This window comes from Lepeophtheirus salmonis, chromosome 11, assembly GCF_016086655.4.
Source record: "Lepeophtheirus salmonis chromosome 11, UVic_Lsal_1.4, whole genome shotgun sequence".
Taxonomy (NCBI): Eukaryota; Metazoa; Arthropoda; class Copepoda; order Siphonostomatoida; family Caligidae; genus Lepeophtheirus; species Lepeophtheirus salmonis.
The window spans coordinates 4133083-4205171 of record NC_052141.2 but is presented as its reverse complement, the minus strand read 5'-3'; the positions used below and the strand labels follow the sequence as shown (position 1 = coordinate 4205171).

The 72089-nt window shown below is 34.0% G+C and overlaps 1 protein-coding gene across 5 annotated transcripts; it reads left to right on the top strand.

Moving 5' to 3' along the window:
• The first annotated feature begins 12668 nt into the window (after positions 1 to 12668).
• On the top strand, positions 12669 to 39106 carry LOC121125997 (uncharacterized). 5 transcript variants are annotated; one of them, XM_071891598.1, is made up of 9 exons: positions 12669 to 12718; positions 13654 to 14193; positions 14401 to 14511; positions 14589 to 14745; positions 16412 to 16648; positions 16708 to 16875; positions 23953 to 24019; positions 35097 to 35406; positions 38129 to 39106. In XM_071891598.1, the coding sequence occupies exons 4-9, from the start codon at positions 14652 to 14654 to the stop codon at positions 38201 to 38203; spliced, it is 951 nt and encodes a 316-aa protein (XP_071747699.1). In that variant the 5' UTR covers positions 12669 to 12718; positions 13654 to 14193; positions 14401 to 14511; positions 14589 to 14651; the 3' UTR covers positions 38204 to 39106. The 5 variants fall into 5 exon arrangements, with proteins under 5 accessions (XP_071747699.1, XP_071747701.1, XP_071747700.1 ...); XM_071891600.1 differs by having other exon boundaries at positions 13654 to 14216; positions 14423 to 14511; XM_071891599.1 differs by lacking the exon at positions 12669 to 12718 and having other exon boundaries at positions 13741 to 14197.
• The last annotated feature ends 32983 nt before the right edge of the window (positions 39107 to 72089 follow it).

The following is a 72089-nucleotide window of genomic DNA, read 5'->3' as shown; positions in this document are numbered from 1 at the left end:
CCTCAATATTTGGATGGTGCTCTTGACAGGCCTGACTCTCGATGTGCCACCATGAAAAGTAATCAAGAGGACGGAGAGCTGGTCTCTGTAATGGCCATAAGCTCCAGCTGGTGCATGTTTCAGATCATTAAGAAACTTGCTGAAGTATTCATAGCAATTTTTTCAGGTGGGCCTCTGTGATGAGAGGCCACTCACGAGCTCGTAGATAGGCCTCACCATCATTCTTGATGGCTCTGAACACTGTAGAGTGACTGGCAGCCTTGTCCTTGGCAAAGTCAGACATGGACATCTTGAGATTGGCTTGAAAAGCTTCCTTTATCTAATTTGAGCCCAATTTTTTTGGTCTACCACTCTTGGGATTTATGGTCATATTGTGGCCATCACGTAAGCACTTCTGTACTCAGAAAACAGTTTTCCGGGATGCTCTAATGGCGTCTACAGGATCACCGTCTGTGTCGTTAGTAAGTCTGAAACGTTGAAGAGGAAGAAGGGCTCCTTCTAAAAGGCCAAACTAGACCCAGAGGAGTTAGAGGAAACAACCCAGGACAATCCTCTCAAGTCCATGAAGACCAATGCAAGAGATCTATGGCTTTCACACTAGACTGTCCAGAGAGCTGTCAAAATTTGGGTGGAAAGAGTCTTGTGAGGTTGGAGAGGCCATTTTTGATACCAGCATTGAAAGAGCCCCATTTTTTCCGTGCAAGATTATTTTGAATGAATTTTGATGTTTTTTCTTAGTTCTTTTTAACTCCTTTTTGATACTTTTGGCACCCCAAAACCATGCTGCCCAGCCTCTTGACTACACCTTTTGGGTGCATATGGAGGGTAAGGCCTTCCATTCTCCGTCACCAAACAACGATACCCTCAATGCTATTGTCAGCCAACACCGGGACGCCATGCCAGAGAATACATTCGTAGCGGGTGCCGTTGCCTCGCAGCCATCATTGCCGCTAAGGATGGCTATATTAATGATTAAGAGAGCTCAGACGCACATCTATTTATAATTTTAATTTTGTTGATCTTCTTTGGTTAATTAATAAATTATATGTTGTTGAAGTTCTAAATTCAAAGTTGTAGTGTCTTCTCAATCCATTTAATATATTAGTTTTAACATTGTGTACCCTTTTTAACATTTTATGCAATAAAGTTTATACTTTAAATCGTCACTCCCTTTTTATCCGTGGGTCGGGTCACATCACTGTGTCTTAACTCTTATACTATTTACCATGTAGTTAAACTATATAATATACTCTTTTGAAATTATACCTCGTCCTGAGTCATCTCTTCTTAAATTCATTTTACCCGTTGGATTGGCAACAAGCCTGAATCATTTTATTCATTATAATATCTTAGGTAAGAACACAACAAAAGTGTTCAGATTTTAATGGACCACTCGGTACGTATACATTTATAAGTGTACTCGCACGATCAATGTGATGGTAACAGTTAATATTGTATAAAACATATTCGTATAAGGACAATTCATAGAAAATATTTCCGTATAAGGACATTTCGTATAAAAAAAAATTCGTATAAAACTTTTTCGTATAAATTTATAAGGAAACGTGGCACTACCCCCCCCCCCATTGTACCCCAAATGTTGGAAGTGTTTTCGGATACCACTGAGTCCAAAAACGGGATGCAACTTACCGCCAATACTTGAAGAAACTACTAAGAGTCCCTTATAACCTCCCCACTCGTACCCCAAATATTGGGGGTGTTTTTGGGCATCGCCAGTTCCCTAACCGGGTGCAACTCATCGTCGATACTTGAAGAAACTACTAAGAACCCTTCACAATCCCCCAAACGTACCCCCAACAGATAGGAGGAACATATTGCAGATTAAAATTTTAAGCCTAGAAAACACCACCACATTGGGGGCTTGTGAGGAGCTCTTAATTGTTTTTTCAAGTATTGCCGATAAGTTGCATCTTGTTTGGGAACCTGGCGGTACCCAAAAACACCGCCAAACATTGGGGGGCGGTTGTTAGGGGATCTTAGTTGTTTTTAAAGTATTGGCGGTATGTTGCATCCACTTTTGGAACCTGGTGGTACCCGAAAACACCCCCCAACACTTGGGGTACCATGGGGGATTGTGAGGGACTCTTAGTTGTTACTTCAGTATCGGTGGTACCAGAAATGACAATTAATAAAATATATGCCTCATTTCCTCATAAATTTATACAAATGTCCATATACAGAAATGTTTTATAGGAATATGTCAATACGAAGTAACCGTACACCAGATTTGATAATCCGCCTTAATACGTCATCTGTTCTATTGAAAAGAGAGAAGCGTCTGTCTTTTTTTTTACAGCCTTATTGAGTAGTGATACTATAAATTTGACCTATCAATACTCAATGTTCCAAGTTTTGATTATAATTCGACTTGAAGTAAAATCAAATTCAGAAAGAATTGGTCCAGTTAGAAACTTTTTTGTAAAATTGTCGATTTTGGTAAAGTCAAGTTTTCTTTATTCGAACATAAATAGAAATTGTTACTAATGCCCTCATATGTATTATGATAAAGGCATCTTTTGCGTTCTTGTGTACCCTCATGTGTTAGTATAATAAGCCAAAATGTCATAGATTTAAAGAGGATACACGCTAATTTTAAAGTCCCCATAAAGCATCAATCATTACTACACACACACCATACGCTTGTAGTTGAATCATTATCCTTTGGCGAACAACATGAGCAAGCAACGAATATTATTAGGCATAGTGGGTGAAATAACTATTATATCCATTGCCAATCTTGTAACTTTAGTCCAATGACATCGAAAGGAAGGACCTATATGTTTAATGGTAGGTTTATTTTAACAAACCGACACAATACATGAACAAAAAAAAATGTTTGGAGAAAGACTAAAGCATAGTATAACCCAAAAACAACCATCCCACCGTCAATAATGGTAGTGGAAACATTATTTTGTGCTGCTAAGGGAAAAGGAAGTCCTCTTTGCATACGACCATCTTACGATATATCTTGGGCGACAATCCTCTGCAGGCACTGAAAATTGATCAGGTAATGGGTATTCCTGCATAAGAGTTACCCAAACATATGGTCATAGCTATAAAGGAGTAATTAAAGAAGAACCACATAAAAGCTGTCATAAATGACTCTGTCTCATGTGCTGGAAGTATATCTCTGAGGTATTTTGAAAGGCCTATTATCACTCAACATCAGATGGATGTGCGTGTGGAACGTTGCAAGAGAATAATAAATACCCTTTAACGCGATGGTGATAGGATCAAAGGCCTACTGTGAATAACTGGCGTAATTCCAAGAGTCATGGTCTTATATGTTTTCCATTGATTTATTGCAAATTTACTTAACGCAAGTGAGAAGATACTGTAAAAAAATAACTATACAGGGTTGGTCAATAAAACGTGGACTGGAAAGGTTGATTTGGAAATAGTTCAATATTTTTTTAAATTTTCAATAATAACAAAATTAATAATTCCAACAAAACTTGTAAGCAGGGCCTTAACAAACTTTGTCACTCAATATGACCACCTTCAGCATCACTTACGGCCTTTACACGTCACCAGAAGGTCTAGTAGGAATTAATGACAAACTCCACAGACTAGTTGTTCCACGCAGCCAAAATGGCGGTTTTTAGTGAATCCACATTTGCTTGAGGAGTTTTATTGGTTTCCCTCTCCAATGTGTCCCATACAGCAGCGGGTTCAAATCTAGTGAGGAAGGGGCCACATATCTTTGGCCCCCTGCCTCTGGACCATCTTGGTCTTAATGACCTCTGTAAGAAGGTGGCGTGGGATCCTCGTGTATAAAGACTATTTGTCAAAGCCCTTGTGATGGGCCTAGCATCCACAGAAAAGTAGTTGGCGAGGTGATTGATCTATTTAATCTCCTGCTCCAAGCTGGACAGGAACTTGGATCTCTCTTTAAATTGTGCCCTTCTCTTCCTGCTTTCCTGGAGAGGTATTCACCATCATTATTCATCTTATCCATTTTGGAAACCAGACCCCGGAGCTCTTCATAATGTCCATAATCCTCGCCACCTCAACTTCAGGAACTAGGAAATCTGCTACCTTTTGGCTTTTTGTAACTCATAATGAGGATATGATGAAATTTGTATTATAATTTGTTTATGCACAAAGGATAGCTGAACCAGAATCCGAGAATTACAAAGCTCTCCTATTCTAAATAAGAAAATTAACATAAATTGACAGTCTACGTTTCCCTGCCCAACACTGTACATATTTGGTCCGTCACTAATAACGCAAATTAGAAAGATTTTTATTAAAATTGAGTGTAGAGTAGAATTGTATTCTTCGATGAATTATCCTTCATTTTGATCAACAAATTATTCTTATTAACCGTTTGAGCGCGTCACAAATTGCAATCAAATTAGTCAAAATTGATCGCTACAATAAACTTAGGAGAAATCAATTATTGGAAAAGGGTCATATCAGGCCTAATATAAGTTTTCTTAAATCAAATAAAGAGCTTGAACCATAGTTAAATTTCTTGGCTATCTTAAATCATCGTGGAAATTTGAATATTAAGCATGTAATTGAAACTCAAATAACAAAGAAAAAGCCAATTACTAAATGACTTTTTTATTTCTTCCTTTTCGGAAGAAAGGTTGCGTGAAACAATAAAATGAACGAGGTGCCCTCTCTCCACGCCAAACTAAATTATCAAAAAACAGGAATTAAGGTTGTCTTTATAAAAAGAAAATGCCATAAAATTTTTGAGATAGTCATCACTAAAGAGAGTAAAAAGAAAAGAGAAAACAAGATGGTTGAAAGCAAAAGTAAACAAAACTATATATAGGAATTATTTTTCAGGATTCACGTAACCTCGATTGGAAAAAATATATAATATAAATACCCTTCGTAGATGATTAGGGTTATGTATTTTTGATTTAAAATAACTTATAATTTTGTAGGGGACAATTATCAATATGATCTTAGTCAAAAGACTCACGTCTTCACGTCTCACATAACAATGAACTGCACAAGAGATGAAAAAGCGCATATACCTAATTTTAGACGAATCAGAATTAGAGATAAGAAAAGACATTCTTGATGGATATACATGACACCTCCTTCCCTTATATTCTGTTTAGTCATCAACACAAATAAAAGTGCATTTTCATTCCCCTTAATATCTTTGTGTTATATTTTTATTCCAAAAAGGATAAACAATGATCAAAATATCGATACCTATTTTGGTTAAAAAAATATTGGTATCGTGACAACACTACATTGTCCATTATATTTTTATTTGATTACTTCTCATTTAATTCATGCTATACTTAATTGATTAAGTTAATTGTTTCTCTGGAGAAAAGTGTTTGTTTCATGATTAATTAGGGCGTTAATCAATAATAAACAATATATATTGTCTATCAACGATAATGTAACTACAAGGATTCTTCTCAAAAATAAGAGTATGGAATACATTTGTACTTTTAGACTAAATTATAATTATCTTCAATTTCTATTATTAATTACTCTGATTATTTCTATTATTATACAGAGTGGGGACCCAAAACTTGCAGACCCATTACCTAATTACAAAAAATGTGGTTTGTATGGAATCAAGAAAATATAAGTCAAAATCAATTCATGATATGTTTTACTACTGTATTTAGCCACATTTTTTATTCAATATGTCCTCCTTTAAAAGTAATAAGAGCCTCGAGACGCCGGGGAACAACATTAACGCCATTAACGATGAAGGCCGTGTCTATAGCGTACCATGCTGTCATGATTAGTGATGAAAAAGTCTGTAGAATGGACATGTTATTATACCGGGTGTCCGGAAAGTCCTGACTGATTTCTAACTTCCAACTTCATGAAGATCTACAAGGACTAAAAGTAGAGATACAGAGTAATGTTTTTAATAAAAAACTTCGCTTGGTTATAATCTATAATATGTTTTTAACAATTTGGCCTTTAGCTTCCATAACAGCCACAACACGGGGACGGAAAGAGGAGCAGGTGTTCTTGATGTAGGTGGGGTCCATCTTGGCCCAGGTCTTGGTGATACTGGCCTTGAGAGCTTTGGTACTGCTGTGGCGTTTTTTGCAAGCCTACCTCTCAATGTGTGCCCAGATGCTGAAATCCAAGGGGTTCAGGTCGGGGGAGGAGGGGCCAGAAGTCCTTGGGCCAGAATTCCACATTCTCCTTCAACCACTTCTGGGTGTTCTGGGCTGTGTGTTGGGTGCCCCATCTTGCTGGAAACACACCCTCTTGCCAGGATACTCCTTCCTGATCCATGGGACTACCTTGGGCTTTGATCACCTTGATGTAGTCCTCTGAGGTGAGCCTGTAGCCCTCTTGGAAGAAGACTGTAGGCATGGCTTTACCAACTGAGCCAACAACTCCAAGCATCATGATGCTGGCTGTGTGCTTGGTCATGGACACATATTTCTCAGATCCCACATAACAATTAAGGCTAATGTAGCAATCATTTTTGCGGTTGAAGACTGGATCCACTGTAAAAGTTTTCTCATCGGAAAAAATGAGAATTCTGTTCCCATTGCTTTTCATGTTGTTCAAAATTTTCTTGCATCGGATGTATCTAGCCTCCATATTGGCCATGGACAACATGGGACGGGTGGTACGGACCAAGGACTTGCCCCTAATGTCCTTGACAATGTTGGCAGCAGTAGTCTTGCCCATGTTGTTCTTCTTGGCAATTGTTCTGATGCTCAGAAGAGGGTTTATCTTGATCTGGGCCCTGATCTTCTTCTTAGTGGCGTTGGTGGCCTTTAAGACAGGTCTCCTACTTCGAGGCCTGTCTTCAAGGCCTTCCCCTTGTCCAACCTCCTCTTGATCCTGCCAATGGTGCTGGCAGACATGCTGGGGGCCTCAGAGATCTCTTTGTGGCTGATTCCTGCACGAAGCAGAGCAGCTACTGCATGTATTTTAGCCTCCATGTCAAAAACAATTATGAATTTCAAAATGTTATTGAAACAAAACTTGTTAATCTGAAAACGGTGTTTGTTTAACTTTTATTTAAGCAACATTTACTTAAAAAGTCTCTGAAACCTCGAGAAAGCCATCGAAGGTACCGGTCAAGACTTTCAGGACACCCGGTATATATATACATATCTGAGTAGTGTTTTGTATAAATAAGAATATAATTTTCCTATTAAACAATCTTTGTCTTATTCCTCCCGTTCATCATGGATCCCTCCTTTTAATAAACAGTTGGTACCTCATCACTTTCGTCCTACACAAAAGTTTCAACTTGTTAACGGCGTGGACGGTGTTCCTGGAGACACCCAACTGCTTGGAGTGTGCGAATGAAATTTTTCGATCACGTTCAAGTGTCATTTCTCGATTTGTACGTAAGCTAGAGAGCTCAACTTTGATTTGTTTTGGTACTAATTGCTTCTGTTTTATAATATGTAGAAAAATGAAATAGTTTCAATCACTCAACTTTAATTAATTATTGAATTAAGTGTTCAGATTTCAATGGACCACCCGGTAAATACACAAATAGTACTTGAGTTAGTAAATAAACTTTAATCCTTTCCATGAATTGAAAAACTTTTTCTTTACTTTATGCATGCATTCACTTAAGGAAGCAATGCTAAGATTATTTTCTTAAAATGCAAATACTTGTCTGATCAAATCATCATCCATGGCAATTCATCGAATTGTATTTCGTTAATTAATATAGTTATCAATTGTATATGAGCATCACATGCATTACTTAACATCTGTATAAACTATTCACTATTAAAATCACACAACCTCTCTATTATAACCATTACTGTTTTGATCAATGAATATTATTTATTTTATTGTCAACTACAAATAAATTAATATATATTTTGTAGTGATGTGCCACGAGCAAAACTCGTAAATTACTACTCGAGTTTTAAGAAGTTAATAAAAAAACAACACAAAAAACTCGTCTCGTAGGCATAAAAAGCCGAGTATTACTCGGAACTCCACAAAAGATCGGACTCCGCCAAAAAACTCGTTACTCGTCAAGTCTTTGAATTCTCTGTTTTTCTTGTTCGATCCCATTATAACATGTAAATCTTCCTAGATTTCCTCTCTCTGTGAAATTTATAATTTATTTTTTCCCACAGACACTGGCCAATGAGTACTCTTAATCCCAGTTCGTTTGAAAAGTAATCTTTGTTTGATTTTTTTCGACTAGCGGGAGTAATCACTAATGGGCATTGCTTTCAATTAGGAAGTTTATTCAGCACGCCCTCAAAAGTCTTCCTCGCACCAGTAGACATAACACAAACTTGGCTGCATCAATATAGATTAATGAATATTTCTAAATGCATGAGGTAGGGGCCGCTATTAAACATAAATTTGAATGGTTAAATTTGATTTTCAACCTACTGGCTATTAATTCAATTCGCATATCCCTTGAGATTTAAGCTTCAACATAATTACCATTCCTTTAGCACTTGCATCATCTCAGTAACTATCATGCTCTTTGTTTAAATAGTAATTACATCTTGAAGTGAATCTATTCGTTAAAATTTGAATATGTATTCATATTCGAAAAATAATTTTTCTGAAGACAAAGAATTAATGCCTTCTGTTGAGGCCGTGAATAATGAAAAATTGGTCATTAAGAATTTTGAATGGTGAAGTTGGTGACCTGCGGGAGTCTAACAGTCATGTTTATCGTTGCGAATCTCTCATTGAACCTGCCGATTGTGAAAAAGTCAACCCTGCATCTCTTATACCAGTGATGCCAAGTGTTTTAACTCCGATTCCGGAAAGAATTCATCTCCATCTACCCATATTCTATCCAGTAAGAAAATGGGAAAGGATAAAAATAGCATTGTATGGAATTTTTTTACCAGATATAAGAAGGATAAAATATTGGGATTTGCGGTCTATGCAGTAAAAATATAAAAGTTACTCGTAGAGAGAGCAAAACCTGAATGAAATTCCATTTGGAAAACATCCATGAAGTCGCTTTGAATTATTTTATCAAAAATAATTCAAAGCAACCATCAGTTTATGATAACGTCTAGATAAAAAATAAGTTGTTTGACCCTCAAAAAGAAATACTTGCTTGAAAGGCAGCTATGATTCCGATAACGGGTCTAAACAAAATTTCCTTTGACCAATGAAAAGGATTTCGAGAATACAGCTATGTACTTAAGGCAAATTATGATCCTCTGTCTCGCAGAAAGTTGACATAATATCTTTTCCCTAAGAAGATAAAATGGTGGTTATGGATCTACTGAATAATGCCTCTTTTGTTGCATTTACGACATAATTTTGTTCTAGCATTAATACTACGACACTCATCTCTATCACAGCTCATGTTCTAGTCTAAACAACTCCAGTAATCTGGTACAAAAGTGTATTTCTTGTAAGTCCTTCTTTAGATCTCATAGTGGTGACAATATTGATGAGCCTTTGAATATCAAGGCGATGGAGTTTGGTCTAATCAACAGAGTTGTGAGTATTACTACTGATGATGCCCCAAATATGTCTTGTGGAGTATACAAATCAGGGTTGAATATAACATGGATCGGATTCATAGTTTGAATTCGATTTTGGACAATGCAATCGAGAATAACAAAGAATTGAAGTATTTTTAAAATTTTGTAACCAAGATCAAAAAGTCTCCTTGTGCTAAAGAACAATTCTTTGAAGTTCAAGAAAAGGTTAGTCAGAGACATAACATGACAAAGTACATTTTGCTTCAGGATGTGCCTACCCGTTGGAACTCTTTATATATTATGCTGGAGAGATTTTTAATTCTCAGGTTGGTTCACATTAATGAACTATATCTGTAAATTAATTTGTTATTGGTATTTTTGATGGTCTGTTACTCAATGCCCTGTGTAAAGGGAATGATGACATTAAATTGATTTCTAAGTAATTAAAAATCTACTAAGGAGTTCGTTTTTTATGCTTAAATACAACGTCCAATCGGTAGGCCTAAGCATTAACAATTAGAAAAAAAACATCCTTCCTCAAAATGAACCAATCATCAAAGTTGATAAAGATTTGCAAAACTACATCAACGTGCCTGAAGTTAATAAATATGAAGATATTATTGAGTGGTGGACCATCCTCAAACGACATATGCCTACTCTTGCAAGTATAGCATTGAAATATCTCATTGGTCAGGGCACATCTGTACCATCAGAACGTCTTTTTTTGATCTGCATTAATCCCTTTTAGATTTAATTAAAAAATTCTTTAGATAAATATACTCATATAATTTTTATTTTTAAGTTAAATACACTTTTGAATTGTACATTAATTATTTTATAAGGTTGATTTATTAAGATTATTTTTAATTCGTGAAAAATGTATTTTCTTTGAAATAATAGATTTTAATAGGGAAATGATTAAGAATATAGCCACGAAAAAAAACAAAAATGTTTTATAAATTCATATAAAAAATGTACTAATTATAATTTTATATGTAAATAGGATATAAACCAGATTATAGAAAAATATTTATGGGTAGACTATATAAACTCTTGAATTACGCCTATGAAGACGATTTAAATAAGTTAAACTAATTTTGAAGTTAATCTTGTAATGTAAAAATTCTTGACGTAATTTATTTTCCAAGTTTAAATAATTCTTTACAAAATATGATTTTTTATCTGACGAGTTTTTTATCGACCGAAAGTGTTAGGCTGAGTAACGAGTAAAGCTTGTAATTTCTAAAGTTTTTTTTCACTAGAAACTTGCGCATCACTAGAAAATAGACATTATTTACATGGACTTCAAAGACAGCTCACGGCTCAGACGAAGTAATAGAGTGTGTTCAAATAACGTGAGCATTGTTGATGTCGGCCATTTTGACGGCCTAAGCTGTCCAATTTTAGAACAGTGAACCCCCTTTTGTTCATTGATGTTAATGTAAATATGTTAAAGTTTTATTTAAAAGCCATTTGATGAAGTTATATAAATATGTATTGGAAATTTGTTTATTTTATGTAGTAAAAATATAGACTTTGGTCCCCAAGATGGCGTCTCCTTCAATTATGATGCAATAAATTACACCTATAAAACAGTTCTATTGTAATACTATAATGTTTACTGTTTATGTTTTAAGTGCATCAGAAAAGTGAGGCCGTTACTTATTGTGCCATAAATTTGGTCCCGTCTGACATTCCAGAAATTGATCGGTAAATTTTCGTTTCCATGAAGGAAAAAGATAGAGTAGTAATTAAATACTGCATTTTAAGACGATGAAATTACTACTTGTACAAAATGCTTATACAAGTTGCAACTTGTATAGATATCGTTACTTGTACAAAACATATATATGAAATAAACATATTTATATAACGGTGCTGATAACCTTTGGGCCTATGGCCCCCAAATTATGAAAGCTTTCTAAGTTCCCGGTAAATGGAAAATATTGTAATTATATTTAAATGCAGGGTGCTATCTATGCCACGAAAGATTGAGCAAGTCTTCTCCACTTGCTTCCTTGGCAAATCCTGGAATTATTTCTTGATCCGACTGAAAAGTTTGCAAGCGTGTTTAATTGGTTTGTCGAACGATTATGCCTCATACAAAAAAACAACAACACAAGATTCAGATCCAGCAATTTTGGAGAGCAAAAGCCCGGCGCGATGAAGTCCTCAAAATTGTATTGAAGTCATTTTAGACTTTTTTTTTTCGAGGTGACGGAGTGAGCCAAGTCCTTTAAATGTACCAAACTCCCTCCTAACTGCCAACGAACGTCTCACTGAGTCCCATAGTCCCAGCAATTGTGATGTTTTTGCTCCAGGCGCTGGAATGAAACAGTTTTATATAAGTTTTAAATAGCTAAGGGTTTCTTATGGTTTTAGGCACCAAACGCTGTAAAAAAAAAAGAGGGAAGGGATGGGGTAGATTATGGATAAACGCCCGCTGCTAAGCTTGTCAGGGCCCTATTATATGATAACTATAATATTTCTTAATCCAGAATTTCCCAAACTTTACTCTGACAAGTGGCACCCATTTTAGAATCGTGTGTATACTGAAAGTAATTCTTGATTATTCATCTTCCTGTGCCCCCTAGCCTCCCTCACAGTTCCACCTTTGAAACCCCTTGTCTTAAGTAACCTTAGTTTTTGGGACCCCTGCTGGAACTTGGAGCATTACACACTCTGCGTACCATGTAGCTGCAGCCTTGTTTGTATCTAATATCATTTCTTGCACCCGAATTTTTTCGTGAAGCGCCTTGTTTTAAGTGCCTGCTACAATACTGAGCCTGCATAAAAAAGAACCGAGACTACAACCATTGAAATGAAAGAAACGAGACCGATAGAACTGCTTAACTTGATCTGGGCCCAACCTTGTTTTTAAACGTAGTTTTTTCATTACAAACAAGGCAACTCTACCAACATATAGTGTTACAAAGGCTATTATAATGTCATGAAAGTGTAAATTTGTCTAGGAAGTGTCTAACTACTATAAGAATTAAAGGTCAAGTTCAATTCTCTCCTGGATATTTATTTGAGTTTGGATGATGCTCTCTGTTTACTTGCCCGTGCTTGCTTATATTTGTGTTCTTTGAAGGGTTTGGAAGGGTGTTTATCCGAGATCCTTATGTGTAAATAGAACTTAGTTAGGTATATATATGTATATAAACAATGGAATCCTAGTGATAAAGATAGGTATCTTTTGCTTTTTAATAAATAAATAAAACACATGTGTTGCCTCCTCCTATCCATGTCAAGCAGTATTAGAATTATAATGAATAGACAAACAACATATGTGGGTAAAGGTTGCATACATATTAGTGTTGGGTTTCGGTCTCGGAATACTAGATATCTCTGAGACCGTTCGATCTTTCAAGAAGTTCTGTCTACTTAAATCGACTCAAAAGGAAAATTCAATTAGGTCTAAACCGATTCTATCATAGGAACTGTTTGATGTAAAAGAATAGCCACTAGGGCGCCCTCTATCCAGTCAACACCTTACAGAATGTCAAATTTAAAACGTTAAAAGGAAGTCGAATCTCTGTTGATTAATATACATGACTCCGTGGTAAGATTTCCTTGTGAATTAAAGTTTGCTTTGAGCTTGGATATTTCACATTTTATAATTCTTTCTGTCATTATTATCATTTAAATCCTATTCAGTTTTGCCGTGATACTAACGCCGTACATCTCAAATAAGGCGTGCCAGGGGCGTCCGCAGGATTATATTTGAGGTGGGGGGGGAGTGTGGCTAGGTTTTTGGATTAAAAAAAAAAGTAATAATAATTTTTATAGAGTATCAAGTACTGATGAGACTAACAGCAGTTGGTGTGAATGACTTATTTGGCTAACTAACAGATGATTTCGGGGCTTTTTTTTTTTGTTGTTCTCTTTTTGGAGGATAGGAGGAGAGGTTGCGTGATGCAATAAAGATAACGACGTGACATACGGAATGGTGTTGTTGAAACTTGGAGCACAACTAATTTTATACCGGTTCGGTCTTAAGTAACTGTTTTTAGGGTTTTTTGGTCCAGACTGCGGCTTGAAACCGTGGACAGAAATGTAAATCATAAACCGATACTGAAATCGTGGATTTTTTTAATAGCTAGATCCAATTTTACAATAAGACCGGTCCAGAAGGAAGTTATCTACAATTAGTTAAATTTATATCAGTCTCAGACCGGTCTAGGACTTCCAGACACTAATACCCAACACTAATATATTCATTATATTATACTAGTGAAATTATTACCAACCTAGATATACACATAGTCTCACTATGTAGGTCCCACATGTTTATCAATACATATATTATATAAAAGAACACGTGAATCAAAGCTGCATTTTGGTTTAACACCCTTATCAAATTTCCTATTCAAGTTATTTTAAATACATAGCCTATGATATATAAACGACAACTTTGTACAGCCTATCTAAGTAGTACCTAAACGAATTCATAGTCGAAGTGAAAACAACAAGTGTTTTTTTATTTGCAATTTGAGACAAAAGAAAAAGTTTTTGAGAGTCAAACACCTCTCATTTTCTTTGCAACAGGATCCCTCTGTTTTTGGAGTGTGTTTCTTTCTTGTTTGGTAAACACTTTTTGGTTTCAAACCTTCATAGAATCAAGTGTACAACTTGGTATACGTACTAAGTCTAATATGTGCCAAGGAGATATTTAAAAGAGTATCAGCTCTTATGAAATACGTATATACAATAGTGAGATATGAAAAGTTGCTAGCTCAACTCTCCTCTCTACATCGAAGAAGGCAACGAGCGTGTAAGTAAGGACTTTAGCTCTATGTAAGAAGTGATTACATCCACTCAAAGGAAATAGGGAGAGAAAAAAAGAGAGAGAGAGACGAAATGAAAGTCTTTTGACGTCATTTCTATCAATAAAATGGCTGTTGATGAAGTTTTTTAGTGTGGGCCTTTTCTCACTCTTTTCCTTTAATTTATTTCTCTCTCTCCCTCTGTTTTCCTTCAGTTTTTTGTACTTGTTCATTCAGAAAAAAATCAAGAATAATTTAAGCTGAAAAAATAAATAAAAAAAATAACAGCACACACAACTTATAAGAAAAAATACGGAGCCGTCAAAGTGAGTAGTTATAGAAGCAATTTGATCAAAACTCCAGATATCCATCTTTCTTCCTCCCCTATATTGTATTTACACAGATCCCTAATATTCCATCAATGTTGTCTTCGGCTAACACAAAGTAGGATCCTTGAATCAACAGAATGAAACATTTGGGATCCACAAAATGGATCCTTTCATCGCTATTGGTTGTAGTCCTTTGTTGTCCAAAGTCCCTTTTTGGAGTTACATTTCGTGGTAAGAGTTTGAAAAATAATTGTTATTTTTTAGCAATATCCTTCTAACAGATGGTTCATGTGATATATATCTATATGAAATATAATATTTGTGTAAGGCACACATTAATTTGAGCAAAACAGAGAAAAGGAAAACTTGCGTAATGATGATAAAAAGTTAGAAAGCCTTCTTCCTTGGTAGGCCGCCATCTAGCCGCTCCCCCTCCATTTACTACTCACTTAATAGAGAGCCGTTGAATAAATGATAACAGCCTGTTGCTACATTCCATTCATTCACTCTAATGAGACACTCAAAATTGAGCCCCCTGTCTCTTTTAAAAGGAAGTTAATTTATCCCCCCATATAATAAGTAATTTAAATTTACTCCATTTAAAAAAATAATTAAACGCAAGTTTTATATAAAAAGTATCGCAACCTTAGTTAAATAAAAATTTATATTCATATTATAAGCCATGTCATTTATGTTATAAGTTAAAAGGATGTATGAATGAGGTATCACCATATTATGAACTTAAAACGAATATAGTTGTGGTGCGTCAACATATAAATAATATTGAACAAAAATCAAGAAATGTAAAAAATCTCATTTTGTTTCTTTTAATTCAAATATACATATTTGAGTCAGTTATAGGCTTATTATTCAAATTACTGTTAAGATCCACAATGATATTAGCCCTAGCTTAGACCTTTTACTTGCTTTAATAAACTGATATGCCCCCTTTCAGCAATAAAATATGTCAATTTACCATTCTTTTATTGTGACAATCCATTTCCGCTAATTTAAGAACGATTTGCTGAGGACCCAAAGGCAGTATAAGAAAAATTTGTAGATAGAAATAAACTATAATTCATTGATAAATACAAAAGTACTCCACACTCAATTTGAACATAAAAGCAATCTTGAAGATAAATCAATAATATGAGAAAATCCCAGTTTTTTATTTAACTGGATTACACCATAGAGCACAATATTTCAATGCCATATTTATCCCAATTATAGGGTTAATGATCAAATTACTTGGATCATTTAAGATACTCAAGGATGTTAGCTCTAGTTTAAAGCCTTTGCTTGGTTTAAGAGACGTATATTGGCTCCGATATGGCCCTTTTCAACCATAAAATCTATCAATTCCTCTTTTTTTTTTATCGTGACAATTCATTTCGGCTAATTTAAGTACGATTTGGAGGATACCCAAAAGGTTTATAAGAATAATTCGGTGAAAGTAATTGACGAATATTTGTCAAAAAATACGGATTCAATCCACGTTTAATTTTAATACAAATAATTTTCTCTTGCGTATTTGTTCATAAGCCACATATATGTAATATATATGATATAAGTAAGAATGCTTGTTAAAAGGATGTATGAATGAGATATCAGTAATTTATGAATTTAAAAGATTATATTAGTTGTAAGGAATACACACAAGAGAAAGAAATATTCAACACCTAATAGGAAGTAATAGTAATAGATATAGAAAATAAACATCGTTAAATTTATTTGTCACTCCAAAAGTTTTTGATGAAATGTGTTTACACTCCATTACGTTTATTTTAAATATTAACGATACCAATTTTTGTATATACAGAAAATATCCGAATATGCCTTAAAAATTTTGAATGTCAAAATAAATATTTACAAACGTTCTTGGGTTTTTTTGTTTCAGAAAACGATCAAAGAATACCAGTGGATCTACTCTGGGAAAGGCTTTTAACTGATGGGGATTTGCGTCTATACAATGATCCAACACCAGAACAAGACGATCTACTTCAAGGCCCATATTTGAAAGATAATTATCCACAACTTTCAAGAGAGGCTGCAGAGTTTGGAGTGAATCCCTCCTACAATTCCTTTTATGAGCCTTCATTAAAGAAGATTGAGTTGGAAGAGCGGAATCCTATGAGTAAGAAAATGAGTTTAAACCTTTGATGTTTATTTTTTATTTTTTAATCCCTTGTGTAGGTGATGAAATGTTGGAAAGAAAGCGTTTGGATGATGAGAATGTGGATCAATATCAATTAGAAGTGGCTCGTAAGATGAATGAGAAAAAAGCTGAGATATCCATGCTTCCTCGAGCTCTTTCCTCTACACATGAGCAGGATATACAACGGAGTGATATCTTTTTTATCTGTAAGTAAGCAACGGTTTTACTTATATTTGACCATAGGTGTTGGAGACTAGAGGGTAAGGGGTCATTGAAGTTGTTCTTCTAATAATTTTCATCTTCTACACTTATGTTTGGCCATTGGCCATGAGTAAGATTGTAAATCGTAAGCATTTTCCTTATAAAAAAAAAGAAAATTAATATGATATCCCTGACAATTTGAAGATTGTTTGAGAGGAGATCAGCCTAGTTGTAATGACGTTTCATTAAATTAGCATTGATCAGATGTCTTGTAACTAAAATATTCAATATAGAATAATAGCCTAAATTTGCTTAAGTTTGAGTAAACAATTCCCACCTTCATATATATATATATATGTAGATAATTTATTATTCAAGATATAGATCTGGACAGAGGTGGGAACTCTCATTCGTGTCGTGTTTAAGTCTCGCTAATGTCGTTACTTTTATTGTATCACGCAACCTTCTGCTCGCAAAAAAAAAAACGAGAAAAAGGCTTATAATCAATTGGTAGTTAGCCAAATCTTCTCAAATATATAATTATTATTCAGCAATTGTTGGAAATTTTTCACAGCTTAACAAGAGATAATTGAAATTCAATCAATCAACGTTCAGAACACAGATTAGAATAAAAAAGCAGAAAGGTCGAAGAGTTAAGGCTTGAGATTTAAAGATATCATTTATTTATTTAAAGATATTTTGCATACTTTTTCATTTATTTAACTTTAATACTGTATCAATGTTTACTGTTTAATGGTTGTATCAAAGCTGGGAATCCGGACTTCAGTTCTACTTAGGTCTACAATTTCAAATTCGACATTGAATGGATCTTAATATACTCGAGACATAATTGAGTTTCGTAAACGGCTCTAGACGGTGGCGCCGGATTGTAATATATAAAGTGGACGTCAAAGTCACACAACCTTACAAATGTATTATAGAAATATTAAAACTTAGTCTATAAAAGTTGTTGACAATTGCCCCTATGGTTCCAGGGCATTGGCTCTGGATCACTTTTGGGTGACATGTATTTAATTGTATAAAAACAAAAATGTAGTGATTTTTTTTTGAAAATCTGTCAAAATCGAAGATTGTAGATTTATAAATCGGGATTTTTTTTTAGCTTGGAAGTACTTCACAGACTTTTCTTGCTTTTTTTTAAATCAGTGGTTTTTTAATATAACACCTTTATTAATCATTAATGTGTTATTAAACACATGGCTTTAGCAGACATTTTACAGAAATAGAATATCATTAGTAAGACATTCTAATTTATGTAAGTTTAAGGATACATTGGCTATATATTTACAAGCACTTCCATGAACATTTGCGCAGAAAAAATAGTTTAACAGATCAAATCCATGGTTTGAAAACTCAAGTATCAAATAAGATCCCTGTGACGTATAAAAAAAGAAATACATAGAGATGACAAAAGAATTTCAATTCGCTGTTCGGCAAAGTAAGGCTGTAGTAGATAACAATCTTCAGTGAGCTATGGGAAAGGATAGAAACAAAAGAACCGTCATAACTTGAGCTACGAACTAGATTGGGTGGTTTTTTTTAGCTCGATCTTGGGACAGGTCCTTAATACGGTCAGGCCTACGGACTGTCAAAACTAAACTGATTTGGTTTAAAACAGGCTTGTACGCGTTCCGCTACTTTTGGGACGCAAGCAAATTCGCCATTTCCACTTTTATAGTGTCAGGGAACTATGTTTCAAGATGTTTTAGCACAATAAACTTGTTAATATTAGAGTACAAATGAGATACAGGGTTCGGAAGCAAAACGTGGACTGTTAATAAATGCTAATTATGTTATTAAAATAGAGAGGTTTTGGGAGTTCTTCCTGCATATTCTGACTTTTTTTGTCCTTTCTACATAAGTAAACTATAATAAGCAGTTGTCATATCTTTCATCATGAGTACGTAAGAAGTCAAAAGGCAGAGGATCTAAGACCTGTTGGATGCCAAAATTGAGGTGGAAGAGATTATGGACATTATGAAGTGCTCCAGGATCCTCATGTTCAAGGTGGCCCAGAAGAAAAAGGATGAAAAATATCTTTCAAGGAAAGAATTAAGTGGGGGACACAACTTGAAACGGGATTCTGAGTTTCTGGGTGACCACAAGAAGAAGATCAAAGAGGACTCCACAAAATCCATGAATCTCCTATCTAACGAGTATGACGAGGACAAGGGGACAATCAGGAGGGCTGTGAAGGAGGACTTGGGATTGTCCTCTTTCACAGGGACCCCACGCCACCTGTTGATGGGCACTCTGAAGGAAAGGAGACTGCAGAGGTGTAAGAAAGTTCGTGCTTGGAGCAAGGCAAATGGATACACAGTAAAACATTCTCTGATGAGAAGATTTTCACCGTGGACCAGGTCTACAACCGTTGGAACGGCCGTTAGTTTGTGGGATCACCAGAAGAGGTCAAGGGGGTTTTCCATACAAAACATCCGCCCCAAACAATGGTCCTGGGGTTCGTGGCGTGTGACGGCAAGAAGATGCCTCCCTTCTTTTTTAAGGGAAGAAAATCGTCTAGGAGACCTACTACTAGGTGCTGAGGTTCACCATACTGCCGTGGCTCAAGGGCACCTATCCAGAGGACAACTATGTGTGGACCCAAGATGGTGCACCCTCACACACATTGGCCAAATGGCAGAAGTTCTACGCCAACAACATAGTTAATTTTTGGCCCATGGACATGTGGCCATCATTTTCGCCCGACCTGAACCCGTTGGACTTTGCTGTGTGGGGTACTTTGGAGAGGGAGACTAACTGGACATCTCACCCGAACGTGGACTCCCTAATGGCCACCATTAAGAAGGAGTGGAACAAATTGTCCGAGATGTTCATCATCAACTCCTGCAAGGCTTTCCACCACCGTGTGGAGACTGTGATTGCTGCTGAGGGAAGTCATATTGAGTGAACATGTTCGTAAAGGTCGTGTATCAAAGTTTTGTTAAAAAAAGTTTCAAAATTATTTGTCAAAAAATAAAATTATTGATATTTTTTTTAAATCAGTCATTCAGTCCACGTTTTGCTGCCGAGCCTGTACAACTGATTGAAATTGGGTAATTCATTGTCGAGATGGAGGCTAAATGCCAATGCATTGTCTATTTGATTTACGCCAGGCACATCAACAGGACAAGATAAACTGGACTTTGGACTTGTTGAAAAACTCCAAGAATGACTTCTAACTCGCTTATGCGGTCGATGAGGTTCCCCCAATCAACCAGACTAAGTTCCCAACCTCTAAAATGATGTTGGGAATAGTGGCATCATACAGGAAGATGATACCCCGTATTGGTTCCCAAAAGGCCTGAAAATTGGGACCATGGAGTACCAGGATGTTTTAAGGAGGTGGTCTTGTTCTGGGGAGGTCCAACTATCCATTGTAAAATTATGTGTTCCAGCCAGAACGTTATCTATATGTGGAAAGACAATTTTTGGCCTCCCTTCTCGCCCAACTTGAATCTTTTCGACTACGGTACTTGGAGTTAGGTCGAAAGTGTGGCTCCCTCAGCACCCCCTCGTGCCACCATCACAAAATAGTTATCCCATGCGTTCGTCTTTGCTTTATCAGCCCTTTAAATCATATTTAAGAAGTGTTTAAACTTTTATTTCTTGAATTTTTCGTAAGTACTATTGGTACGGAACGCTAAAATCTCCTCTATAGCGCTCAGTGTTCAAAATATAATTCCGTTCCGTTCAATTTTGCGTTCCATTCACAAACCTGAAAAAAAAAGAATTAAAGTTTAGTGACGTGATGAAGGACCGAACATTAAAAATTTTAAGATTTTTATTAAGGACTGAACTGGGCTGGTCCGAGATGTACGTCTGTCAGTCTTTAGTCCTATATAAGGACCAACACAAGTCTACCTCTGGGTATATTGGTTAACTTTTTATTACAGAATGGGAGTCAATCTGAGTGGAATATCATTCTCTATATGGAATCACCGAATATTAATGTAAGAAAAACCAACAAATGTGACATCATATTATACCTATTTTTTCAGCTGATTCATTTACTCAGTCATTTGGGTATCTTGTCGCCTCTATCTATTTATTTTGCTATGGGTTGACATTATAGGATTGAATATCGATATGTTATATAGATATGATGCAAGAAGCAGTTAGGGAATGTCTGTGGTTGCTTACAAGTCGATAATGCAAGGAGGGGTGGGGGAGCTTCTTCTGATTAGTTAATTAATAATGATTAATTAATTAATGTTCAATATAATGTGCAAGCATAATAGTTTATACTTGAGAGTAAAATGGATGGATCTCATTAATGAAATAAAAAGAGATGATGAAGTATTGATGGACCATTGTCACGCTATGTACTTTGAATGGTACGTGTAACTCATTAAACCCCAAATCCATCACGCAAACAGGGTATATCAAAACTATTTCCTGATTCGAAACCTCGAAATTAATCGAAAACTATGTCCTTTATGAGTGTCATGTTGTTACACCTTTTTTTATTTCTGTAGTTTTGTTATAGCTCAATATGACCTCCATTAGCCTTAATGATGTGGCTAAACTTGGACTCAGTGTTCATATTGTCCCAAATCTCAGTGACAGGTGCTTTCATGGCCTCAGTGTTGAGGTGGCGTTTACCATAGGTCTTGCTCTGCACAGGCGCTCATAATGTAAAGTCCAGCGAATTCACGTTTGTTGAGTATGGTGGCCACTAGTATTGTTTTGGTCCTTATTTATTCAGCCCAGTTTACTCTTAGGACCGGTGCTATCGATCTTTAGCACAGTTCCTTAAGACTGTTGCTACTTTGGACTCTCAGCACTAGAAATTATTAAAAGAAGACGAAATAAATTTGAATGACGTTATCAAGTACTGTCCTTTATCTGTTTTAGGACTTATATGCCGTAATGAACTGGACTGGACCGAGACTGAACTGGCCAGGACTACATTCTTGAGTCGTACATAAGGATCGACACAACACTAGTGGCTGCACACTCTTTTACTAAAAAATCATATTCTTCAGGAAAAAGGACTGGGTCACTTTGGTAGTATGTGTAGGTGACCCATACTATTGGAGAACCACAATGTTATTGGGGAAGATACCCTTGTCTAAAAGGAATCAATTTGGACCTCAACTGGATGATGTTATAGGCTGCTGTAAATCAAGAGCATCTTGAGACCCTTTGATGCAACAAATCCCAGACTTATGAATGAGGACAACCTCAACGTTTCCTGACCAGTAATTCTACGGCTTCCAGAAGTTTTATGACGTTGTACACTGTCTTGGGGTTCCCGCCGATCTGATTGGCTCACGTACGGAGCAAAGTGCCAACATTTACGCTATTCACTTGTTCCATAGTTGTAAAATAACAAAACAAGGAAGATCAACTGCTTAGACTATTACCTCCCTTCAAAAGTTTAAAAATATATACAAAATTAGCCAGAAACTTATTCTTCTGTTGTAACTTTATCTGACCAATACGAAAACAATGAATAATCATAATTAGCCAATATATCTAACTAATTTTCCAAATTTCCCTAATTATTCCCCTCCAATCTTTTACACTTATGATCACACATATAGGGCTAGTATTGGATGGGATATTGGAGCACCGGTCATTATGGGGGCTCAGCACGGACTAATTTTTTTTTTTTTTTGTAAAAATTGATATATATACGAGTGGGGCGTCAAAAATGAAGAGTCAAAGAAATGTTGAATTAAATTCGTATAACTTTTTGTTTCTCAATATTTTTTATAAACTATTTTGTTGTATACTGAGAGGTATAATATAGAAGCTTTATGATTCAATATGACCTCCATTGGCCTCGATGACGGTATCGATTCTGGCACACTCCTTCTGCATATGCTCTTCTGTGTAGTCGGTCCACTCCTTGTCGATGGCAGTTTTGAGGGAGTCCACATTGAGATGAGGTGTAGTATTGATCTTCCTCTCGATGACATCCTACCAGAAATAGTCAAGAGCATTTTCTTCTATCTATCGAGTCTCTTCTGCTTTACCTTTTTGCTGAGGAGGTGCCTTGCTCTTCGAACAGAGGAATTGAGGCCAAATCTTCATGTATATCCACCCCCATAGAGTTAGGGTCAACGCTATGATATTTCGCTAGACTCATTATGCTGGGCCTTGTCGTTTAGGATGTTGATGAAGGCCTAATCTATCTTCTTGTTGTAGCCAACACTTCCAGAAGACCTCTCGATTCCCAAACCGGTGGTTCTACTTTGTTGGATACGGAGGACTGTGCTGACAATGACGTTGACAGTATTAACCATGTATTTTGGCTACTTGGGCATTAAGGAGATCATGTACTCTTTGACGTATGGGGTGGTGGTCGTTCATTTTTTGTCGTAGTGAGATGTATAATACAAAAAATAAAACCTTTTTGAACGGAGATCAATTTTTACAAAACAAACTTCTTAAACAGATGAATCTTTTACGCACAAGGTTAATAAACTGAACCACTCATTTTTGACTCCACACACAGAACACTTAAAAGTAACTTTTAAAAAGACATGGAAAAAAAAATGTGTTGCTCTTTTTTAAAATAGTTTGCTAAAAAAGCAGTTTTTTTTTTAAATTTACATATTTTGTAAAAAAGTTAAATGATTATTGTTTGGAATCAAATTTTAAAAAAGTCCCGCACATTCAATGGTGTCTGCAAGAGGTGGGTTGGAGGGGCTGGCAAGAATTTTTGCTTTTTAAAAGAAAATTTAATAATACAATTTTTTTCCAAAAAATTAATTTTTTGTGAATAGCTTTGGATTTTTGAAATATTTTTCCAAAAAATTTAATTTTTGGTGAATAACTGTGAATTTTTAAACAAAATTTCATATAAATTCAATATTTGAAGCATCATTTTGAATTTTTTTATTGAATTTATTTTTTGTGAATATCTCTGGATTTTTGAAAGTTTTTTCCAAAAAATTTTATTTAAAAATTTTTTCCCGAATTTTTTTTTTTGTGAATTTTTCTTGATTTTTTAATTTTTTTTAAATATATCTATAATCCTGCTGATCTTTGACTCGCTCAATTACAAAGATGAATGGTGATTAATATGATGTTTTTTTGTATTTTTTTTTCAGCAATTGTTGCTGGAATATCTGCCTTAGCTGTGATGACCATTGTCGGAGCTGGATTTTGTTATCACAAGTAAGTGGTGATTTTTTAAACTAAATTAAAATTTCAAATTACTATTATATAAATTGATCAGATATTATGTACATATATATATATATATATATGTAGATGTTAGAAAAGCTGAAAAAGTTTTTTATACATGACAGCTTAAAGAACAAAGACGGCATTGATGGATAGTTATCCATATATCTCTGTAAATTTTTTTAAAACCGAAATTAAAATAATAATAATCCTTTACTTCACATCCTAAATTCCCTTTTCAATAAACACGTTGTGTTCCTGCGAATTGTGAACAAATTTTCAACAGCTCAACTTTATGAAGATTCTCAAAAACAAATACACTTTATTAAATTAATTAAATCTCAAAGTGATCACCATAGCCTTGATATGACGCCTGAAGACCTTGCAGGGATTCACCACGTATTCCTCCTGCCTAGATCTTCGGCACGGTAACCTTTAGGGCATCCAAATGGGAGGTGACACAGATATCTTTCTCAATGGTGTATCGGATCCTATAGTCCAGAGGGTTTCAGTCTAGTGAGGACTGAGTCCACATTTAGGGGCGTCCACAGGAGTATATTCTTTTGGGAGCATGAGGTTTGGTTTTTGAATTATTCTTGAAAAAAATCCAAAAATTATATTTTTTGGAAAAAATTCAAAAATCCCCCGCTATTCACAAAAAAATTAAGATTTAAATACTAAATTTTTTTGAAAAAAATTTAAAAAATGCAATGTTGTTCATAGAAAGTTCTTTTTTTTGAGGAAAAAAACTTGAAATATTAAATTTTTTGAAAAAAAATTTCAAAAATTCTTAGATATTCACAGAAAATAAATATTTTTGAAAAAAAAATCAAATATTAAATTTTTTTGTTAAAAGCAAAAACTTCTTAATCTTGTGGGTGGGCTATAGTACCTTTCCAGCCCACTTACTGCCGACGCCCCTGACATTCCCCATGAATAAAAATTCGGCAAGTTGTCATCACACAACTTTTGAGATTTTTTTTTTTTTTTTTTGACTAGTTACTTACAGGCTTACTCTCAAGGGCTTTGTTGTGGTCCTTTAGCTTTTGAGTCATCGTAATAATACCCTTGAAGCAGGGATAAGATACAGAAGATCTCGGCATAACTCATTTCCGCATCAAGGAACGCGAACATACGATTTCTTTTGGCTTCTATCTTCGTTGTCCTTGATCTAATGAAGGAAATAGTTTCACAATAATTGTTTATTTTATTATTGATATTACGAAAGAAAAATCTGGAAAATTTTAGAAAGGTAATGAAACCTTCCCAAAGTTTCATAAACGATTCACTGGGACACGCTGTAAAGTACCTTTTGCCCACCCTTTTTTCCTTTGATGGCATTATTCTTGCAAACAATTTTGATGGCAAAACTATCTACAGATCCTGGAATGGGTCCGTCCTATTAGTAGATAGGACAGATTGGTAGATAAATCACTACTAATATACTATAGTTGCGTGGAAGTAGTCATGTTTAATTCCTTCGTGGTGTTAACTTCTCCTTCTGAAGTAAACATTATTGCCTAGCTTCGTACACAATTGTTTTCAAAATGTATAATAAAATAAATATTTACGAATTGAAATATATATGGAAAGGGCATTCGTTAGAGCGCAAAACCTACGCCTAAAATCAAATAGAGTTATCTATCTCATTTTCCCCCATAGTTATGAACTATGGTGGTAAATCTTTAATAAATAAAAGCAAACAATGTTAATCCCCAATAAAGAGTTGAAAAATACCTACATGGCAGCTTATGGACATATTTTATTTCCTCAGTCATTTTGATTGGATCATATTTGTGACGTATCAAATACGTGTGACCCTGTATCTACATGTATACATGCTAAACATTATCCAATTGTTGATTCTTTTTAAGTAGTAAATTATTATGTTAGAGATTATGTATTGATTCATCCACTCTTTATATTGTCATGACTCTTAGAGGTTGCGTGATTTAATTAATTGTTCCGTGAATTAATTACTTATTTTTTGAATCTATTCGTCTTGAAGCTATGAACATCTGAATAAAAAGCACCTATTTTCCACTTTAAACAAAGATAACTCGAGTTATAGGTATAGCAAACTGTCACTGAGAGCATATTTTTTGGCAGATTTATTAAAAAATGGGCTTGAATTGTTCATATAAATGTTTAACAAGAGCTCAATTGGATATATCCACCTTCAATAATCGCATCAGTCTTGATTCAGAGCTAGAAGGAGGAGCCTGCGTTGACAAGGTATGTTGGTGTATTTTCTCACTGACAGAGGCAATCAGAGAGTCCTTGATGGCATGATATGTTCACTTTGTTTTACATTCAACGTAGCCCTAGACAAAATAATCAATCAAGATTAAGATCCGAACATCTTGGGGCCCATATTTCCTTCCCACTGAAGCCTTAGCAGTGTTCGCTCAGCCTCTTTAGGGATCTATCTGAGAAAATGACAAGGTGCTGAGTCTTGTTGCCAGACCCTAGGATAATTTGGATATAAGGGAGCATAATTTACTCAATCACGTTCTGATCGATGAATTCGTTAGTTCTGACTTTTCTGGCACTTTGGCGGTCGACTTTTTTGAGGCAGATAACGGATCTGATCATCAGTCTCCAAAAATGCCATATAAATCTTTTGGTAGGTCCGGATTGGGACGACATTCACATTTGAGATTGTGGATAAAAATCATCGTTATGGGACAATACCGTTCCTCCTCTGTAAATTCAATCTTCTTTACATTTGAAACAGCTCTACCATGATGCTCAAAACTTTACTAAAGTGTGTTGATACAACAACGTTTCTGCCAGCAAAAAAAAGAGACGCTATTAGGAATGTGCATCATAACAAAAGCACCGATTGGATCTTAATGCCTTGTATAATATTAATGAATTGTGTAATCTTTGACTTTCCAAATAAAAATGATTCATTCCTTATTATATACTTTGTGCCAGGTTAAATGATTTTTTAAGACAATTCCAATTTCAAATTACTTTTATGTAAATTGATCTATGGTACGCGGATGTATTATAAAGGTATAATATATATGGACAAGTTTAAAAAAGTTTTAAAGTTTTAAATATTTGACGGCTCGTAGAAAAAGTACGGGATTGATGGACACTTATATACATATATGTATATTTTTACATCGAAAATATATTTATAAAAAAAAACCACCTTTATTTCACAACCTTTATTCCGTATTGAATAAATAAAGTTCTTTTTGCTCTCCCTGTTTTACATATTTTGTGTTTATTGACTTGGGTTTGAGATGATTAGAGATAGGATTTTTGTCAGAGCAAGAGGAGAATGCAGGAGTGAGACATATGGTAGTATTGAATTAAGACCCTTATTAATGTCAAATGCCTGTTATATAGTATCGGATCTGTCCTAGGACTAATTTCTTAATCAATCTCCCCCACTCCCCTTTTTTCAGTCATTTTTTTTATCGGTCCGATCTTTTTCCCATTATACTGACCGATACATAGGTCTATTAGTCCTACGGTCCTTGCTAATTTTTTTAAAATTTTCTTCACTCATAGCTAGGATTGAAGAGTATAGGAACTAAAAAATAATAAATGATAGGTAGAAAGTATAATAATACGTTCTAGTCACACATCTCCTACAGGTATCTTGTCTCTTTGAAAGAAGTTATAAATTATGATACAATTTTAGTGGCTCAAATAACGTAGTTAGTAGTAACTACGTTTTTTGAGCTATTGTATGTACCATAAAAGACCAACAAGGACCGGTCCTAGGACTGACAAAATTTTATTACGACTGGATGGATAAGACTGCAGCCTTTTTAGTTTTTTTAGACCGATATGATATCTGGGAGAGAAAATGAATTACTTCTATAAAGAGGAGACATTTCTACATTTAAAATAGCATTGATTCCGGGAAAATAATATAATTATATTTAAATTAATTACTATTTATTTTATTATGCGCATTTTTAAATCAATTTACAGCAAAGAAAGGTGATAATTCTAAAGAAAATTATATAAGTTTGTATAACTTTTTCTGTTGTTTCTTATGAGATAACATCAAAAAATTTGAGAGATGAAGAATAATTTTAAAGATTGAAAGAATAGGCCGTTGAATTTATATTTCAAAATGAGCATAATCTTTTGTTATATGCGTTATCTGTGACTATCTACTGTTTTCAGTTTGCATCTCATGTAGTTGGCCAATTTAAGAAGACTTAGATATCTGTTCCCCCCGAGACACTTCCAGCTCCTTCCTGCATGGGGATACCATAGGAAGATAAATCTATTTTACTTGTAAAGAATTTTATTAATACAATTTTCTTATACTTTCATGTAGTAAATTGACATAAGACTCAAAATCTCAGGTAGGCCTAAGTTAAAAAAATGGATAAAACTTTATACAACCTCTAACTAATTATCAGGCTTAACTGGATGATATTGTATGAAACCTCGTAAATACATGTCCTCTAAAACAGCTGTTCCCAAACTTTTTGTACTCAAGGGACAACAAAATACTAATAAAAATTGATTGACACACCTCTTTGAATTAAACTAATCATTTGGATTATTATAAGCTATTACAAATAATGTATGGCTGTCATAAATCGTATGGCAGCCTTGAACTTTCAATATATTGAACTTAATTGCAACAATAAAGAGTTGTCCAATTCAAGTACACCTATATAGCGAAAAAATGAGCATTGCTCATTTTCAATTGAGTGGAAGTACACTCATTGCTATAAAAACGAGCGGGTGCGCACTCACAAAATTAGTAATTGAATGGGAACGCGCTCAGGATTTCTTGAGCGGACTAATGCTCTAGTCCTCAACTGAAAATTTACTAGCATAAGGGATGACGTCATTGGGATCTCAAATACAGGATTATGAGGATGCAGAATAATTGAAAAGCCTAATTATTGTTTTGGTAAATAAAGAAACAATTTGGATTACTTTAAATGTAATTAGCGGCACACTCAAAGGATTAATAAGAATAGTTTGCTTATTGAGATTGACAATAATTATTCGTCGAAGAATGCGGATGTAATAATCCACACTTGATATTGATAAAATGATACTTGTCAAGCTTGTTTTTGTATTTCCGGGCCACACTTGTTCTAATAATTGTTGAATAGAAATTGGGTTATTTTCCTGAGTAAATAAACTCCTTGCTCCGTCTGTTTTGGATAATTAATATACATGAACCAATGGTTCCAATATTACAAAAGTAAAATGAGAATAGCCATGGCTATGGTTGTAAGTCTTTAATAAATAAAAGTAAACAATGTTAATCCCCAATAAAGAGTTGAAAAATACCTACATGGTAGCTTATGAACATATTTTATTTCCTCAGTCATTTTGATTGGATCATATTTGTGACGTATCAAATACGTGTGACCCTGTATCTACATGTATACATGCTAAACATTATCCAATTGTTAATTCTTTTTTAAGTAGTAAATTATTATGTTACAGATGTATTGATTCATCCACTCTTCAAATTGTCATGTTATTTTAGAAGTTGCGTGATTTAACTAATTGTTCCGTGAATTAATGCCTTATATTTTAATTTTAGCAAATAACTTTTGTTGTGCACATGACACGTTGTTACCTTGATTGTATCACGCACCCTTTTCTCCAAAAAGAAACACCAAAAATCCCTAAAACAGTTGGTATTTATCCATATAAGACAATCATACCAACTGCTATGTATCTCTTAATTATTCCCAGACTATCGTTGACATATAATTTGTCCACAATTTTTTTATGAATGACATATTTATATTTCATAATATTAAAATCTTACATAGTATTTTATACAATACTGTATTATACTATTGTTTATTAAAAATACCTCTAAAAAAATAACAAATTATGTAAAGTAAATCAATTTATATGAGTAATTGTAATAGAGTGTGGATATTTTTTGGGGGCAAACATCCTAAATGATGAAAGTTAGCAACGCCCGTAGGAGTGATCATTATCTAATATTCAGGCTATTTTCTTGCCAAAAAAGTCTGAGTCCTCCAAGGTGAAAGGATCCTCTCAGAATATTTAAACTCTTTGATGGCAATATATATTAATCATTATGAAATATTTACCGCGCTTAAGTCCGCTCAATGAAAAATGAGCGGCGCTCATGTTGTTTTTTTTGCTCCTATTTGAACTGGACAACTCTTAATGTAGGCAATGTTAATAGAGATACAGGGTTATATCATAGTGCATGTACGACTGATGTTTGACTTCTACCACGCTTTTAAAATGGACGTCATAGAAGATGAGTGGTTGCGTGTTTTGTCACAATCTATTTTTCTTGCCGAGCAGTCGGTATGATACATTAAATTGAAAATTCTATTAATAGTGACGTCATAGACTATGAGTGGTTTGCTTGTTTTGTCAAAATCTGCCTGTCTTGCCCAGGAGTCGGTACAATACATCAGATTGAAAATTCTAGCAAGTCTGATTATATGATGGTCTAACCTTGTATTTCTATTATCCGTGAATGTAGACATATTTTTTTATAAAAATCAAATTCAATTTTCCCCCCCTTTAATACCTGTTTTATCTAATAGATAATGGTAAAAAAGACATTTTGATACCAAAATCATGTCTCTAGCCTCAATATTAAGGAGGTTATGACAAATTTATCATCGGAATTAGACGCCTTTTTATCGTAGTGTTAAATCTGTTAATGTTATGACCTAAACCAAAATATTTGATCTTATAAAATATAATATTTCAATAAAACAACCCAATTTTTTTAACCATCTCAAGAGAATTGAATGAAATTTTCAGAGTACAGTATTATTCAAAAGATGATATTTTTAAATACCTGTAATTAAATTGTATAATATGAAATTCGAGTATATTAATATAATTCCCCGCTCTCCAGATAATTCATGATAGTTATTGAAAAAAAAGGAGGTTAAAAATTTATAAAAAAATATTTCATATAGCACTGTAATAATGATTGAAGGTCCTAATGTCGGGTTGAAATTGATGTACTTTTTATGAACAGATTTTTTGAAAACTTTCCAAGATAATAGAAAAATGAATCTGTTAAAGTCCATTATATTTTTTTATTTGATCCATCACTCTTTATCGATGATTTTGTAGGCTATTTTGAGATCACTTACATACTACGATTGGTGCGATCAAACAAAGCATCGGATTGAAACTAAAAAATTAGTCTGAGTAAGAGATTAAAAATTTATTTACATTAAATATAAATGACGTCAAATTGATTTCCCCAATTTAAGTAATAAATATCTAGCATTTCTATGGGGATCCCCGAAACACTTCTACACTTTTGCACACCCCTCTTCCAAGATTTTTTCTCTCCGTAAATTGGCATTTTGTAACATACGTACTTTATGATTGCAAATAAATTACAAAAATGTATACCAAGAAATGAAGGCAAATAAGGCACAATAATAAATAAAACTTAAAGATCTAAAATTACATTCAAAATGATAAAATCCATAATCTTATAAATTCATAAAATTTTCAACAATTTCAGGGGCAGTTTAATTATTTTTAAATTTTTTGTTCATTGGAAACAAGCTTGATGTTGACTCAATTGCTACTAAATCCTCAGGATTGTAACAAACAACCTCAGTTTGGACGAGAAGGCTAACTTCATCCACTAAGACTTTTTCATATATTACTGTAATTCTGGAGAATCACTAAAACATTCCAAATCCTTAAATAATAAATGAGTAGCTGTAGTTAACGAGTGGATTTTATCTTTAAAAAGGTCCCCAAATCTTTTTTGGATTCCAGTTAATAAAGCCTCTACTTGAGCCTTGCAAAATTTAAAACTGGGCATCACAATTTTGAGTTTTTCTTTACCACGATAGCCAAGAAACATATTTTTTTCTCACCCTGCAAGATATCTATGGCAGCTGCAAAATCCTTCAAACACAAAATGCTTTCATTAATTAAGTTTATCTCTGTTTTAGTGAAATACATCAATCTAAGATTGCCAAATAACTCATGAAGTTCCACACTACTTTTTTCAAGAGCTTTAATTCCACCTTGCCTCATTTGGGACTCTCTGAAGTTTCCCTGCAATATCTTTGATTGTTTCAGCTGCTACGACTTTGCTTGCTCCAAAGTGACTGACGTTTTCCAAAAGCTTTGTAAAGTAAGCCTTTAAACAAAGGATCTTTGAAATCTGAATCTATGTGTTTCTGTGCAATCAAATTCATGCAATGAACAACACATCTGAAATGATTTGGTTGGCGAAATTATTTTCTTATTCTTTTTTATCATCTTGGTTTCCATAATTTTAAAATTAAATTTCTTGCATTGTTGGTAATGATTCCTCCATCCGACTTATTTTACAAGCCATAGTCGAAAATAATGTTTTTTAAGGGCTCGGTAATTTTATTGTGAGTGTGACTGTGTTTTATTCTGGAGCATACTAATACTGCTTGACCACGAGAAAAATCCGGCTTTAACCGATGGCAAGTTACACCAATATAGCCACGCTTTGCAGCTGACCAACAATTTGCTGTCAAACAGAAACAGTTAATATTTTGTGAAAGTGTGTGTCATTTTTTCCTTCATGTTAATAAATTGATGATCAATATTTTCATGAGTGCTTCATTAAAAATAACCTTTAAGCCTGGAAAAATTTATTGAATGACTCTCTTGAAATCTTCATCCCTCATTAAAGTTGACGGCTGACAATAACTTCTATTATTAACGAATTTAAATAGTTTTGAGAAATGTGAGCTCCAGAACTTAAACCTTTAGTTTCAAGAAAAGATTGGATTGAGATTGTGAATATATTTTTAACAATTTCTTCTCTTTACTGGATTGAATGATTTGATTTTTTTAGTTTTTCAAGGAATTCTGTTCCATCACAAGACTCTAAATGACGTCGTAAATTGAATTTCGATCTTTCAGTCGCAACGAAATTTAAAACTTTTTAAATTCACTCCGAGCGCCGCTCACTAATGCTTTGTATATTTATAATTTATTTATCTAGTTCCATACTCTTAAAGACAATAAATTAGTGTAAACCGATTTCACTTATACGACGCCAGATACACATTACTAAAACCATCAATTAGAAAAATAATGGATTTCTATTTACTTAACCTATTATTAGGCTTATCAATTCATAGAATATTCAAGGGAATAATCCTATTTGGTTATGGAAAAGTCATATTAGAACGACTAATGTATAGCATTGAGATAAATGTTTAATAATGGGGAACTGTTTACTGCATAATAGGTGTTAATTAGAATGCAAGAAATCAATGTTCGGAAAACTAACAAGATAAAGAAAGTATCAAAAATCAAAAGCTGGCAAAAAGGGCTTGTATAATTATTCGTGACAAATTACAACTTGACCAATCTGCTATTTGTACAATTTACAGTTTGTGCACGAGAAAAAAATGTAAAAATAAGGAGCTTGAATTAAAATTTATCTTCATGTAGCTAATTTTTATATATAGTTAGAAGTAGTTAGTATACTCTGAGCAAGAATCAATGTCACGTACACTGATATTTATTTATCTATTAATGAAATGTTAAAAGAACTACGAATATATTATGAGAAGGTTTTGCTTTTTTTTTTAAATCTTTCGTGTATAAAAAAAAAGAAAAACATTTCTCTAGTTATGCATGGTTAGTGAGTAAGAAGCAAAAAAGCAGTGGATCTATGATCTCATTAACGTAGGAATTAGTGTGGAAAGATTATGGAAATGGCGAAGTGATCCAGGAGCCTCGTTTTCAAGATTCCCAAAATGAAAAATAATGGAAAAGACCATTCAAGGAAAGAAGAAAGGGGAGGACACAATTTAAGAGGGGATTCTAAGTCATTGGCATGTCTAGAGAAGAGGATACAGGAAGACCCCACGAAATCCATGAATGGTATCTTCAAAGAGTTATCTATGGCAGAGGGGACCATTAGGATGGCCATGAAGGACGACTTGGGAATGCCCTTAACAAAAGGATCCCCTGTCATCTTCTGACAGAATCATTGAAGGCTTGAGAGTTGGAAGAAAGTCCTAGGAAAAAAATGGTCAAAGGTGAAATTTTTTTCAAATAACATGATTTTCAGAGTGGATAATGTGTACAACCGACACAAGGATCACCGACTTGTAAAAACAAAAGAAGAGATGCAGAGGGTATACCGAACCAAACAATCTAGGTCATATAATTGTCCTTGGTGTTGTGGCTGAAGATGGCAAAATATACCCTTTCTTCTTCAAGACGAGGGACAAAATCAGCCTGGGCGCCTACTACAAAGTGCTCCAGTTCATCATCTGACCATGATTGAAGGCAAACAACTGGGGATAAATTATGTACGGACAAAGGATGGCACACCATTACACTCATCAGCCAAATGACAGAGTTTGTTTCAAGGATATGTGGCTTTCATCCTCGCCAGATTTGAATCCATTGGAGTTGGCTGTGTGGGGAGTCTTGGAGAGGGATACCAATAGAACTCTTCACTCAAGTATGGACTCGCTGAAGGCCTCCATCCTGGCTGCGTGGGATAATACGTCCAATGAATTTGTTGTATGCTCATGTTAGGCTTTCCGGCGCCGTTTGGAGGCTGTGATTTCCACTGATGGTGGTCACATTGAGTAACCAAGTTAGCTAGGGCTTTGTTAACAAGGTTTTTATTTAAAAAAATTCTTAATGTTGAAAAAATTAAATTGTTTTTATTATTTTAATGCTACTTCTCGAGTCCACAAACCCTTTATATAATTTTTTTATTATGTTATTTATCTTGTTTTTAGCCTCATATATGTGCAATGTACATTAATCTCAAGAGACGCTGTAGGGAAATAGCATCTATTTTCCCCCACTATAAGAAATGCAAACTTCAAAAATGTTATTTATCTATTGCATTCAGAAGTGAAAATTATTGTGTCATCATTAAATAAATTATATTTGTCAAAATATGACTCTTAAATAATATATTATGTATATTAATTTATTGTGAGAACTTGGAATACTGCTAAGTTTAAAAAATGAGTTCGATGTGAATTGCACAATTCTCCCATCCATCTCTTTTCATTTTTGATATCTTAAAATATACAAATTTGTGCATCATTCTTTAATTTTATTACAGGGTTCAGAAAAATTCCCGGGCTGGCGAAGAAGTAGAATATCCCGCCTATGGTGTCACAGGACCTGGTAAAGAGATATCTCCAACTTCTGGGGATCGTAAGTTGGCACAAAGTGCCCAAATGTACCATTATCAACATCAAAAGCAACAAATGATTGCCTTCGATCGTAGTTCTGGCTCTGAGAGAGGAACTCCCACTGGAGGAATTAAAGGGGGACCAAGATCCAATGTGGGGGCCATGCTCTCGGATGGGGACTCGGATGATGGAGAAGAGGGCGACTACACTGTTTATGAATGTCCGGGACTAGCTCCAGTAAGTTTTCAAGGGGGCATGAGTAAACTAAAAAAGTTATGAGTAATTCGTGTGACTGGAAACAGAATTGATATAGCTGTTGACTGCAGTCCTATTATTCCATTATCAAAACAAAATGCCTTCATTGATATTTTAGTTATTATTTCTCAAAATTATTATAAAAAGGTTTATCTGCAACGATTTTTAGTTCTCACTGAAAATTTACTAGCATTACGGGATGATGTCATTGGGATTCCATATTCAGGAGTATAAGGATAGATAACACAGGCAAATAATTAGGAGGGGAAATTTTGTACAAATAAATTGAAGACAATAATCAAAATTATCATTGAGCGCAGAATCCAAAAAGGATCTCACTTTTTCGCTCAGTCATCTGAATTCAAAACTATCGGGGATTATAGTCATTTGGGACTATTATCTTTAAGAGTCATTTTTTACCCTTAAAACAATCCCCAAATTAAAGTAGGATAAGTAAAACTTATGTAAAAGTGTGTCTTATGATTAAAAAGTGTTTTTATTGATTCTGTATTTTGTTCTGAACTCGATTCATTTTCATTTTCTGGCTGAAAAATGATGAAAAACGATTCTCTTCTTTAGACCCTTGCAACTTATTCAAAATATATAGTGATGATGAATATCATATTATAGAAAAATGTTCAATGCTTTATTTAAAAAAAAATCTATTTCATAAATATAAATCTCCAAGGATTTTTGTTCCATTTTGTATTTTTTTGCAACTTTAAAAAAACAAATTTAAAATGTTTACGAATCCCTATTAGTTTTTCAAAATATATTGAAAAAACTGAGATCCTTTTTTGGCTTGAATTCATTTATACAAAATGAGTGTTCCCCTGTGCAATGATTAAAAAAACTATAAAGAACATGAGAGAGAGAAATATGCTGTGTTTGCTCTACGATGTTCTTCTTGCTTAAATTTGTGCTAATAACATTAGTTATCATTTCACTTTTGAGCAATACTAATAACGAACAATGATTAATGAACTAAAATGACTACAGTCAACAGCTGACTATAATCTGTCTCCAGTTCTTCTCTCTAGTAGTCCATGGCTACAGAGATAAATTATTCTTTGAAGATATTTATTAGTTACCTTTATTAAATCACGCAACCTTTCTTACGAAAAGAAACAGGGGAAAAAAGCTTAAATAAGTTTGGTAGAGCTTAGCCAATTTTTCCGCAATATAAAACTAATATTCAATGATTGTTGGAAATAGCTGAACAATAGCTAATTCTACGAAGGTGGTCTAAAAAGGGTCCATTCCCAACGTGAAGATGACATCTCCCTTAAATTAAAGCTAGTTACATCGATCTAGCATCTGATGACAGATACTTACCAAAGTATCAGCCATTTTGGAAAGGCTGTTGTTATTTAACAGTCGTTTGAGTGTGTTGATGTGTGTGTTTTTGTGGAAAAAAAATTCGGAGCTTTTATTTTTCATTTTTCAACATAGTCTTCTTTTAACTCTATACACTTCCCCCAGCAAAGTTAATGAGATGGGATCACTATGTTGGAAAATAAAACATTCACATTAACTTAGTCAAACAAATGTTCCATTAAAACTGCGCGTCCAAAATGACTGAAACTTTGGTGAGTAAGCCTCAATAGATGTGATCAATGTTGATAAAAATACTAGGCTATACCATTACGCTTTTTCGACTGATGGTTGACTTCCACCACGCTTTTTAATAGTGACCTTAAAGGCTATAATGGTTACCAAGAGCAGCTATACCTATATAGCCTTCCTTGACTGTTAAAGTCAGAGTACCCTTGTTATACTCAATGACGTCAAAATATGTCTGTCTTGCCCAGAAGTCGGTACACTATATTAAATTGAAAATTCTTGGAAGCCTGATTACATGATGCCATAATAACCTTGAATTGGATGTGACTTTTTTTTAAGGAGCACTTCCATTTTCACGTTGAGGTCGGTAATTTTTAGACACCCTCATAATTCTACCGATCAACCTTCAGAACACTGATTAGGAGATTAAAAACAGAAACATGGACAGCTGTAAACAATATACACACTATATTTTTATTTTAGCGTAGTATATACCAAGAACATAAGTAGTTTAAAGTCAGTGATGAAAATCCGGTGTATTTTTGGTAGTTTGAAGAATGATTTTACTTTTCCTTAGGAGTTGTCATTATTATTTAATTCCTGAGTAGTGAAAATCTTTCGTAAATAGATTCAATTATATTCAAAACCTGATTGAACATTTGGTTTTGCTAATAAAACACGGAGCGTAACCCTGAGGATTTGTTGCGGAGTTATAATCTTAAGTCCTTTTTTGGACTTAGAATAGAATTGGGATCAACATCGGACTAATTCTAGCAAATCTCCTTGTTTAAATCCTTTTCTCCTTCCTCTCTTGTCACAGCTGATTGTAGCTGATATAATGAAATGTCATGAGCATTAGTTTTTCTCTCCCCCAAAATATTATTCAAATTGTCAGGGTTACCATATTGATTTTCGGTTTCTTTTTTTAACATGCCTATTATTCACTGGATTTTCATCAATATTTTAAGGTATTCTGGGTGAATAAATTTTTCACAGGGCTAGTAAAACTAATTGACTAGCCTTCTTGGTTAGTGGCTGATTTTAATGATAGTCGAGCCCTATATATAAACAACGTTCATGGTCGATTCATTTATGCCAATATGTATATCTAATCTTTCCACCTTTTTAACCAATGTTCTAGACGGGTGAGATGGAGGTTCGAAATCCATTGTTTCAAGATGACAATGAGACTCCAAAGAATGGACGAGTCCCTTAAAACCCCTACAGTACACCAACAAACACACACACAAAAAGATAATAATACCAATTTTAAAACATCAAGAACAGCAAAATAGATGGAGAAAAGGATCTTCTTGACTCCTTACTCCTCAATCCCCCTCCGTGAAAGAAGAAAAAAGAAGAATGAAAATAAGTAATTGTCTAATTGTCAAATTTTATTCCTCCCTAAATATATATATTTAATTCAACTCATTTCTCGATATTGTGTATGGTTACATTTCGTCAAAATTCAAATTCAACATCATCGAAAATAAAAGGGGAGGGATGAATCCCTCTCTCTCTCTCTCTCTGACGTCATATGTATGTACCAACATTTGTATGTATGCAGAGACCTATACCAACAATAATATATTTTTAGATTTAGTTTGTTTTCATCTTCATTTTGACCACTTTTAGTTTAAATTATGCGATTTTTTTCATCATATCATATCTTTTTATAAAATGGTGTATTCATTTAGTAGCTAAAGTTTGTTTTTATTAGTAGTATTTAATATAATTTAAAGCAAAAAGAATGGAAGGAAAAGAAATATATATATACAAGATAGCCCTTTAGAAAGCACAAATAATATATACAAATCATCTAATTTCCCAACAAAATGTTTGGTTGATCTTTATTTTTTTTAATTTTCACTTCCTTTTCCCTCCCAATTTTTTGAAAGCCCTAACCCCCCCCTTATACATATTTATATACATACCTATATATATATATATACATATAACTTAAAAAAATTTCTAAATTTCAGTACTTATTTTGTTAAATGTAACAAAAAATTTATTTTTCTCTATGGATTTTGTTTATTTTTAATTTATTTTTTTGATTTTTATAAAAGAAAAAATACAAATCATGGAACATTGGCTAATATTTAAGGCAGCATTAAAATATCGTTTTAATTTATTATTGGGCGATAGGTGGCGTTGCTGTACGTAGTTTCTAAAATAGCTATGACGTCGTATTCTCTATGGTATAACCCAAGAACCTTTTCTTCGACAAGAAAAAGAAACAGACTAGGGACTTAATCAGTTGGTAGCATTTAGAGGTGAATGGGGTTAGAAATATCTGGCTGAGTAGGTGTATGGTTTCAGGCCAGTTTGTGAGCCAAAAAATGAGAATCTATACACTAAATGTATTCCAATATGTACAAGGTGTGTTCAAAAAGTAAGGGACATTGTATTTTTTTAGGAATTTTTATTTATTTATTCATCAATATTTATGTTGATCCCTTCAATGGTATCCTCCTCCTCAGATATAATACACTTGTGCTTATGGTTTTTACAATCCTCGAAGTACTTTTTGGTGTAGCCTTGGGCTCTTCTAGAGATGCAGTCTTTATATCCTCAATCCTTGCAAATATATCATGGATTTTTTTAGTTTTGGGAACAAGAAAAGTCATATGACGGCTTAAGTATGATTTTGATGTTGTTTTTGGCCAAAAAACGTCTGTTAACAGCTTATGAGCGATGCTAATGCGACGATTCTTTGGGTCAACATTAAGCAGTTTCGGAAAAAACTTCACTGACACTCATCTCATGCCCAAAATGTTAGAGAAGCATTTATTGCACGAGCCAAACAATACCTCGATACCCTAATCAACTTCTCTGATAGTGATTTGACGGTTTTCAAAGACAATTATCTTCCTTTTTTAAGGTTTTCATCTGTTGTTAACGTGCTTGGGCGTCCTGAGCGAGGCTTTTCATTGGCATCTTTCTGGCAATCTTGGAAGAGTTTATACAATTCGAAACATTTTTTTTACTACGAACAGTTTGATTGTATCCCACTGACAACATTTCAAGTGTTTTGGAGCACTTAATTTCATTATTTACAAAAGATTTAAAGCAAATTCCTTGATCAATATTTTTCAATAGCAAAAAATTGCTAAAGACGTAAAATACTTCTAACTGTTCAGGCTCTCACACCCAAGCTAAACATTTTATATAGCTGAAACAGTAAATATATGTCCGTGGCGAGTGTACAAACATAAAAAAAACGACCATACCAAATGTACGTTGACTGCAAAATTTGAAAAGTCACGGACCCTTTTGAACACACCTCGTCCTCATGTGAGCTAAATATATTTTAAAAATCGTTTTTTTGGTGGGGGCTTGTTTTCTAAAAACATTTCAAAAATGAAATTTTTTTACCTCTTGGTGTGTGTTCTTCCAAGAGATAATACTAACTAAACATAGACTCGATACGCACCAGTAGTGCCATCTCGTGGACTTTTAAAGAACCCTCGTAAATTTACTATAAACATTTTTAAATTATCCATTTGGGATTTGAAGTTGATGATATAATGTAGGGGATATAAAGTATATTTATGGACACACTTCGTCCACTAAATTTTGAAGTTCCACTGGTCTGGTCTATCACATAAGCTTCAAAGCTTGCAAGAAATAGGATTATAACTTTTAGTATTGATTCCATGTTCGTAATGTGCGTGCATGTGTATCTATGGAGATCGGTACCCGTGAACCAAGGGCATAATTACATAGGTTATTACAAAAATATTCCTAAACTATTTTCGTTCTTCATGATGTATGTCACAAATACAACTGGAACACTTCCGCATAATTGATTACCATGACATAGTGATAATATATAATAATTGAGAAATATGCTGACTAAATACAAAAATGGCACTGAGGGAAAGATTTGAGACTAACAAAAGAGTAGAATGTCTTAACTTGTTCCTTGATGGCTAGGGTAACTTGAATGATAATTGATTTAAATTGCATTTAGATCAATATCCAGATGATCAAGCAACAAAATAAGAAATATCAAATAAATCTTAATCTTAGTGTTTTTATTTTCAACTTTGAGGAATAATTCTAGAGTCCATGATAACCAACAAATAAAGAAAGGATACATATTAATTAGTCATGGTATGGAAGCAGGGGCGTCCGGGAAAGGACGGGGGGGGGGGGTCTACAGACCCTGCATCCCACCCATTAAGGAGTTTTTTTTTTAGTATAAAATTTAACAATTTAATTTTTCAATTTTTTTTTTCCCAAAAAATGATATATCAAATTTTTCTCCAAAAAATTTAATTATTTGTGAACAGTTTTAAATTTTTGAAAAATAATTTTCCCAAGATTTAATAGCAATTTTTAATTATCGGCGGTACCCAAAAACACCCCCAATATTTGGGGTACAAAATGACAATCATAAAGTCCCCGTTTCCTCATAAATTTATATGAAATTATTGTTATACAAAATGTCCTTATACGAAAAAGTTTTATACGAATATGATTTATACTAAGTTACCTATTACCATAAATGTATTTAGCACTCGTTAAGTGGTGAGACAGGGACAATGGAAGTGTTTTGCATAATTATTTTTTTACTTAAACTGATAGATTGATCGGTCGAAACTTCAACAGACAGAACGTCGATCAAAAAAATATTGAATAGACAAAACTTTGACCGACAGTAGGTCTACAAGATAATATTACAATTCAAAATATAAAAAACAGTCTCTATGACATTTCACTCCAGACCTTTCCAGCCCAAAATATTTACCCAACCACCCCTACATGAACCAACAGTAAAGAACCCTCACAAACCTCCATTTATACCTCGAAATTTTGGAATAATTTGAGTACCACTGGGCCCCAAAATAGGATGAAACCCACTGTTTTTAATTAAATTACTTTTAAGGGCCCCTATCAACATCCCAATTTATATATTTATTTATTCCACGAAAATTAATAGTTATAACTTTAATACATGTTAAGTATTTTTATTAGGGTTGTTTTCGGGTACCGCCGGTTCCCAAAACAAGATGAAACCCGAAACAGCCTCAAATTTTGGTGTCCATTCGGGGTGTAAATAGGGGTTTAAATGTATGAGATGGCGGTGGGTTTCATCCCATTTTGGGGCATAGTTGCACCCCAAAAATGCCCCAGCATTAGGGGTGTAAATGAGGGATTGTAACGGGCTTTAAGTGGTTGTTTAAAAAGTGATGGTGCGTTTCATCCCATTTTGGGCTAGACCATACCTAAAAATAGCCCCAACATTTGGGGAATAAATAGGGGTTGTGAGGGGCTCTAAGTGGTTGCTTAAATAGTAGAAATGGGTTTCATCACATTTAATAATAATGCTGTTTCTTCTTAGTTATAGAGGTTTTTTAACGTTGTATTCCAGCTTTTAGATATAAGAAACAAAATGGCGAACAAGGTAGTCAATCACAATTCTTCAAACCTTAATACGTAAGTTTCAAAGCATTGGGAAGGAATCAAGGAGTCCTACTGCTAACTTCCATTGCAATGAATCATTGGCATTCATATCAAGTACATTACTTGATCAAAATGCCATGAAGATATACATATATTGAAATCTCTACTTGGATCAAGGATTCTAGAATTATTCCTGAAAAGAGAAAATGAAACCACATAGAGCTAAATTATGTTTCTTATTTCTTTGATTGATCATCTGGATATAGTTCTAAATTCAATTTATGTCATATATCATTCAAGTTACCCCTAGCTATCAAGGAGTAATTCAAGAAGTTCTACTTTTTGGTTAGTCTCAAATCTTTCATTCAGTGCCATTTTTATAGGTAGATGTCCGCAGGATTATATATATATATTTTTTTTTTTTGGGGAATTATTTTTTAAAATCAACAGTTATTCACAAAAAATAATTTTTTTTGCAAAAAAAATTCAAATATTAAATTATTTAGAGACAAACTTCAAAAGTCTATAGATATTCCCAGAATATTAAAAATTTATTTGCAATTTTTTTTTTAAATGAACAGATGTTCTCATAAAATTAAATGTTTGTTAAAAAATTTCAAATACCAATAAATTTTCTCGTAAAAAGCAAAAATCCTTAATGTGGGGGAGGAGGCTACAGCCCTCTATCCCACCCCCTGAGGATGCCCCTGTTTAATGACACTTGTTTTTTTTTTATGATGTATTATCACAATGTAATATAATCAATTATCTGGAAGTGTTCCATTTATATTACTTGACATGGATCATGAAGAGCGATAACAGTTTATGAATGTTTATAATAACCAATGTAATTATTCTCTTGGTTCACTGGATAGTATCCGCAGAAATGCTCATGGCGAATATTTCTACAACTGAAGGATCCAGTAAAATGTTGATGAATGATTGCATCTTCGTATGAGAAGGTATTACTGTAAATTATTATGACTATTTATCATCAACAGGCATCATAAACTTTTTTTTTTTTTGTTTCTTTTGTATTGTTTGTTAGTTCCTTTTGAGGCCAGGTGATGCTAGCCTTAGTCATAATAACTTCCTTGCTTGTTACAAGGGGAAATCATAAATTATGTTTGTCATTAGTTTTTTGTTTACCGTTATGCTAAAAATAAAGCATTGGATTTAAAAAAAGAATACAAAAAAAAAAAAACTAAGCCTTTCTTGAAAAGATATTCTTTTATAAATGAAATATATAAAGTCTGTGAAATTAAAAGTTTACATCCTACATCAGTAATATTACGTTGTATGTATTTATACAATATGGAGTAGTAAAAAAGCCCATACTTGGGCTGGTCTTAATTTTTTGAAGGGCATCTTAAAAAATATCAAAAACTTGGGCTAGGAACTTTCAAAATATAACACATGGGCTGAAAAGTCCCAGGCTTAATAGAAAAAATATTTTCTTAAAAATTGTCTTTATTTAAATTATTATTTATTTGTTTGTTTTATGAAAAGGAACCCTCATAATACTCTTCAAGCTATTGCTCAGCTGGAACAGTATTTTTTCTATCAAGAAGCAGTATGAAATAAAAACAGGGAATTGATTGTGGACCATCCATGGCATGAAATTTTGAGAGCTGTCTTTTGAAGGTTGGCACCAACTGATAATGAGGTGAATTAAAAAAACTTACAGTGGCCATACAAGCCTTGTTGATCAGTCCCTTGGAGTAATACTGACGTCATGCATTAAAGAATTCTTCTAAATTGTGATTATTCATCCCAGCTGGTTCTGCTGTAAGTATCTTGGTTCCGATGGGACCAAGTCAATGCGTGGGGTGAGTCCCCGACTGTATGTGCCCGTAGTTGACTGCATTTTCAATGGCAATACGAGCTTTATGAAAGACCTTATTTTAATAATGACGTCATGAATAAAACAACTCTTCTTTAAAGTGGTTTTTATCAAGGGCCTTGGTTTCGATATGATCATAGGGAGGGGATTGACGCCATTATTTCGAGGTTGCGTGAAAATAGACTTCAACACTTGTCATCACACTTATGCCTACTCATTTCAGCATCTCACATCACGTGTCAAATTCAAAATGGCGTCAAAACAAAAAGTAAATTCGATTACGTTATACTAACATTTCAACTCTTTGTATCACAGTTATGACTACTCATCTCAGATTCTCACATCACGTGTCAAATTCAAAATGGCGTCAAACCCCAGTTAGTTATGAGGGTCTTACTAATTTGCTCGGGCATTCTTTTATGCTGACATACCATTTAAACATTTACGTCAACAAATCAAATTAATTTAACCTTGTTAGTCCGGTTTTGTACTACTACGGACGCACTGGGGTATAGTTTACCCCATACTCTATGTAGCTTATCCCTTTACTCTTTGTTTTGTTTTCCCGGATTTATTTAGGTTTTATTACAGACTGTTTTACTCAAGGATTACACCTATTTGGGACCCATAAAAAGGAACCTTTTGTATCATTTGTGTTGCATCCAATCATCGTGTTGAATTCTTTCAACTTATCCCCATTAGAAATTATGTAAAGCGACATTGGGAAGTATTCCAGACTTCGAGCATGTAACTTTTTAAAGTTATTTAGAGCAGGAACCGTTTCCCCTTCTCTATTCATATAATATAGATTATGTATTATTTTGCACTTGTGTTGATATCTTTCAAGTTTAGAAGTAAACACTCCCACCAAGCTGAAAGCTTGGCCAGCTTACATCACCAATACCGTGTAGTATGAACAAGTATATACTTATTTACATACAAACATATAAATTTATTGATTCTCTAGCCCATATTGCTTCGTTTTTCAATATTAATTAGACATGGTCAATATGGGAAATAACATACATTGAATGATAACAGTTAATTGTCATTTGTTTAATGTTTATTTGATATATATATATTTGTATTCCTGTAGAAGTCAATATTTACTCAAAATCAAAAATGCAAAAGTATTAATCACGCCCAAAGAACACTTTCCATTAACCATTAAGGATACAACTTATACAGTTGAGCTTAGGGTAAAAGATACGGCACACTTAAAGCTCTTTAGACCAAAATATTGGAATGACAATCCAAATCTATATTAATAAAGCCAAGTTTGTCTGTGTGGATGCTTGATTTAAGAAGTAAAAATGTAGCAACGAGTGTACCCCTCAATTTGAAAAAAGAAAAAAAAAGAAAGAGAGTCCATATATGTATAGAGTTGTATAAAATATGACTTTAATACCTGCAAAATGTCATTAATTATTGTCATACCGGAAATGAGTACGTACGTTCACTCTCTCCCTCCTGGGCAGCTGTTGAAAGGAAGGTATGGTATACTAAACCAAGGACTACTGGAAGAAAAGGACTAGAGACAGAAAAAAGTCAATAGACAGCTACACTCCCATTTCCATGTTTTGTTCTTATGAAGTTATATATTACTGATTATTGTTCCTAGCCTAAAATGCTGGAGAAGATTACACGAAGACTCGAAAGCTTAGTTGATTCCTCTATCTAAATTTCACTTTGAAATGAGGATGGGATTCTTCTTAAGAGTCCTCATACAAAGGAGGGATTCAATAAGTCAAATTGAACTCTCAAATCCTAGACATGAAACACAATTCCTTTCAAGCGTAGGGGATCTCATTCAAGGGGGAGGATATCTTCATACGGCGGGAATATAGGCAAGACTCTCCATTGTATCAAATATATCCCTCATTTTGTCATTTCTTTTGTAGAGACATCGATAGGATTAGGGATCCCCATTTAAGTTTTCATACGACTTGATTAACAACCAAAGCGGATTCACAAAACAAGTATCGACTTATTTTTGAACAATATCTACACTAATGCCGTCGGAATAATACCATCAAAGAGGAGTACTTATCAGCCTGCAATTCCATCAGTAAAAAATAACTTCAAAAGAACAAAACATGAAAATGGGACTCCAGCTGTCAGCTGATTTTTTTCTGTCTCTAGTCCTTTTCTTCCAGTAGTCTTTGGCTAAACCAATCTATGATCTACAACAGGGTTCACCAAACTAGGGCCGCGGGCCAGATCTGGCCCACCAACGGTACTTGAATTTGATTTATAAAACATATGAAACACGAAACTTTGTGATAAAATTTAAATTTGAATATGTCGTGGGGAAAACTAGAAGATATTGATTGATATGTGCCTTACATTTACTATTGTTCAAGTGTATTCTCTTTTAAATAACTGTAGAGTATCTTTGTCTTGTTCTATGCACTTCAAGAAATATATATTCAGTGCACATGTAGCACCAGCAGGAGTTACATTCACTTTCGCCATCTCTGTTTGGGTATCCCACAACTATGTATCTTTCCCCTTCTTTCATTTTCAGATCCTGTTTCCTTCACTACTCTTGATTGTTGCTATTAAAAAAGTGAGCAGTGGACACCAAGTGCTGCATTTTAAAAAGAAGAGTGAGGAACCAAGACTTTCACTGTGGAAACAAAAGACCAGAAAGTTAGTTACTTAATATGTATCAAAAGGGTTGCAGTTTTGAGAGAGTACAATCTTCGTTGCCACAATGAAGCAAAACATCTACCAAAAGTTTTCTGGAACGCTACACTCCCAGAATTATGAGTTCATGAAATGTGGTCTGGAAACTCAAAGAAACTTCTTCACGAGAAAGTTTGTTAACAATGAATCTATCGCTGTTACAAGTTAGAGAACAGAATAATTATACAGTTCGAGCTCTTTATTCTTTCATTTATCAGTCCTGTAGTACAAATCTACAACAACGTTGGATATAATTAGGCAGAACTCATCGAAAAGAGCTTTTTCCACCAGAGTTTTGAGATTGAAGAAATGTGACGTAATATACTTACAGTGCATGACCTCCATCAAAAGTGGGACTCAATATTAAACCTATGAAAGCTCTGTTTCCCCTTGATGATATCTGGAAGAAAATATCAACATCCCAGCCCATGGCACCTGAAAATGAAGGGTTCGCCATCATATAGTGAGGAGGCATTCAAAGTGTCCGAAAAAAAATGATCCTCCTTTATATACAATTGTTAATATTGAACTGAAATCTGTTTGCTTCTTGAATCCTAATTATATGTTGGAAAATAAGTCATTTGACTGACTGAAAAAAAAATTCCTCATTTCCTTATTGTTTATAATTTCCATACAAAGTTTTACAGTGAAGATAAATAAACTACATATACAGGGTGTCCACGATAAATTGGAACTCTTTTAAACTTCATTCAGATCCATAATGTGGATATTTGGGGTTAAATCATACTAATATAAAAGGTTTTGCGAACAATACACTATAACTTCCACCACAATTGTTTTGACAACAAACAATAGTCATCATGGAACAAGCAAGGAGAGACGCCATCCTCGAATTGGCTTGCGCGGGACACAAGCCCTCTGCTATCTACAAGATTCTTAACTACCCCAAGACGACGGTGTACCGGGTCTTCAATGCCTGGGAGGTTGAGGGGAAGGTCTCTGCAGGGCCCACAACATGAGAAGTGACCGAATCCGCACTCCCCACTTCCTTGAAGGCCTTAGGAAGTCCATCAAGGCTTCACCGGGGACTTCCTTGTCCAGGTTGGCCAAGAACCGTGGAGTGAGCAAGCAGCTGGTATCCAAGGCTGTGAATAAGGACCTCGGGTACAGGGCATACCGAATGGCCAAACAACACATCCTCACGGCATCCATGAAGGCCACCAGGCTCACCAACGGTCAGCGTCTCCTCAATTACCTGAAGAGCCATGGAGGAAGAAACATCTTCTTCTCCGACGAGAAGAACTGGACTGTCGACAGGAGCTACAACGTCCAGAATAACAGGTAGCTTGCCAAGGAGAGAGAAGAGGTCCCTGCGGTTTTCACCACAAAGTTCCCGGGCTCCGTGAGTACCCTGGGTGTCATCTGCAGCACCAGTGAGGTGATGCCTCCCTTCTTCTTCAATCCCAAGGAAAGGATTAACGCGATAAGGTACTGCAAAGTCATGGAGGAGTTCGTCATCCCCTGGATGAAGGATACGGCCGCTGGGAGGGAGTTCATATTCCAACAAGACTCAGCGCCCGCACACATCGCCATGAGGACCACTAACCTCTTGAACTCCCACGACATCACTTTCTGGGATCGCAACACCTGGCCCTCCAACTCACCCGACCTCAATCTGTGTGATTACTACTCGTAGGGGAAGTTGGAGAGGGAGGTGTGCAAGGTCAGCCACAAGAGCTTCACGGCCCTGAAGGGCTCCATTACGGGGGAGTGGAATGCTGTCGATTCCGCGGAAGTCATCAGGGAATGCAAATCCTTTATGGGCAGGATGGAGAAGATGGTGGCTGCTGAGGGAGGACATGTTGAATAAATTTATTGTTTAATATCATGTCTAACTTTTTCATATTAACAAATACACTCCAAATTCCATTTTTATCAAGCAGGTTGAATTTTAAGATAGTTCCAATTTATCGTGGACACCCTGTATAAGAAATTGAAATTTTTGGACCTCTATTATTCATATTTTACCAATTTTCTTTTAAATGGTTGAACTATTTCAACTTGGGTATATGATCGGATAAATAAAAACTGGTAGTTGGTAGTAACATTCTTGTTGCCATTTTGTGACCTTTATAATGTACCTTACTATATATATCCTGATATGTAAAATACGAGTTCTATACATCCTTAACAGTGTGGTTGATGTCAATGTTTAGCATCTCTTGATTAACTATTTTTGCAAATTCATAAGGATATTTTTACAATGCAATACTACACTATCAGAGATGAAAATATGACCAAATGGCAGTATACCTACCAAAACTTAATCACAAAATAATCAAAGGCTTTATTAATAACAGCGGATACATAAACTCAAAAAATAAAAATATACACTTTTCCTGGATAAAGATATTAGTTGTTGGAGAAAAGTAACACATGCTAATATAATATTATACGAATACATTTATTTTGTGTAACTCCGGATAGATACAATAAATATTATTAAGTAACAATCATATTAATACTTATTCAATTATTGAGTTTCAAAGTAACTGCTCTTTTTCATTTATGAATCATTTCTACATCAGTTGGGAAGTCATGTATTGTGATTTTCAATTAGTTTCGTTTTTTTATTTGACAGTATCCAAATTTATATTCTGAAATGGTACATAGACTATTTTTACAAACATTTGTAACCTACCAAGTATATCGTAGATAATATACTTCTTTTTAAGAATACTAAACGTACAGCTCATATATATATAATTTTTTTGAATTTCAATTAACAATAACGACTCAGAGGGGAAAAAATCATCAATGTCATATTCTAAAAAGATCAGTGACATTGGCTTTGAATGATTTTTGTTAGAAAATTAGTCATCTTAAAAGGCATTCAATTCTTCATATTTGTTTACGAAAACTTATCCTTTAAAAACCATCCTTAGAAGATTTGTAAACATAATATTATTATAATATTGTTTGCTTGATTCTAAGCAAATAGTATCTGCATATTTAAAAATTACTAATTCAGAGTTTTACGACAATAAAATTACTATTCAATTAATCCAAACCAAATTGCGGTGTATGTACAGTGAGTTGATAATGATAGTAATAAATGAATAGAATAGTTGTACACTTAGCAGGAATGAGAAATAAATTAATTTTAATGGTAACCATTATGTAATCGGGCATGCTAGAATTTTCAATTTGATGTACCGTAGTAACTTCTGGGCAAGACAGACAGATTTTGACATAATAGAGAATAACAAAAGTATATTAACACCATACAATACTAGAAATTATATGATTAATACTAATAGTATATCCTCGTTGACGTCACTATTCAAAAGTGTGGTGAAAATCAAACATGAGTGGGAAAGCGTTATGGAATAACCTAAGGTTAATAGAAATACAAGGCTAGACCATTATGTAATCGGGCTTGCTAGCCTACTATCCTACCTACTTCTAGCAAAACAGACAGATTTTGACGTCATAGATAGAGAATAATATTGGTACTCTAACAGTAACAGTCAAGGATGGCGAGATATTTCTACTCTTTGTATCAATTATTCTCTATGACGTCACTATTGAGAAGCATGGTGGAAGTCAAACATCAGTCTTCAAAGTGTTATGGTCATACATGTAAATCCGTTGTGTTTTTTTTAGCTGGCCTGTTAATTTGTAATTGATAGTAAAAAGAACGAATTTCATTTTCCTTACCAGTTGTCATTATTATTTAATTCCTAAGAAGTGAGCATCCTTTCCTAAATAGATTCAATCATATTCAAAACCTGTTTGAATACTCGGGTGTGCTCATAAAAGACGGAGCGTAACCCAGAGGATTTGTTGCGGAAATATAATTGTAAGTCCTTGTTGGACTCAGAGTAGAATTGGGGATCGACATCGGAATCATTCTAACGAATATCATTGTTTATATCCTTTTTATCTTCCTCTCTTGTATGGAGTGTACCCATTACAAAATTAAGGAAACACAATTATTGAAAAAATAATACTGAGTTTAATCCAAAAAACCCCATTCTCACCGTCAAGCATGGGATGGAAACATTATGTTGTAGTGGTGTTTCTCTGATAAGGGAAAATGACGACTTTGCCGCATCGAAAAGAGGGTGGAACATCCTCCGGGAGATCTTGTCCAACAACTTCCTTCCCTCCGAGTAGGGCACCAAAAATTGATTGTGTAATGGGGTTTCCAGCACGACAATGACCTAATACATACAGCCATGGTAACAAAGGTATGGCTCAAGAAGAATCACATTAAGGTCACTGAGTGATCTAACAAGTCCCCTGACCTCAATCTTTCGACAATTTTGAGGCATAAGAGAATTTTTTTTTTATAAAAGTGGCAATGCATTGTTCGATACACGCTCGAGTGATTGCTCTTGACGGAAATTATATTGATGAATAAATCCAATTTTGAACGGGGAAAAAAAAATCTTTGTTAAGACAGGGACGTTTCAGCCCATCTGTTATATGGCCATCAACACCAAATTAACAAAATTTCAGCTAAAATTGCATCTATATTCTTCAAAGACGAATATTCGTCAATTTCTATTCACCAGTTATTCTTATTAGTTCTTTTACAAGACAAATAAATTTATGGATGTTATTTGAAAGGCTTTATTTGCAAATACAAGAAAACAAGTCATTTGTAACTTTTTTTTTATATTTTATCCATCATTGGTTTTATGACTGGACCCATATTTTTTCGCTAGACTTAATCTAATTTCTGATGAAACATGTTATCACTACGGGGAAAAAATTACAATTATAGGATTTCCAAAATAATTACAAAACAGATCTTTGTTTTGCAATACTATGTTTAAAAAAAAAAAAAATCATAAATTTTTCTATTTCAACCATTTTGAAATACTGGAAACATGCTAAAGCATGTTATAATTGGATAATAAAACATAGATAGACAAACACAAATATTAATAAAATATTCCAGACCAACGCTGGATTATATTTAAATCCCAATATAGTTTATTGGAATATTTATCATGCACCTGTCAAGCATGGAGCCAAATGCTTCCATGGCATGGATGACGAATTGAATTTTCACAATCACTGCGTAATGATTAGAGTTGTGCAGTTTGTAATGAAAAAGTACATTTAAATATTAAAAAAGGAGTTCTCTTTCTTCTTCTTTGGCCATTATTTAATCAGTCGTTCGTGGTGTTAAAAAGAAGAATTCTCGCCCATCTTTGGTGTAAATTGATTTAAAAATGAGTTATAAAATAAATAGTTATGAATTTAAATAGTATAATAATATTTTCCATGCACTCATGATACTTTAAATGTAGAAGCTTCTCCTCTGTATAACAGTAATTCATTTTATCGGCTCCCCAAAATCCTAATCACGTTATTAACCAGGGCTATCTGTTTTTGCTCACTCCTTCTCAACGGCTCTTTATTTCATTTCAAACTACTCCACTCCGGCGTTGATATATTTCATCATTGGAGCTAGTGTGGCAGTGTACTTTTTCCTTACTAAGTCTCTCAAACGTTCCTTTACCAGCTCTCCAAGAGCTGAGTAAATAGGTTTGAAAACTGATGACTCCCATAACTGATATATTGTTGTTTTTTTGTATGAAAAAAATGGCTCAAAACTTTCTTAATCGATTCCTCATCAATTAGGCTATCATTAAATTAACCTGTAACGGTTTTTCATCTAATTACCTAATGATATTATGCAATCAAATTTTGTTTAAAATGTATGATTCTTCTATGAGAAAATATAATTTAAACTTTTTTCCAAAATCTTATAATTATTTTGAAGCTAAGTTAACATGTTTTATCAGAAAGGGCCAATATAGGTGGATATGGCGATGTGTGTCATGTATTTTTGTCAAACTCAGTAGATCCGTATACCGGGTGCAGCGAAAAATCTTTACACTTCGTGTTTGATATATAAATCAAGGTTTTTGTGAATGCAGAAAAAAGTGTTCCATTCAAGTACAACTAAAAATAAAGCAAAAAAACTAAATCTTCATCATCGAACAAAAATCTTTATACCTATAGGTCATTATCTTTTCATTTGAAAAAAGAATAATTAATACATTTTGTGCCTCGTGTGTCTGTGTCATTAATTATCTAGTTGAAACTGCATCAAACGTTATGAATTCTTGACATATTTATTAACGATTCAATCTTGTATGAGTTAGTATCTTGTAGTGAGTTACCTGAGCATCAAGGAAACCTCCTAACAACCCGAGGCATGTACAGCTGGAGGCATATTTCCGAAAACGGGAACGTCTGGTTACCCTACTATTAAATCCTATTATTCAAAATAAATTTTAAAAACAATTCTACATATTGAAGTCTCAAGCCAAGCTTTCCAACTTATTTGACAAGCCTAACACAAGTTTTTGAAGACTTTTAATGGTTCCTTCATAAATCAAATCCATCTGTAGTCTTATTGACTTCTCTACTTAACTGTACTATTTAATCTAACTACTTTAGAGGCTTGAAAACAAACTTCATAATTCTAAAAAAGTAACTGATCACAATGCCTTTGTTACTTTTGGGGTAATTCATGTATTATGTATGTATTCGAACGTCAAAACTCAATTTATTGTATTCATTGCCTCACGCGATACTCCAATTGATATAAATTAATAATCATCAACAATTATAATGGAGAATAAATGAGCTATCACAATTTAAATCACCCATTGTCTAAAACAGGGACTTACGGAAGGGAAGCCCTTACAAGTGAAACAAAGTATATCGGATACATGATTTTCGTGGGGGAAAAGGAAGATCAGAAAGCCCGCCCAATTTTGTGACGTAATAAGTATAAACTCACAAATATAAAGGAAGGGGTACTACAGAACGCATATCGATAGTAATGAAAATCGTGTGTATTTTAGGCATATAAAAAAATAGAGAGCGAAAATTTGTATGGTCTAACAATTTGAAAAATGTTTTGAGGAGAGCAGCTTAGCATTTATGACGTTTCATTGGATGATATACAAGCAGCTGTGACGAAGGGGTAAAAAGAAATATAAAAGAGTATCGACAAGATTGACTCCGAATTCGATACTCAATATTTTTGGGGAGGGAGGGGCTTGATTTATATATATATATATTTTTTTTAATAATACAAAATTCACAGCTATTTAAAAAAAAAAAAATTACAAGTATTAAATTTTTTGTAATAAATTTCAAAAATCCATAGCTATTTAAAGAAAATTAATTTTGATGGAAAATAATTTCAAAAATTTAACTTTAAGTATTAAATTTTTTCGAAAAAAAAGTCAAAAATATGCAGCTATTCCCCAAAAAATTTCTAATATTAAATTTTTTCCAAAAATTCATTGTTATTCAAAAGAAATGGAAAAAATTTCAAATATTTCAAATATTTAAAAAAAAATTCAAAATCCTTCGCTATTCACAAAAAATTAAATTTTAGTAAAATAATATTCAAATTTTAAATTTTTTGCCTTGCTGCATAATTTGCCAAAATGAAAAAAAATCCTATTGGGGGGGGGGCTACATTCCCTTTAGCCCACCCCCTGCAGACGCCCTTGAATTATTTTCTGAGTCCAACAAGGACTTACAATTATAACTCCACAACAAATCTTCAAGGTTACCCACCGTTTTTATGAGCAAACACAAATGTTCAATCATGTTTTTGAATATAATTAAATGTTGGAGAAAAATAATTAAATAATATTGACAACTCCAAACAAAGGTTTATTAAAAATCATAGATTTTGGGCGGACTAAAACTACACCGATTTTCATCACTATCTATCAAGTGTCTTTTGTATCCGATGACAATAGGCTATACAGCTTTTTCACTGATATCCTAAATTGTATCATAATTGGAGGAGACATCATCTTGGGGGCTCAGAGTTGATATCCTTACTACATAAAATGGTCAAATTTACAAAAAAAAACCTCAATCAAATTAATTTGAGAATAAAAAGACTTAACGCTTGCATTAAATACTACTTGATACCAATGATAAACATTGATATTGGAATATAATGAATGTAATATGTACTGAAAGTCTTTATAAAATGTCTAAGTTCGAACAATTTTGTTTGGATCGGACTTTAAGAAGGGGAAAAAAAAGATGTATTTTTATATTCAATCTAAAAATAAGATTGTATACCATGGTAATAACTTTAGGACTGGGACTCTCAACCTTTTTTTTAGTACTGCACCACTTGTATAATATTTATTTAAGCCAATTATCCCCTTAGTTGCACAAATTTTTTTATCTTTAGTGACAAGGGCTGTCCGAAGGGCCTTGTTTTTTGTAAATTTTTTAAAATAGAATTACAAAAACTAAAATTTTTAGTAAAAAAATATCAAAATCCATAGCTATTCCCAAAAAATTATATTTTTTGATTGTTTTTTTCAAAATCCTTAGCTATTTGCAAAAAATTAAATTTTTCGGAAAAAAATTTCAAAATCCATATTTATTCTCAAAAAATTAAGTTTATTTGAAAAAAAAAATCAAAATCTACAGTTGTTGACAAAAAATTTCAATTATAAAATTTTTAGACAAAAAATTTCTATTATTATTATTTTTTTTTAATCCATAGCTATTCACAGAAAATTAAATTAAATTTTTTGAAAAAAGAATTAAACGATAAAATTTTTTAGTAAAAAACAAAAATTCCTTAATTTGGTGTGGCTACAGCCCAACAGTCCACCCACTGCCGACGACCTGAGTTATGTACCACTTTCAGACTATCCTTTCAAAATCTTAAGTACCCCAACGAGTACCCCTATTTGAGAACCACTGCTTTAGGGTAACATATACTTTTAAAAAAAAACAGACAATAGAGGAGTACAGTTTTGATGGACAGTAAATTTTCAGCCCGTTTTTTTTTTTTTTTTTGTTTTGTTAGTTTCATGTTGACAAAAATAATTCACTTTCGTCAGATAATTGAGTAAAGTTTTTATGTATAAATGTTTAAAAAAATAATAAGGTTTTTTGTTCTAAGGAATAACCAAGTAGTAGTAAAGTTCATGATATATTGCAGGCCTGTACAATGTCCATGCAGTATCGAATATGCAGGACTTTGTCTGTTTGTTTTTGTTATTTTAATACACGATACTTAAGGGTGATAATTTTGATAAGAATAGAAAAGCGTGCGATGAGAAGAGAAGAAATACTTATGGCATCATTGATTCAATAATATACATCTTCTTCTATCAATCAAGAACGTTATCATTCCTGCCTTTATTATTCAATATTAATATATTAGTAGATGGTGATAGTCGATAGAGAACTGAATAAAATGCCTAAAGAACGTCATCTTCTGTCTGGATTTCTGAAAATGGAGGCCCAGGAATTTGGAAAATACTTACCGGATGAGAAACAGATGGTTTGCTGGATTTGTCGATATAAATGTGCCTTTAGTCCCCTGTCTAGAATTACACGCCACTCATTATCCTCATCTCATATCAAGAGCATGGATATTCTTCTAAAAAATCAAGTTAATGGTGAAAACATCAAGTCAGACTTTAACTCTGGTCTCACAAAGGTGCTTATTGCATGTAATATAACCTTATCCATTGCTAATCATCTACGTTCAAAAAATTTATGGAAAAATACACGGGTAAACCTATCCCTTCCCGAGGAACCATCATTAAATTAATGGAGGATGTTGGTACTGATGTCATTTATAGAAATACATATAAAAATGTTTTGAGTCATCCACACCAAATGACGATCAAGTTATCAGTAAAAAGTATAAAATATTTACTAATTTCGAAATGGAACTCTGAATTTTGTACTATCTAACAGTACGTATTCAATTTTTTTTAAATCTAAATAAAAAAATATGATTCTATTTTAGCCAAAATTATCAAGAATACACTGAGACTAGTTTCTTCACTTAAAGACTTGGGTTGAAATTGTGTTCCAATATTACATAATCAATAAATATTACTTTTTTATCACTTAAGGCTTAGCTATGGTTGATGGGCTCCAAGAAAAGTAAAGGCAAATACAACTGTTTAAATGGTCACAACAACGGGTAGTAGCATTATAATTAGTATATATCCTTCATGATAATATGTATGTTGTTATATTTGGATGGTTAATATCGCCGGACATTAACTAGTTTGCTCTAAATCTTTGAGACTAGTTTCTAATTTTATGATTTTGACATTTACTTTATTATTAATAAAAGACTTCATCGGTAGAGATAATTAGGTTATTCCATGAAGAAAGGGGTGATTATCTTTTGATTAATCAATAAATATTGCCAGAACAAGAAAATATTATTTGGATCAATCTATTATTTCAATATTCTGTATGTATTATAATTTATTGTTATTAGTTATATGCAATTGTTTAATTTTGTATATTTAGCATGTTTATGGTTTATTTTTAGTATGTGATTATATTTAATTTAATACTTGGCTTCAGAAATAACTTTGTCGTTTCATTGTTCTGAGAATGTGGTTCATAATGAATGTCAATTTCATGGAGTGTGACGTTTTTACTGTTAAAAACTAAATCAATTATCAACTTTAACGATACTGAATGTGAAATATAATGAGGTTTAGCAACGGGCGTGTGCAGACAAAGATCAGAGCGTGAGTTCTCAAGAGACTAAAGTACTCACTGTCTCATTACATTTTATAATTATTCTTTTGCTCTTGATTTGATAATATATACAGTGTGCAACAGTTGTTCAACAGCACACTTTAAGAGCCTTCGGTAGTTGCTCATGAACGGGCAGGTCATTGTTTTCTTGTTTTGGTGGGTAACCAATTTTTAAAAATACCATATATCAAAGAAGTATTTATTCCATGATACTTCTAGAAAAAAACCAGAGTGTTCTTGTTGCGCTTCGCACGAGACAATGTTGAGATTGCAAACTTTTTAAGCCTAGACATACCCTTTGTCTGGAGTGTCAGGAAGGAACTAGAAAAGTCTGGAGGTGATTATGAATCAACATCAAAGCCTGAAGATCACTAAATGAGGTCAGACTACCAGAGGGATATTTGAAAAAATAATTGATGATGAACCAACCAAGTCGATGACAGTAGTTGTCAAAGATCTCAACTGTTCTGAAAGGCTGATCAAGACGGATGATTTGTAATACAAATCATAGAAGATGCGAAGAGCTCTACCTACTTCTGACAGAAAAGACAAATATTGACCTTTTGGCAAATTTTATTTTACTATGTTGGACCCAGTGTTTGGCCTCCAAGCTCACCGGACCTCAACCCTATGGACTAGTTTGTGTGGGGCACAGTTGAGCGACACACCAACAGATCCTCTTGCAACACAAAACCCCAGCTGATGTCCAGTGTTTTGTAAATAATAATTTTTGTATTTTTTCTATTCATCTTTCGTTTGGCATTGGTTTTGATTGAAATCGAATAATCAGTTTTTTAGAAGGACATCCATTTAAATTAAAAGTCGTGTTGGTTGTTAAATAGAAGTCACACTCTGTATCAATTGATATAAGTATTGAGTAGCTACGTGTGAATGTTCTTATGAAAAACGGGAAATAACACGGAGGAGTTATCTACCATAATATAATATTATAGTTGTAGGTATGTTCACTTATAAAACGATTGAAATAGGGTATTTATTTCAAAAACTGAGACATATAAAAACTTTAATCCTAAAATAAAAGTTGTTCAGAATTCTCAGTTACGTACCTAGGGCTGTTTTATTCTAATCTAACAAGATTTATGGGCACTGGAGGGCAAGTTTGTTTTTTCGCTAATTAGTTTTTTTTTAATTTAATTTTTTAATTTGGCCGATGGCTAAGTACAACGTACACTACGCTAGCATATCAATAACAATAAGCTTTAAAAAAAGAAAAGGTATGTAATAATTTATCCTTGATAAAAAAGCATCTCACATTGAAGAAAAATTCTAGTCACGGCCCTGGTTTTAAATCTCATTCTCTATGGATTATATGAAATGATATATATATATTTATGTGATTTTTACATTAGGAACATAGCAATACTCAATGCATTTCAGAACATTTCCTCCACAAATAGAAAGAAAAAAAGGTTATACCATAATCAATAATGTTAGTCTACCTTATCGTTAATAATAGGGATACTCACAGATTAACGAGAAATGATTTAACTTCCACAAATCAACGCTCAGGACAATAATAACAATAAGGGCAATATTAATATTAGACGAGTCAACAGCTGATGGAAAAAGTAAAAAGTGTGCTTGTGATTAAAAGGATACCATTAAAAAAAATACGGAATCACCCATACTTTTTCGCCAATGGTCCATGAGCGTTCGTTACTTATTAGTAGTGTGTTTAGATGCCGAAAATAGTGCGCCATTTTGCACTTAATATTGTTTTTTATTAGTAGTTAATAAATATATTTGTTTAATTCGAAAACTTAGTATATCTGCGACATCTTGAGGTAATTAATGTGTTATTTTTTAGTTTGCTCATGTTCTATTCGTATTTTAATGCAGGGTGTTACGATGAAATTACAACTGGCATGAGAAGGCGATTTTGTTATGATACAGCTGTTTCATGGCGTCTCTTTCTCTTTTTGCTGGCAGAAACGTTGTTGTATCAACACACTTTAGTGAAGATTTGGACACCATGGCGGCAGCTGTTCCAAAAGGGGGAAGGGAGTTTTGCCATGACGAAGATTTTTGGATGATCTTTTGGAGAAAATTGTGCCACCCTGGATCCAGCCAATTGCTGGAGAAAGGTCTTGTGTCTCGCAACAAGACACAGAACCTTTTTCTGTCTAAGACAGGTTTCTGAAGTGTCTGTGTGAGCACTGCTTATATTTCATTGGGAAGGAAATATGGCCGGCCCCCCAGCCGTCTGGATCTTTATCTGATGGATTATTTTCGGTGGGACAACGATGAATCTAAATCAAATGGAGCATCTCATACCATCAGGGACTCTCTGATGGTCTCCATCAAGGAGACAATGACCATCAAGTTAAGAAACTACCTCGTCAGCGCCTGCTCCTCCTTCCATGTCCAGATACATCAACTGATCACTTTTTCAACATTCAAATGTACAATTCAAGCCAATTTTCCGATAAATTCACCGACAACTGTGGCCTCAGTGACACTTTAAAGATTTTGAAAAATGTGCCGATTTGGTTTTAACACCCTGTACCTTACTCAGGGATAAAAATAGAATGTATTTTTTACATTGTCCATTTCTTTTGAGTAGGTAAACTGAAGACTGAGACTTATAATGAGCTGTCGTCATTATTTTTTCATTATTGAGTAGTAACCTTCTTTTCCTGCAACATTCAATTATATTCTAAACCTGATTGAAAAATGTTGTGTGTGTGTGCACATCAAAGAAGGACCGATTTGTTGCCATCATGATTCGTAAATATGATGCAAAAATAGCAGTTCTTTGGTTGGGCTTCAAGAAATCCTGTTCACATCGGGATGGCACCTTTTTCATTCATGAAGTAAATTCCTCACCAATTTTTTGAACGTGCCAGAAAATTTACCCTTTGAAATTGCCATCATGATAAAAGTGGGATAATTCATGGCTGTTCCTTATGAAATCGCATTGTTATTATGATGTCAATTAAAACAAAAATATTTTTCCAAGTTTTTTTTAGATTTATTAGATTCTTTCTTATACTATTAGATTTATTTGTTTTTGAATAATAATCCATGAAACTTATTTTACATTAACTTTAATATTCTTGTAATATAAGGTTGAATTATTGATCAAATGAGATACATATGCGAGGCACTAAATAAGGCTGGGGTTGCTCCCAAGACTTTATTTAGATACTTAAATAGGGCAAATCCCTAAATATAAGGTTTGAATGACTCCCAAAGGTGAAAGGTTCTAGCCCTAGCGAAAACCAAACACCCCTGGGAGTCACCTGAACCAATCATTTAAAGAAAGTAACTTTTACGGTAAAATGAGAATAATTAGTCGGGGAGTAATATTTTTAATGGGGAGAATTAATAACAGATGAAAGCTCAAGGTAAAAAAAAATCGTCATACCCGTAAATTTAAAAAAAACTTCTTTTGAACTTATAAGTAAAATAGAAATGAATTGAATTAATTACATTTACATTAAAAAAGGATATGAAACAAACATACACGTGGCTTGATCCCCCCTATTTTTGGACATTTTAATCATTTACAACAGTCCCATTACGTTGAAAAGGTATAACCCAGAGTACCCCAGGATTAAACATTTTTGCCTTGGTTGCAGGCCTTTATACCATCACAAGGGTAAAACATTATCAGAATAGAGTAGGCACCTCATGAAATGTGATAGGACTTTGATTAGTCTGCAAGAACTAGGTTTTTTGGTCCAAACCGGGATACGCATGACGACAGCCGGGCCGGCGTTGTTGTAGTCCGACAAGGATAGTGATGGCACCTTTTATGCTATACGCAGTGATGAAAATCCGGTGTAATTTTTAGCTGGCCCGTTTTTGGAATTGGTAGACGGAAAAAGGAATTTTCTTTTCTTTAGCAGTTGTCATTATTATTTAATTCCTGAGTAGTGAACATCCTTTCCTAAATAGATTCAATTATATTCAAAACCTGTTGTAACGTTTGTGTGTTCACATAAAAGACGGAGTGTAACCCTGAGGATTTGTTGTGGAGTTATGATTTTAAGTCCTTGTTGAACTCAGAGTAGAATGTGTGATCGATATCGGAGTAATACTAGCAAATGTCCTTGTTCATTTCCTTTTTCTCCTTCCTCTGTTGTCCCAGCTGATTGTAGGTGATCTAATGAAACGTCATGAGCATTATTTATTATCTCATAAATTGTCAGGGTTACCATGTTGATTTTTTTTTTTTATGTGCTCATTCTACACTGGATTTTCATCATTAGCCATATGTTTCTTCATGGAGGGAGAGTAACTTTGAGGCTTTGTTGCAAAATTATAAATGTAAGCCGTTGTTGGACTCTGAGTTTTAAAATTGAGGATCGACTTTTAATTAATTCTGGGATATGTCCTTGTTTCCTTCCCTTTTCACTCCCTCTTCGTTACAGCTGATTGTTGATGATCTAATGAGACGTCATGACAGCTAAGCTGCTCTCCTTTAAAGTATTATTCAAATTGTCAGAGTTAGTGTAAGGATTTTGGTCTATTATTTTTTTGTACATGCCCAAAATACACCCAATTTTCATTACTGACTATAATGAGTGCTCATTTATGGGCAATTTTTGTTCAATCTTAGTCTACATTAAATTTCAAACCTGTCTACTTCTTAAACCAATGGTTCTATCGAAACAGTTCAAGTATTTTTTAAAGAAAAAAACAAATAGAGTTATTTTCAATTCCGATACTTTTTCATTTAAACTCGTTTTTTGATTTTGTATGTAGCCTTTGATATTGATTTCAACTTTAAACCCCTGGACTTTGCAGTTTAGTGTGTCTTGGAAAAGAATGTCTTCCACAGATCTCTCTTGGTACTACTGTTATTCAATATGTGAGCTCTCAACTCTAATAATTGCCTAAATCCTTTGCAGAGCTTGACTATTCAGTCAGACTTGAGCTTGGTCCACTCCTTCTTGATGGAAGCCTCCAGAGACTAGACACTCATCTGAGGAGTAGTACACACCCTCTCCTCTAAATGCACCTAGATAGAGTAGTCCAAGGGGTTTCATCTAGAGAGGAGCGTGGTCTCATGTTGAGGTACCAAAAGTTCAGAAATTAGTCTCTCAGGAAGGCTGGGACGTAGCGGCGTGATGACTCCGTCTTGAGTAGTGAAAACAAAGTTTTTTTCTGACCTAACGTAGTATTTTCCTATCCTGAAGTTGGATTTAAGCATCTGCGTTGAGCCACTCCATAACAATTGGAGGGGAGACTGCATATCACCCAAAACCATAGTTCCGCCTGGATTTTTTGTTCTGAATGAAGGTCTTACTAAAGCTGAGACATTCTACGAATGTTCCCTTGTAATGTAGTGGATGTTCTATGTACTTATTCACAGTCACATCAACGCTCAAAACTTTTTCATCAGAGAGGAGCAAAACTTTGCCCAAATTTCTGTTGACTTTGAGAAAATTTTGACTCTTCTTTTCTCCTTCCAACCGTCTCAGCTTCCTTTGTTCAGAGATAAGATGTCTTGTCGTCCCAGTCCGTAATTTTGCACCTATGTAATTTATATACTAAATAAGTTCAACCCAGTATATTTTAATATATATATTGATAATTTAAATTTCACAATTTGATTCCTAAAATGTAATGCCCATCTACCAACTTGCATTCTTTTTCAAGAGTTTTTAACACCATAGATATGTGTTTACGGCCAACTATACAGCTGCAATCACAATATAGACAAAGAAACCAAATATATAATTTTGTATTTATTTTATTAGAAAATTTTCAATTAATATATACTTGATAAATTTTAATAGAGCTATTGAATAAAATACGGATGGTTCATGATTAATTATTTATAAAAGCAACCCAGGTATTCTTTTCTCAAAGGATATTTATTTTTTTATTTTCTATGTAAGCAACAACCAACTTTTATTTTTTTGTTCCGATATTTTAAAATATTATTTTTTTTATTTATAAAGGTATTTTATTATTTGTTTCAGTATATTATGTATTCAAATTAGTGTTGGAGTTTACTCTGATAATACTGGATCAGCCTCATACCATTATGATTTATAGTGACATAACGTATATAAATTCGGTCTATATCAATTACACAAAACAAAGATTGCTCTTATTTAAAATTTGGTCTATCCCAATTATATAAATGAATTATTTATGAAGTCAGTTGTATTTTAAAATATTGGACATTGACCTACAATAACGTACAATAAAGTGTCATGTGTTGTATAAGTCAAATTTGTAGCCTTCATAAATCAGAAGTGGGGAAAAAATTGATAGATAGGTTGAGATCGAAAATGACCGATTTATACTGGGTGTTAAGATCAAATCGTCACATTTTTCAAAATTCTTTAAACAGATACTGAGGCCACATTTTTCGGTGGATTTATTTGAAAATTGGATTGAATTATACATATGAATGTTGAAAAGAGTGAATTTAATGTATATGCCACCAGCATCAATCACGGCCTGAATCCAGGACCAGAAGACAGAGCAGGCCCTGAAAAGATAGTTCCTTGGCATGTTGGTTAATCTCCTTGATGGAAGCAATCAGAGAGTCCTTGATGGCATAAGATGTATGTTTTGTTTTACATTCAACGTAGCTCCAGACAAAATAATCCATTGGATAAATATCCGGACTGCTGGGGGACCATATTTCCTTTCCAATGTAGTCGTATAAGCGCTCACTTAACACTCATAAATTTGCCTGCACGTCATACATACTTTCTCTTTTTATCTCGAAATTGGAGATAGCAACAGTGGATAGTTGAAGTTCAATCCTCGCAACCTTTTAATAAAAAGCAATTCTTTTGTATTCGTGACTCCTTTCATAACTTCCTATGTTTTGGTTATTGTAATTATTTAACATATGCATAAAGTACTATCCTCAATATTCTTATTATAAATAGCCGTACATTGTGTATGTTTGTTAGAGTAGTAATGATTATGTATTAATACGAACATATACGTGTTCCTATGAAATTACATCGTTGCATTCACGTCTCTTCTCTCCTCATTTCTCTGGATCGTTCTGGATTACTTCATTTAATAGTTTGTGTCTCTTCAACCACGTCAAGACCCAACCGAAATAACTTTACTAAATGAAACTATATTATTGGAGTAAGAGGGGTGGGACTAAGGGTCGATCGGTGGACTAAGGATGAGGCAAGAGGAGATCACATCTCATTATGTAAAGTGATATGACTGTTTATACGATGTGATCTCCTCCAGGGTCTATAGATCGATTCCAAGGCCTCCTCCCCCTTCTATACTCCATAAGAGAGGAACTCATAACCTTCTCCACATAATGAGACCTTCAATCTCTTTTCATAATCCCCTTTGCTAATTGACCGAATAATATCCCGAGAAAGTCGAAGTATCTCTCCTCCTACACCAATAGTATCAGTTCCTAATCTATGGGTACATAGCAAAAAATAAATAATGGAGTATCAAAGTAATAATATCTTAACAACTAAGAATAGGAAGGCTCTCGCAACCTCGCTTCTCTGAATAACACTAAAGGATGCAAACATAACAATAAAAAATCCAAAATGATCAAAACTATTGAACAAACTAAACAGAGAATGCATAAAAATTATGCATAATAGCTGTAACGATCAAAGCTGTTTATATTTTCTCCAATAAATACTAAAACAATCATATTTTTTATTACATGTAAAACTATTTTCTCATATAAAACAACTTATAGAAACTGTTATGGGAAGGATTTAATCATAGGTGGTGAATAATTTATTTGTGTGAAGATACAATATCCTTACAGGGGTAATATTCTATTTCAGTGACAAGCAATTTAGTTACTAAGTACAGGAAACCCGATTCACTTAGATTTGAAATTGCAATGGTGCTCAGATTTTACAATGGAAGCCAAAAAGTAATTATTATTTTTCATTTCACATAGTCTCATAACAGTAGAACTGCAATATATGAATATTTTTTATAAAAGAATAAACTTCCTTTGTACAGGGTTGGACAGCAAAACGTGTTCTCGAAAGGCTTTTTTAGATTTTTTTTTTTTTAAATAAGCAAACTTCTAATAAAGGCCTTTGCAAACTTGGTCACTCATATGGCCACCTTACACGTCTCCGGAAGGCATTGCAGGAGTTGATGACCAACCCATTATACAAGTTGTCTCACGCAGCCACTATGGAGACTTAAAGTGAGTCTACATTTGGGCGTGGAGTTTTGTTAGTTTCCCTCTCCAATGTGCCCCACACAGTGGGTTCAAATCTGCTGAGAAAGGGGGTCGCATCTCTCTAGAACAGATTCAAAAAATATATATGTTCACTTCCTGCTTTCCTAGAGAGATCATCGTCATCATTCTTCATCTTGCCCACCTTGAAAACTAGGCTCCTGGAACACTTCACAATGTCCATAACCCTGGCCACCTCATTTTCCCCATCTAGGAGATCTGAGATGTGCAAGCTTTTTGGCTTTTTACTAACTCATGATGTCGAGATGACGAAATGTGTGTATAGTTGAATCATGCACAAAGGATTGCTGAACCAGAATGTCAAAATCAATCACTAAACCTTCCTTTATTAATGATAAAATTAACATTAATGAACTGTTCACGTTTTGCTGACCAACCTTGTAGATAACACAAAATATCAGGAAGAGAGGTTCACACTGTCCTTGATACTATGCACGATGATCCACGAGGTGGAAGTCGCTGCCAAAGACTTTGATGTTTATGTTAAATTCATAGCATAATAAATAGCTGAAATAACTTCAAATCAATAGTAGCATATATATCTTACTCCCGCCCTCTCCTCGCACTCACCGATATCCCCAGCCCTTCACACACCTAACCAATGATAAGAACGAAGCTGCTAATTCTGATAATATCTAATATAAACGAATAGATCACTACATTTCAAAAATAAAAATACACTAATTAGAATTTCCTATTGACTTTATTCTCAAATAAGTTAAGGCAGGGCTTTTCAAACTGTTTGATGTACCACATAAGGCCCGGAGGACAAGTAAAGGAGAGTAGCGAAACTATTTTCAAAAACTAGAAACATTCATTTTGAAAAAATGGATAACTATTAGTTATAATTATAAGTCCTTGTTGGAACCAGAGTAGAATTGGGGATCGACATCGGAGGCATTCTTGCCAAATTCCTAGTTTATTTCCTTTTCTCTTTCCTCCCTTGTTTCAGCTGATTATAGCTGATGTAAGGGAATGTCATGACACATTAACAGCTCTTCTCCATAACATTCATTAAATTGTCACGCTTACAATGTGGATTTTCGGCGTTTTTTTAACATGCCGAAAATACAAAAAATTATCATCACTAATTATTGTCTATTGCTGTTTTTACCTCAGCCCACAAAGTTGAACAGAGGTAATGTTCTTGTCCCTGTTTGTTTGTTTGTTAGTCACCAGGATTATGGCAAAGTTATGGATTGATTTTCATCAAACTTTGTAGAAAGATTATTTATGGCCCAGTGAGAGGCAATTAAATTTTGAAAGGTCAAAGTCAAGGTTCAAGGTGAAGAAAACATAAAACGTAAACAATGACCAATCGACTATAACTTTGGATAAAATTGAGAAACATAATTCAATTTGATTTTAGAGGGAGGTTCTGCAATTTAATGAGGGTCCATTGTAGTTTCTGTTTGTTTCAGCTGTTGTTTTGTTATGTGTTGAGAACCGAGTAATTAAAAATAAGGGGGATTGAATCGTAATTGAATGTTACTGCAATATTTGAGTCCCCACTATGTTTGTATATATGAAGTCTTCTATTGGACAGGATCCTCCATGTCTCTCCCAAAAAAATCAAACTACATCCGTTACTCGTTTAGTAGTTATTTTTGTTCAAGGAATGAATTCAAGGACATTAGTCAACCAGGACCAAAACTCTATGCAATATACAGAAGCAAGCAATTAATGTTTCTTGTTAATCAAGTTTGTATGTGTGTCTATATTTAAGTAATAGACAGTTATCTAAGAAAGTAATTGACTCTTAATCCCCCAATTTCCTCTAAATAGTCTTATCAAATGAGAGACACAGTACCAAAAATAGGTACTTTGTACATGAATAATAATGCCTTGAAAGAGGATTGAGTCATCAATATTGCGTCTGCTACAAAGTTAAAGAGTCATGAACCTATGCATAAAACAGAAAATAATATTTTGAATGAGAGATTGTGTAAATACACATGCCTAGAAGGGATTCAAGTTAATCGGTATATTTATCAAAACAGGGTAATCAAAGCCAAAGTAGGTACACTACAAGGTACAAAGGCTTACAGAGTTGTCCATTAAAATCTGAACACTTTGAATTTTAAACTTCTGCAAGATATAATTAATTAATGAACAATAGAATTTTAACAAAATTAAAACTATATATAGATGTGTCTGTCTTTTAGTCATTAATATAACTCCCCTTAGTGGCAATAATGGCTTCCAGGAGGCTGCAAAAGTACTGGCACTAGGTCCCAGTGCTGGCTGATGGTGGCTTTGAAGGTCTTTGTGTTTGGATGATGGACACTGCGGGTCTGTAGGGAGGCAAAAGTATCAAAAAAGAGTTGAAAACAACTCAATAGACTCATTCATAAGAATCTTGAAACACAAGAGATGTTTTTTTTTTTTTAAATTACTGGTGTCAAAAGTGACGTCTCTACCCTCACAAGGCTCTTTCCATCCACTTTTTTGATATCTCTCTGGGCAGTCTGGTCTGAAACCCTGATATCACTTGCATGGGCCCTCATGGGCTTGAGGGGATCGGATAGGGTTGTTGTCTTTAACTCCTTCTGGTCCTATTTTTTCCATTTTCCAGAGCTCTTCTTTCTCTCCAACGTTTCGGACTTGCTGATGGTGGTCCTGGAGACGCCCAAATACTTGGACACAAATGGAAATTCAATTATCATGTTCAAGCGTTATTTACTCAACTTGTACGTAAGCTAGAGAGCTCATATTTATTTTTTATTACAAATAATTGTGTATGTTCTAATATATATGTATATAAAGGGAGTGGGGATCAAATTGTCGCCAAAATATTTTTCTACAAAAAAACAACACAAAATATACATTTTTTAACTTTTTTATTGAAAATCAAAACTATGACAAGCATATAGGTATAGAGTAGCCATTCATTCGATATAATCACCGTTGGCATCAATAACACCCTCAATACGGCCTCTGAACCGGCCTCAGGCTCTTCTAACCATCTCATTGTCCATGTTGCCGAATACCTCCTTGATCGAGTCCATCAGGCTGGTCTTGGTGCTATGGGGATGTCTGTTGGTATGTCTCTCGACATAGCCCCAGACAAAATAGTCCAAAGGATTAAGGTCGGGAGAGTTAGGAGGCCACAAATCCTTGGTTACGACGTCATAACAGTTCTCGGTTAACCACTGCATGGAGATTTTGGACACATGGCAGGTGCTGAGTCCTGTTGCCACACCCAGGGCCTGTCTCCGGCCTTCATGGACCTGGTAGGGTCATCCTCAACCATCTTCTTCACCTTGTCGACAAAGTCGGTGTCCCTGACATTCCTGTCGGCGCCCTCCTCCTTTATGGTGGCATCAACATCCCAGGTGTCGCCTAGCTTCTTACAGATACGCTGAACAGTCCGTAAATTCACTCCTAAGGTTGAAGCAATCGTTGAATTGGAGATTTCACCTCCATTATTAACCAATGCCATGACTACGGCGGACCTTGAAATCTCCTCGTTCCACTTATAGCTCTTTATCTCCTCATATGATGAAGGCATGATGCTAACTGAACTACGTATCATCAGTTGACAAGAATAGCTTTCCTATTTGGTAACCGGTTTTTTATTTGATAATGTCGTCTTCAAGTTATCAAGGTTTAAAGTAGGCGACAATTTGATCCCCGCTCCCTGTATATTCAAAAGGCAATTAAACATGTATTATTCTTATTCATAATGACATTGCAAGTTTACAGTTTCGTCTTACACAGTTTAAAAATGATTTCAAATAGGTAACGTTCCCCATTATCCATACATCAATTTTGTTATTTGATTACCAGGTAATTTTTTCATTTCTCTGTCAATAACTTTTAATTGAGAGTAATTTTTGTTATGTTCCTTTAATTGGTGAGATGGAGTTGGAGGGATTAAGTCTGTCTAAGTCACTATTATAATATTATTATGACTCCATCTGACCTAGTAATTGTATTTGAAGCTCGTATATAGTAAGTATGTATATTTTGTTCTCTAGGAATAACCAAGCATCGAACCTACACATATTGAGTTCATGAATATTTCTCCCAAACGCGTAGTCCATTAAACTACGTCGTTTCCCAGATGTTTTTGGCTGTATAGTGCATTATACAGCAAGATAGAAAATTAAATTAGCAACATATCTTATCCATACTACATTTTAAGAAAAATCATGCTATTTTGCTTTCGTGTTGAGGAGCCAAAATTATGTGAGACAAAATTTATGAGCACTCTTTTTAACAAGTACATGTGTCATAACAGATTTATGCAAACATCCATCTAAGTTTAGGTACTCTTTGTATTATCCATGACATTGCTACAAAAACCACATAATATTTTTTTTTTTTCATTTCCCTTCTTTTTTCAGATTGCATCAGATTAAATACAGAGCAAATATTGAAATTTCTAAGAATTTCCTCTGATACCGATACGATGCAGATATTGGATACTTCACCTGATATGTCAGTTTTCCGATATATTAGCCCATATCTAATTAACAACTACAAAAAAAAAAGATAACACGCGAGTAAATGGATAGTAGTTTGATCTCAAAGTATTGTTGTCTCCAATTGAGAGATAAAGGCTTGCTCTTATTTGCTAGTACACTTAATTTAAAGTTTAATAACTCTGAAATTTTAATCGTTAATTGTCTTCAAACTCGGTGAAAGATATGTTTTGGTGTTCAAGATTCCTTTTGTAAGGACCCGACTGAATTATTAACTAAACAAACGAGAACGAGTAAAAAGGAGCACCAAAGAAGTAAAGGAAGGAAGCTCAGGTGTATCCGTACCAATGCTTAACGTATCAGGGACTCATTCACCGCCACCATGGTCTTGGGGGTAGTGGCCAGCAGAGGCGAAATCTGTCCTCCTAATTTTGTTGAGAGGAAGGAGTAGGTCATTGCGGATATTTACATCGAACGGAGCTCCGAGTCATTGCGCTGCTAAGACAAAGGCCTTTTTGCAACTTTCGGACTTTTGGGACCTCAACATTTGGCTGTCCTCCTCTCCAGACGCGAACACCTTAGGACTACTCTATCTAGGCTCCTCTGGAGGAGAGGGCCTGTGTTACTCCTCAAAGAAGTATTCAGTCTCTTGTGGCTTCTATCAAGAAGGAGTGTACCATGCTCGAGTCTGGCTACAAAGTCAAGGTTTGTAAGGGATTTAGGCCTCGTATTAAGGCAATTATTAGAGCTGAGGGCCCACGAGTTGAATAAAAGTTGTGTCACGCACTTTTTTCAGATGATTTTGTAAAATAAATATCCTCACAAAACCTCTCATTTAAATTTTACTCTTGACATATTGAAAACAATAAAATATGTAGCATTAGATAAGATCAACCCTGTATCATTTATCTATATAGTTCTATCATAAGATGATTTTTTATTTTTTTTACAAGATGTATATTAATTATGGACCATTAAGCACATATTTTCCAACAGATTAATTTATTTGTGTGCATGGACAAAATATAATCATTTTAAAGTCTTAAATAGAGCCTGCAAAAAGGAAGGAAAATTCTATTAAGTGAAATCCTTTAGCATCCACAGATGCACAAAACCATAAAAAAAATATTGATTTAGAGTTGTAAGAAAAATAAAAAATCATGGGATATACTTCGTAGCGAAGGATGTATGAGTCTAGCAACGTCTTAACTTTTTACATATGTGACCCATCAACACAAAAGCAAGCTAGGATGATTTTTTTTTTTCATTGAGCATGGATTACATTCATATTCTTCAACCACGATTTATTGTCAATTTCTATCAACAAACTATTCTTATTAAACATTTTTAACCCAAATTCCGCTTAAAGTAGGCAAAATAAATGATAAATGGATATACTTTCATCTAAAGGGGCCATTCCGGGTCCAATATAAGTCAAAATAAACCAAAAATGAACAGGGATATCCAGACAATTTGAAGAATGTTTTCGAGAAGAGCAGCTTAGCTCAAAATCCTGAGCATTTTTTACTGTACAATTTTCCTTGTTGTTTGGAAATTGAATAGTGTTAATATTTTTTAAAGCTGTTGTGATTAGTCAAGTATAGTGTTGGATCTGATTGCCTTATCAATCTTTTTTTTTTATTAGTCCGATCTGTTTTACCATTAAACCGTCTTTATTGTCCAAAGAGAACGTAAAAAAACTGCATTATTTAAATACTCAAAGGACTCGAATTCTCTAAGTAGTTTATTTAGGACTGTGTATTCATACGTCCAATGGATATAAAGCCAAGTTATGAGAACCATAACAAGGGACTTACCTATAGGCTCTTTCAACGAATTTTTATATGTATTTTTCTAGTATGATACACATTTGAATATGTAACTACGTTAATAATAATAATTTTCAGTTATATTTATCTAGTAATATGAATATTATAACTCGATATATTCATTCATTCCAATTTAGTATGAG

Coding starts and splice junctions, on each gene's coding strand:
- LOC121125997 (XM_071891598.1), top strand. CDS start 14,652: ATGAAACATTTGGGATCCACAAAATGGATCCTTTCATCGCTATTGGTT. Junction 14,746..16,411: donor TTTTGGAGTTACATTTCGTG/GTAAGAGTTTGA, acceptor TTTTTGTTTCAG/AAAACGATCAAAGAATACCA. Junction 24,020..35,096: donor GCTGGATTTTGTTATCACAA/GTAAGTGGTGAT, acceptor ATTTTATTACAG/GGTTCAGAAAAATTCCCGGG.